Raw genomic sequence first — 55,064 nt, 5'->3', positions numbered from 1 at the left:
CTTGGACTCTCTCCCCATATTTTGTCAAAGAAAATCCAGGTATTTGTGGATGCTGAATGACATACTGGTGTCAGTTTTAAAACTGTTTAGAGCTAAAGGAAAATACCGTTCCAATTTAAATCATTCTTTGTTTTGGGATTTAAACCAACTACAATACTTTCCTGTTAAAAGAAGGTCAGAATGAAAATGAAACAGTTCAGAATTAGCTCATTAAAATGTTTACATTAAAATATACCAGCATTAACAGATGATTGATCTATCTTGGAGGTTTTTTTGCTTATCAAAAGTGTTAAGTTTTCAACTCTTCACCCTGCTGCAGGGTGGGGAATTTTGCTGGAAATGTCAACAGATTGGGGTTTTTTGTGTTTGTGCAGAGGCAAAATAATTTCCTGTTCAACTCATTTTAGAAATAAGAAATTAAAGGAAATGCTGTAGGTCACATTAGAAATCTGTGAAAGGTTCTGGCTTCCAGCTTCTGCTTTACATGTTGAACATGAAATCAGCAAATCGCTAATACCAGTATAGGGTCTTTATATATAAAAGAGGAACAACAAGAACATTGTTTTTTCAAAATGCAGCATGAACAATCACTTTGTCTGAACACTTAGAAACGTACTATCTACTTCAGTTTAGAATTTAGAGCTATTTGTTAATATCTTCTAGCAGTGTTCTGTGCTAAATGTCTTTTGGGAGATGAAGGCGATAGCGCATACCCACACAGGGCAGTCCTTAGGTGTGCTATTTACTATTGCCCATAATTACCTCCTATTTCATGTGTCACATATTTAGTGTATGATAGTAAGTGTGCTAGATAGATGTGCTAATTAACATGACCTACAGTCTCTCTACTTGAGAAGCAAATACTGGTGAATTATCACTTATTTGGCACTTACGTCCTCCACTGCAGTAAAACGTGAGCGGTTCCTCTGAGAGGAGAACAAAGTGATCTCCAAGGGAGCATTTGCTGCAAAAGGATTTTGGCCTAGCAACTAATCAACATGAGTTTAGAAAACCAAGTTCTGGTTCAGGTTGTCTTTCTGCAGCTCATACGCTCTGGGTGAGAAATGGCACTAAGGCTGCTGCAAGAGAAAACATCAAGTGCTGTTCAGTACTTGGGTGCTGTTGGGATGATGGGTCTTGTAAACACCTTGCCCTACAGACAGATTAAGTGCCTAGGCTTAAGCAGCAGCTTCTGGGTTTGATATTCAGGGGTCTTCTTTTAACAGCATAAATGGAAATGTGAGGACAAGTGATAGAGTGCTTCAAAGGGAAGACCACAACTGGTCAGTTATGGGTGAGATCCAGGCGTGTTCCTTTTGGCCCTGCTTGGCTGACAGAGCTCTCTTACCTACCCTGTGTCTTGCTATCCAGACATCTTTTTTTTTTTCCCCCATCCCACGAGGAGTGCTGGCACCTTCTTCACCCACAGCAGGAAGTTGCAACAACTCTCAAAAGTAAACAATACTTCAGCCTTGTCTTTGAGAGATATTTTCATACAAGCAACTTTAACCTCTAGGTTTGTGGATATTCCTTCACCTTGAGTCATTCGGTGAAATCTTGGTAGATTTGGGCTAAAAGTCACGCTGCTATCTGGAAATGCAACTTCCTGCTTTGTTGGCTCAAAGTGCCACCCAGTCTCCCCTCTGTGTAATTTCCCCTTTTGCTTCATCATGCATCATGCTTAATTTTTTTGTGGTTCAATATGTCTTAGAATAGCTGTAGTAAGGAAGAAATGTTTCTTTCAATGAACAGAACAATGTACTTCTTGTAATGTGTTTTTTTAAAAATAAACTTGTACACAACTTCTGTGATTTGGCCCTAAATCAATAACAAAACATTGAATTTAACTTATTCCATGATATTATCAGCTAAATTTGTTCCAGTAGAGGAAGAGTGAAACAAAAGGTCATTGCAAAGGAGGGATTCTGCAATAGGATGGTGTGGTCAGTTCAGACTGACTGTTCTTTATATATTAGCTTCCTCTTCTGACACACATGATAAATACAGAATGTTCAGTGTTTATAGATATTTAAATGTGATACAAAGCTCCATGTAATCTTTGTTAACTGCATCCAAATTCAGATAACTGAATCCCACTTCTATGAATCTCTTCATCTCTATTCTTTCTCATGTTAGGCAGGAGATCAAAATAAGTAACTTTAATGGTCTCTTCTGCTATCAAATCTATGGACTTACTCCCTTTCAAAGTGTAGCTCTCTTGGTAACATCCTGAACTTAAAAGCAAGTACTCAAGCTCAAATCCTCCCAAGATTTTAAGATTCTTGAACTGAGTTGAATGGAAGCTGTTGCTAAAGGATTTGAGCCTTAGATTCTCAGTGTCAAGAGCAGTATAAATATTTATAATTAGATTTGGAGTGTTCTCCAGGACCTATTCATATCTATGCACAGCAGCATAGACTGTATTTGAGTCTGTTGTGGAAAGACAAAGAGATGAGAGTTGTGAGCAAAACAATAGCAGTGAAAGCTGCCAATACCGAGGATTTATGGAATCCTTCAATGACAGTGGCAATTAATAAAGCTCATGCAGACAACTTTCATTTCAGTGGAGTATATGAATGTGATTATTCCTGTTTTTCCAGGAAAGCAGCCATTGTCATTTCCTTCAAACCAGCAGACTGATGGGTCAGTGTAGGAGAATGGGGGCAGCTGATAAAATTGTCATCGCCACCATCTGACCAGCATTGTTGAGTCCATTCTGGAATTCCCAGCTGCAATTCTGGAATTGCAGGAAAAAGAATTTTTTAGGGGGGAGAGAAAAAAATGCCCAAGGGGAGAAGAATCTTTTTTTTTTTTTTTCCCAGATGTACTGCAGCTTTGTGGGAGATGGTTCACAAAGATCTTCTGGACACAGAAGTCTGCATTGTCCCTCCCTTCCTTGTGCTTCCCAGGGGTGGGACAGTAAAACTTGAGGATGCTGTGAGATGGGGCAGATGCAAGGTCACACCTTGCTTTCACAGAAGATTACAGCCCCATAGGGAGGCTTTCTGTGTAGCTAAACTCAAGGTCATACATTGCCCTATATAGCTTTCAGCAGAACTGTTCCACCCTCGTCACAGCTCTTGGCAGTTCTGCTTAGGTGATGTTGCTGGTATAATACTTAGGAATACTATAAAGTTTGGCTCCTGAAAAGAAATAATATCTGAAACAGAATCTGAATTGTATGAGCAGCTCCTAAAAATGGAGCTTACTTAATTGCTACGATTAAGAATATAAAGCTTTTTGAGATGGGCCTAACCTACCCTGTAGTCAAATTGCTATGCCACTGGAGATAGAATCCTTTCCTTTCTACACCTGTAAATTTGTAATGTATTAAAATGAAGAGACTATTACTGTTTAAAATTTAATTTAAAAAAAAAAAAAAACTCCTTTGAGAAACCTATTAAATGGGATCTTTGGTTTTTCCAGTAAGCTAACAGTCCATTTGTCTCCTGCTATGACTCTGATGGGCCAGTCGCACAGTATTTGGCTGAGCTGGAGGAGAGCACAGTGGCAAGGAGCCAGAGATCTTCCCAGGAATGTGTTCAGGCTTTTGTACAACCAACAGCCTTGATTCTGTGCTGGGCCTGTGCGAGCTGGCACCTTGTCCTTGTGCTAATCTCCTGGCAGCCTGAGAGGTGAAGTCAATGTAATAGATCATTTACAGTAACGTCACGTGCCCGTGTCATAAAGCTTTGAACTAGAACAGAATAAGAAATGGAGGGAGAGAAGAAAAACTATTTCATGGGCGTTGTTTCAAATGTCAAAGTAATTTAGTTTCAGAAGTAATAATTTATTTTCTCTTTCTGAAACTTCCTGAGAATACATTTGACACTTATGCAATTAAAAAAGAAAAAAAAAAAGAAATTCTCATTTCTTCCTTTGCTATCTCTCCTTTTCCTTTCAGTTGAGAGACTCTTGTATTCTAGAACCTCCCTCACCTCATTCACATGCAGTTTTTTTCCTTTCGTTTCCATTTGTTATTATATGCATTTGGAAACAAGGAAAAATAAACAGGAAAAAAATCTCCATGGTTCTGGGTATCATCTTTTCATTACAGTAAGAAGTGAGAGCAGGCAAAGTGGAACACAAAGCAGTAAAAACCATTATGCTTTTATGTTTTGTCTCCTTTGAAAAAGCAAGGTGTATCTTCTGGGGAAAGCAGTTTACTGCTGGAGGATCTATCAGATGGAGAATTGTGGCCAATGCTGATCTTCATATGCAGCAATGCTGTTCTGTCTGCTTGGGAGGCATAGGAGCAGGCATCCCCCACCAAAGCTACCTGTAGGCTTGCTTTCCAAATTCTTTTTCTCTCTGAAACTACTGCAGTGGTTTAGGGCCAGACTTTTGGCTCTTTTTCTGAATAAGTGTCTGAGAAAAAATAGGTCTGCAGACTGGGAGATGAGGGTGGTTTGTGCAAATTAACTCTGAGAGTATAGCTAGAGTGTAGCGCTCGTCTCTGTTAGGTGAGCTTAGGTCAGTTCTGGGAGTGATAAACCAGTCTTAATCTTGGCATTCAAGCTCATTAGCACCCAGAGCCTGTCCTTGCCCTCTAGCCTGCTGCTTCATTTGCCTTGCTGCTCCCCTAATGAGTGTTCCTGCAGCTGAAGAGTGTGACCCACCGTGGGTGCTTGAGATGGAGCATCACTTTTGGATCCTGCCCCAGCAAACTCCCACGCTGCTGTCCCATTAAAGACAGCCTTCACCACACGAAAATCTCATTACTGCTCAGGCAATTTGTCGGTTCCAGCTCCCGCTGGGCAGGCCAAGTGTCAGAGCAGCACTGATGAGAATTTTTTTGTGACAATCCCTTTTCTTAGTATTGTAGAGCAGCCCAGCTGGATGGGCCAGCTTAAAATGGAGGAGACAGGCTTGGAGGGAGAGAAAATAAAGCAGGGACTGTCTCATTTGCAGCTGTTTCAGCTTTTCCTACCTCTTCTTAATTGAAGTACATTCATTATGATCATTGAATTAACCCAATTCCTTTCAGTTGAAAGGAGATGAGGTGGCTCAAATTGAGGATATTCCCCCACACCCATCATCATCTTGGGCTGGAACAGGGCAGCCTACTCCTTTATTTGTTCTTGCACAAGGCCTTAGGAAAGGCCTTTGATGATGCAATTAGCAAAATGTTTCCTCTGCAGCAATATATAGCTTTGATCAGTTTAAAAGCAGTCGGGGAGTTTCTTCTGAAGGAATAATCCTGCTTCATTTTCCTTTCATGAACATTCGTACCTGTATGGTTGCACTGTTCCTTCCCCTTTTCAAGTCAATAAATAACCCTCTGTCCCAGCAAGAAGACTGACTGCTACTAAAACAGTTAACGTAGATGCATTTTACTTTTACTCTAGGTGTATGTTGTCTTAGACTGTGGTCAACTTTCACTTTATTATCTCTCTTAAGCTACAGATGCTTTTCTGAAAACCCAGTTTTCCAGGCTCACATGGCTGTGGCAGAATACAAACTTTTTTTTCATCCCGTCTCATTTTTGTTCCAGACAGGAGAGAAGCTCTGAACTTCTAATCTTAAAACTCAAAAACTAAAAGGAGAAGAAAGAGAAACTTACTGTTTTGTGCAACTCCTGTTGCGAAGCCCATACCTTGATTTTTGAATGTCAAGTCCACAATTCTCAAGTGCATTGCATGGTTGATACTATTTGTACCATGAAACTTCAACTTGAGCAAAAACCTGTGACTAGTTACTCCACAACCATAAACAAGCTCATATGGGCTATGAACTTGTGTCAGGTCTATTTGATCCATTATAATAAGTCACAAAACTTCCTTTTCCTGCTGGAAGAGAAAGTTCAGTGTCCTGCAAAGTGTCCTTCACTAATGCAGATAACTTTTGTAGTGTGCTTTGTAAACAGAAAAATACTGTTTCTGGTTACTAGCTGTGTGGTTCATGCAGTGCTATAAATGCTGATGTCTTCTCAACCCCACGTTTTGTCCAAGCAGTATTGTTGTGCTGTTGCAGTGGAGAATGTCATTTGTCTCTTGCCATTAAAGGGAAGGAGGGAAGGTTGTTCATATAATCATGTAAAGCAATTGGGCTGTGGGTTAGCAAAGCATCTTACTCCTTCTGTGCATGAGGGTGAAATTGTTCCTTGACTGATCTTGCTCCGAAAAGGCCGTTTGAAACTGGCAGCCTTCTGGGGGCCTGGAGCAGAATGTGGGTTTGTATTTGTGCTCTACAATGCATGTTAGAGTTTGCCCCAAAGAGTTTACCAACACAGACCAAGCAGAGGAGATGGACAACATCTAGAAGTGGGAGGTAAGACATGGAGAGACTGAGATGAAGCCAGTGATCTAGCTAAGATTGAGCTCTGATAGTTTTTGGTGGTGTGGCTCAGAGCCATCCTTGTTGGGAGAAGGCAGTGTGGTAGAACTAAGAGAAAAACTTTTTTTTTTTTTCTTCTTTTTTGGTTAGGCTGTGCAAGTGAAACTCACTGGCAGGGTATTTACCAGATCTACAGGCAAAAGAAGGGCAGGAAGATTCTCTGCATTTAAGTTTTCACTATTAATTTCTTCTGCAAGAGATACCATTTCTATGTTTATTTACTGCAGGGAAGTGTTGTTACTTTCAGTTATTCACTTCACTATCTTTTACTCTTCACGTGTACCTTCCCAGTCAGCTTTCCAATTTGATTTTTAATCTTAAATAACTCTCCAACTAGTGATAAGTGACATAGAATCAATGATACAGGGTCTATTAACCTTGGTTAGAGTGTGAATGACGTCAGCGCGGTGGCCTTCACCTTCCCAGCAGATAAAGAATGAATTTGTGTTTCCTGTGCTTTTCCCAGTTTCTTTTTACACTATAGAAATGTAGAGAGAAACATATTAATTTATCTATTCAATGGAGATAACTGCTGGAGACTGCAAAAGATACTGCTAGTCTTCCCTAGGGTCTGGAAGCTTTTCGTTGCTGGTTCTCTGAGGAGCATTACTACACATCAGCTGCACATGGATAAAGCCAGTGGCACTTTAAGGCATTTTTATTTCAAGTTTCTGTAGTGAAGTAGGAGGTGGTTTAGACTTAAATGCAAGACCAGAACACCAGCTGGTCTTTCTCAGCAAGCTCTATTGCCATCATCCTTGGCGTTTGGGAAAGGGGTGGACGGGAATTTCCATGGTCCTGTTTTTCAGCCTGGCTTTAGGCTTTCTGTTTGTTCTCCCTTATTTTTGGAAGCTGTAAGGGGTGATGTGTGAGAAACCCCAGATACGCTCTGTTGAACTTTTGTTTCTTTTAAAGGCATTATCAGTTTTTAAAGGCTGGCCTTTTCAGCAGCAGGGTTCTTTTCCAGAGGGGAAGTTTAATAGAAAGTACTAAGTATTAGAGGAGATTTAAGATGCTGAGACCTTCCCCTGTTGAATACCTTCCTTTAAATGAAGCTCATGTATTTGAAACTGCTCATCTCAATGTAAGTCCTGCTGCACAGAGCCCTTAATACAAGGCTCGTGCTTCTCCAAAGGCTGCGACTGGAGTGATGGGTATAACTGAAAGCTGCTGCAGGGGACAATGTCAATGATATTCTTAAGTGATCAGCAGATAGCCACACTAATTTGTAGTTTTTAGACTCCAGGGGACCCCTTGTCTGCTGTGAAGCCTTAAGAAGCATCTCTAATCTGTTTTCCCATGGATGCTGGCATTGCATTTAAGTATTATTCCAGGAGTTTGGTACAGGGGGTTGGTATTTCTGCAGTGCTGTATCTCACTCACAGAGCCTCCAACCTGGCCCATGATACTGCATCCAAGGAAAGGCTGCTGCTTACAGACAGTTGCCACAGGGCTGTTGGCAGTTTGGAGGAGCCACGGAGCATAGTGGGAGACTAGTATAGGTCACAGGTTACTGCCCCTAAGACTCACTTTTGGGGAAGCAAGCTGGCAGCAGTGTTAGCTGTGATGGACACGTTGGCTCTCACAGTTTCCCTGGGATGAGTTTCTTAGAGAAAGTGGCTTTTCCCAACATGTGCTGCAGAGTATTTTCCCTTGTGAGCAGCCTGTGAATGGGTCACCGCAGCTTTAGGTCACTGAGCTGCCTGAAGAGTGGTTTTGGTGGGCTTCCATTGAAGGGGACCTTGAGACAGAGCTGTGCTGCATGGAGGAAGATGAGCAGCCCTCAGGACAGCACAGAGACATGAGCCGAGGACAGCAAGTGCTATCTGCTAGCTTATTGGCCCTCTTTCAGTAGCCCAGGGTTGGTATTTTCACCCTCAGAATGGGACACAAGAAGCATTTAAACCTGCTCTGCTTACCAGGTTGGAGTTGAGAACATGGAAGGGCAAAGCCAGATTAAAGCAGGAGCCTTAAAGATAGGAGTCAAAGGTCTGGTGTGTCCCTCCAGCCGTTGCTTCTTCTGTTTGTTCTTGAGGGTGGGGTTCTATAGCCCTACTGCTGAACTGAAGGCTGTTTAGCAGTATTTAACAGTGTTGAGATGTTCACAATGGATTGTATTGAGACTTTGTGTCATATTCTGACTCAAAATGAGTGGTTTAGGATTGGAGTGGATGTTGGGATATATGCTGTCAGCGTGGTGATTTGTAAAGCCATAAAGTGGAACTGCCAGCTCCATGGAAACAGATCTAGCTTGGTAAGAAATGCAACTTGCAGATCCCATATTTAAAAGTAATAATAATAATAATTGATAGCAGAGTCCTGGCTACATGGCATAGCAGCATTAGTCTGCTCTGATCCAGTCTTAGGGAGAGCAAGTAGCTGGCATGGAATTACTCTACTGAAGTGTTTTCAGTACTGTGGAACCCCTCTCGTTGTATTCCAGGGTGGAAAGGATCTGCTCTCAGAAAGCACCAATTTGTGGAAAGAGCAACTTTTAACAGAAACAGGTCTGTTCCAGACAAGCTTCTTTATCTGGTCCAGGATGGAATTTGACCTGTGAAAGCATTCCCAAGATAGCCAGTAGTTAGGTCTGTCAACTTGGCCATAGATTTCTCCTTCAACCCACATCCCTGTGCCATGGAAGTAGTAGGCTCTTGTTGGTCATTGGGAGGTTAGTGCCTCTTGTGCTTTCACATAATTTTGGAAAGGTTCCACTTTTATTCTCAGGGATATTTCAATTGAATTGCAAAATTTTACATGTTTTTGTAGGGCAGAATTTTTGTTTTCTGGCCAGCTGTATTTATGTGTTCAGAAATGCAAGTCCTTTGCCTTGTTTAAATAAGAGTTAATGAAAACTTTAAATGGCTTGGCAGCCATGCAGTCTGTGTTTTGGATACAATAGTCAGCTTGTTTTCAGTCCAAAGTTAATGGACATCTGGGGCAGTTTCTAGGTGGCTGTCAGACAGAAAGCCATTTCTGGACATTTTGGTCTTGGAAAGGTTTAAATTACGAGTGCTGCTTTCCCCCCTTCCTTAAAAACTTTCCCCTTACAGAGAATCTTTGTTGTATTCTGTGCTCAGCTATTGCTATTCTTCTGCAGCTTTCCCTTTTCCAGCAAGCAAAAGGAGCACAATTGCAAACATGCTCAAGACATTGCTAAACCACATGTAATTTAAAGAGGAAATTAGTATTTTGTTTAATAAATGATAACGGATAAGCTCCTGCTTTGGAACTATTCAGCTCCAAACTTCTAGAGGGCATCTCCTGCCCCAGGCAGGGTAGTAGTTAGGAGAGCTTATCATGTTAGAGATGCTGAGATGTTTTGATGATGAGCCAAAAATGGGTGCTTTTTAAACATTATCTTCCTTTCTGATGCCAGAGACCTGCACGCTGGTCTGGAGGAGAACACAGAAACAGGTTGAATGTGAGGTTGCGGTTTGGTTTTGATCTTGTATCTGAATTGCAATGCAAGTGCCTCTGTGGTGTTGGTTTGTGGCTGAAGTTTTCCACAGGCCTGGACAAACCTGTCTGGGTAATGGGAATGTTTTTTATTCCCATGGCCCATGCTGGGTGCTTGTGTGCCTCCGGAAGAGCTGCTCCTCACTGGAGAGGAGCTAAATGTGGCTTTAAAGGATGCAGTTCAGATGTGCAGCTAATGGATTCGTAACCCCCTTCACCTCTGGGAGGGGTTTCCTTTGTGCCAAAGCTGAAGTACTGGGTGACAGACTTGTCACAGACAGGTCAAACCATCCTGCAGCCTGCCAAGGCTTTCTGGTTTCATTACACTCTAGGAGCTCTTTTGGATGTACATGGACTGATGCAGGGATGCCTGTCCCTCCTGAGAGATCACCACTGAGATCAGACGATCATCAGGGGTCTGTGGCTCTTCAGTTCTGCTAAAATCAACCACTGCTTTCAGCCTTCAGTCTCTTTTGTGTTGGTAAACAAAGGCAGCGCTAAGAGTTTTGAAGAATTGCCAGTCAGGCTAGTTAGTCATTCATTTATAGGTGGGGAGAAGTGGCTCAGCTTAACTGAAACATTCTTCTACTGAGAGCTCATACCCAAAAATAATGAGGTACAAACAAATGATTCTAGTGCAACGAAGAGACATATTTGAACCGTGGGTATCTTTTATCATCTGCTTGTTAGTGATAGTGCAGCAGAGTAGTTTCACATTTCCTGCAAGTATTTATCTACCACATTTAAGATGACACATCAGGTGGCGAAATGCAAGTTGTGAATTTCCAGTAGGTTTGATTAAAACCAAGTTCCCCTTAATGGTACTGAAATTTCTATTTTAGTTTGAAGTTGTGTAATTCTGTGTTTGCATGTGGTGCCTCCAAATCCTTAGGTACAAGCTGCGTATGTGAATTGTGGCAGCCGAGGTCACAGATGGGAAGCAGTGCTTGCAGTGTTCATGAGAAAACCCATTTTCTTACACGTCTGTAGAGTACATTCCTTTTACCTTTGTTTAGAATAGGAAAGTAAATCTAGTTGGAGGCATATGAGTGAGAAGGACAGAATTTTAGTCATAAATAAAGGGGCTTTTGCTGGGTCAGCATATGGTTGATCTAAATATGATAATTTTCTCCAGTGCTAGACATTCTTGCTGGATGATTTCTCAAGTCAAGGACTTTGAGTCTCAAGAGCTTTGATTAGCTGTTGCACTCTGGGCTGGGAATGCCTGAGAAGTGCCATGGTATCAACACCTCTAACTGGGCCTTAGCAAAGACAGAAACACAAGGGTTTTGTCTGCTACAAGAGGTATGTCCAACTCTGAGATACAGGAGTGTAGAAGACTGTCTTTCTAGGGTTTACCTAATATTTAAAACTGTATTTATTCCTTTTACTATAGCAGATTAACCACAAGTAGTTGGGAAAGATATTTTTGGAAAGCTTTTGCGATGGCCGTTTGCTAGCTCCAGCAGAATTTGGATACAGCTTCTTCAAGCAGATATTCCAACTGGCAGCACTTCTGCCTCTCTATTAATACATCTCATCTCTTTTCCAGGATTCAAATCTTTCGATACACACTGATAATCCAGACCTGACACCGTGTTTCCAGAATACCATCCTAGCATGGATCCCCAGCATTTATCTGTGGAGTGCATTACCCTTTTATCTTCTCTACCTAAAGCACAACAAAAGAGGGTACATTGTGCTTTCTGTGCTGAGCAGGTTCAAGACGGTAAGATCTCTTTGCAGTGCTCCATGAATAATGTGCAGTTTTGAGTTTGTTAGCATCAGCTGAGTATCCAAGTGAGTGGTGCAGTGAGGTTTAAACAAATTTCCCTCTCATGATGCGGGAACTTGCTTATAGGGACCAAGTGTATGTATGGATTTCTGAGGAAGGATACCAGCTTATCTGTCAGGAAATCCATCCTGTGAGTTCACCTTTCTGGGTAGATAGAGGAGTTGACTGCTTTGCAGAAGAGTTCACCCCTTTTGTTGAGCCAAAACTATGCTGCTTCACCCTTACTTAAGCTTTAAACCACTGAAAGTTGCCGAAGACCTTAAGGTAGGTCTCATGAGAATTTAAGCTCATTGCCAAAGTCAGCAAAAGAAGTCATTCTACCCACCCAATAGCTATGTGATTTCATCACCATCTTGTGCATAAGAGATGGCTGGTGTCAACAGCACCTCTGGTTTATAAATGGCTAGCTCTAAGGAAAGCAAGCAAGTCACGTTCCATGGACCATGAAGAGAACCGAGAACTTGAGTTATCCCTGGATAAAAATTCCAGGCTTCTGCTTTAGGGCATGTCTGCCTTTAATCTGGATGCTGCCTGTGTTTCCAATCAAAACTGAATAGCATGGGGAAAATACCAGATAAATACATAAATCTTTCTACTGGTTGTGTTTGTAAATCACTCGAAAGCAGTTGAGGGGAGATTCGAAGCTGTGAATCCTGATGGGTTTTCTAGCCCCCTGACTGCCCCTGGAGAGGAGTTTACCAAATGCTGTTTGTTTGACTCCTTGCAGTTGTTTGGTGTCCTGCTGTGGTGTGTGAGCTGGGCAGATCTCTTCTATTCTTTCCACGAGCTCCTGCAGAACAGAACACCTCCACCAGTCTATTTTGTAACTCCGCTGATCGTCGGCATCACTGTGGTTTGTAGCTTTTCTATCTCTTGTCAGCAATAAGAATAACTCAGTTGGAGGAGGAAAAGGCTTCCTTTGCATTCATTGCCTTATCCTGTACTCTTTTAACTGAGTTATTGGTACTTGTATTACTAAAGCAGATTTTGCTTAGTGCAAAGACCACAGTTACAGATCTCTATCTCATGTAGTTTTGCTATGTAAATTAAATTCTTTATAATGGAGAGATTGTTCTGCCTCCCACCTTGTTCTCATCTATTTCTCCAGGCTTGTGATCCAGGTGTGGAGAGAATTTGGATATGACTTTGCCTAAACAGAGAAATACACTAAAGCATGGCTTGTTTATTGTTCAGTATTGTATTGGACTTTGTAAAACTGTGTCTCTTATCTGGTGGCTGTTCCTCTGTTAAACAGAAACCAAATTTGCTTTGCCTTGGATGACTAACAGCCTTTGTGGCTCTTGTATGAAAAATGAAGCAGTAAAATTTCCCCATTAAGTTTTAATTCTCTTGGTTACATTATTTTTTTAAATCTTGTTTTCTGGACAAGTCATGATGGTCCATCTGGACTGGAGTAATGACAGCTCTTACATTTGTTTAAAATGTTTGTGGCTAATATTTGATTGTGCCTAGCCCTAGGTACAAAGTCTGGGTTAAAAAATGAATTTTGGAGATAAGGCTATGAAAACAGTAAACCCAAATTATTTCATAAAGTTATTCGCTGCTTTCCTTAGGTAGAAGTTTTTCCCGTTGTCTTCTGTGAAGTTATGATGGGACCTTATTTCAAAGAGGTGCTGGTGTCAGTGCTGACTGTCACAGCTGCCAGCTGAGAGTGTGAATCACGGGAGCAGTGGGATGGGATTGTGTTCACGTGTTCCTGTATTTACTTTTACAGCTGTTAGCTACATTGCTTATTCAGTATGAAAGGCTGAGGGGAGTTCAGTCCTCTGGAGTGCTCATTGTCTTCTGGTTTTTGTCTGTGCTCTGTGCCGTGGCACCTTTCCGCTCTAAGATCATGACTACAACAGCACAGGTAACATGCCATCCGTGTCAGCACCTGGAGAACAGGAGATGCAGCATTAACAGCTCTGTGAAGGGAGTGAATCACTGAGTCTAGAGTCAGACCTGAACCCAGCTTTTGCCAGAGAGGAAGAGAAGTTTGGTTCCCTTGTCGTGACTCAGACTCGTATAACTTGAAGGGAACTGGGATTTCTCATGCAATGTCAAAAAGCAGATTTTGCTTAGCCCAGGGCTATACTGGAAACCTGATAGACATGTGAGGGCTGTACCAAACACTGTGTGTGTGCATGTATATATATATATACACATATATATATTAGAACAGACTCTTTTTTTTCCCCTTTTCCTCCCCTTTCCTCTTATGCAGCCCCCTTCCTCTGCCATAGTAGGGATGAGTAGTAACTGAAGATGTCACATTTTAATATGCAATGTTCCTTTTTTCGCTTAGGCAGTTTGGCCAAATTATACAGCTCCATAGGCTTCCTTTTGTCAGTGCCTGATGTGCTGAGGACAGCATTTTGACTCCAACTGTGGCTGCAAATAGAGAACAGAAAGTTGGAGAGAGAGGAGAGAAACCTGGGCTGTTATGATTCCTGTCTGAAAACATAGCAGGTTCTCCCACAGCAAGAAAGTTGTTATGTTTTTCACAGAAACAAATTCACTAAGTAGGGCAAAGCAGATTGCTTCAGTGATTAGATCATCAAAGGCTGGGAGTGAAAAGGAGTGTTTGAAAAACATTGAAGTAATTGCTTCTCCTCATTGAAATCAGTGTTGATTCTGTTTGGTGATTTCTTTTTTTATTACATTTTTGTAACTATTAGCAGTATTATCCTTGTAGCTAGGATTTTGCTTTACCAAGCTGTTGTAAATATTCCAGCGGAGATTGAATTAAACCTTAAATGACTGTCTATGCAGAACTGCTTCAGAAAACAGCTGCAATTCTGGTGAGATTCTTTCAAACACCACTCAAAGTCAATTAAAAAACTGTAGTAGTGGTGAATAAGTACAAATATTAGACTATTCTTTTTTGAGTCATTAATCAACTTAAAATTATGGGTGCAGAGCCTTCAAACAGGTATAGGGAACTTTTATACTGTCCTTGCAACTGCCAAGGACCAAGTATTCTTTCTCTTAAGTTAAAAATGTAAACATTTTAAGTGAGCAATAAAGGCATTCATGACTGCATTAGAGTATGAAAGAATTGTATAAGGGACATACCCTCACAGCAAGGAGTTTTAAGTCAACTGCAGGTTCATATGAGTAGGAAAGGAAATATCTCTAGAGCAGATGGAACTGTTATTATGCAATACAGTGGGTTTTTTCAGCTTCTTCTGACAGTATTTAATGCTGACTGCTTGTCAGTGACAAGACACTAAAGTAAATGGATGTCCTCTGATCTGGGTTGACAGTTTCTGTGCTTGAGACATGATCTTGCAAGAACCCCCGGAGGTAATTTAAAAGGATGTCATGTAGCCTTGATTCCAGAGGGTGTCTGTGTGCAGTGAAGATGTATAAGCACTTTGAACTTGACATAATTTAATGAAAAGCTTGGAGATGAGTGTGTTCTTAGGCACTTTACAGAGTACGTGCATACTTTTGTAAGATAATTCCTGCTAGCAACTGCTTTGCAGTATTTGACTGTAGAGGGAGGAAGAAAGGAATTGTCAAAAAAAAAAAAAAAAAAAAAAGAACCCTGTGAAAAAGTCAGCAAGTGTGTGTGTGTGTGTGTGTGTGTGTGTGTATTGGGGGGCTGGGAAGTACAATAAAAACAATCATTTACTGTGTTTCTTTTTCCCTGTAGGGCCATGTAAATGAAGGGTTCAGGTTTACCACATTTTACATCTACTTTGCCTTGATAATCATCGAGTTGATCCTTTCATGTTTTAAAGAAAAGCCTCCATTTTTTTCCCCTGTTAATACAGATCCTGTAAGTGGTTTTCCTTAGCTTTATTTGCATTTTACAGACCATATAATGTTTTGAGAGTTACACTGAGAATACTTGTCATTGAAAACAGCTTTGAGTTTGCAGTAGTTAGTAACCTCCTTATGAAACACTGGGTATGGAGAATAATATTGGGGTTTGAAGCTTTTTTCCATTATATGTGCCATCAGAAATGACTGGAAGCTATGTAGTGAAAGCACTGTCCGACATGGAGCCTCACAGCAATTTTAATTACATTTGTAAGCATGGAAGTGTAATGATTATTTCAAGAGTGGTTTTTGTGGAGATGGTCGTCCACTTGCTTAACAACCTAGTTTATAAGGATTGTCTTAATAAATGAGTTTTATATGTGTAGATATGGAAAAATGTTAATAACAGAAGATATTAGTGGTGTCACAGGTTAAATTTCTTCTCCAATTCATAAAATGGTCTCTATAATTGGATTTTATATTTGAATCAAGACGAGAGACGTTAATTCCTTGAAATGAACATTTCAGAAAGTATAGAATGATATTTCACTTTGTGTGAGATTTAAAGACAGTAAGTGAACCAATTTTTAAAGATAAGATGAATGACATGGAAAATGAAAGAAATCCATTTTATGCCTTGTTAGCACATAGGTACATATAGGTAATATACCGTATGATATACCCAAACTGAACAAAGTAGACTGTCTTCTTACTGAAGTAGTGGTAAATGCCTTGTTTTATTTATCTTGGTGGTTTTTTTCCCCCATAACTTTACTGTAGAATCCATGTCCAGAGTTAACTTCAGGCTTCCTGTCGAGATTGACATTTTGGTGGTTTACAAGGTGAGTTTCTCTTTTCAAACTGTTGGACAGCTGACAACCCCAAACTCCACTTGTCATATGTGTTGTACTGAGTGAGCAATAGTGAGATTTTTCCTCCGTAAGTAGTTGACGTTGGATGCTCTTTAATCCCCAATGGTGTCAGCACTTCTGGCATTTGCTTGTGAAGAAGCAGCTTTCAGAGTGCTCATGCTGCCCAAACTTCTTCTCTGAAGAGTAGTGGCAATAATTGTGGCACAACTGATAGGGTGTACAGCCTGGTTCTGCTCCCCACGTGCTGCAGTACAACCTAAACCAAGATGTAAATCTGTGTTCCACAGAATTAACTGTGGCAACCTTTCACCCACCTGAGGATGGATTTTGTTTCTGTTTGAGGTTCATGGGTGAATGCTTGTTTATAATGACATTTTCCATGCAAAAGGGAAAGTAAACTGGGTTATATGTACAAATGATTACCACCAACTGATACTCTTGTCAAAAGGCATGTGTATTAAATATGCAAATTTGAGATGGATTTACTGGAAATCCATGATAAAGAAGCAGAAGAGACGCCAAAGGTCATGACAAGACCCATTTTTTTCCATAGTGATTGAGGATGTTGAGATCTTCATTCTTCCATCCATGTAACTTCATTGTCCTGGCAACAGCCCTGTAAAGTTGTTGTTAGTGAGAGAGTGAGATCTCTCTAAGCTTCTAGGATTTTGAATGTTCTGTTTCCTCATAGAAATTCTTAGCAACTAGATGTTTGTATCCCTTGACCAAATTCCTTTTACAGTTGAGGAACTGTAGTTTTTAGAGAAATCTGATTTTTCCTTTAACTTATGTGAGCTTCACTTTTGCATTTTGTTCACCTCTGACAGTTAGTCCAGACAGACTTAGTTATTTTTACTTCTAAAGCTTCACTACTATCATTTAACACCACACTTTCATTCAAATGCTTCTGGTAGTTGGTTTTTATTGTCTTTTTTTCTGAATTTATGTTTTCAATAGAATGCATGTAATCAAAACTATGTAATGTCTTTTCCTTAACTGCAAACATCACTATAAGGAACAAAGGGAGATGGAGGTATAATTATCACCCCTTCTGTGGACATGTATCTTCCTGCTTTTGTTAGCTCAATAGCCCCAGGGTTAGTAGCAATACTTCAAGAGCTATTAGCCAAACTGAACTGGACTGTTTTTCTCCACATGTGCAGCATGGCAATTCTTGGGTACAAAAGACCCCTCGAAGATAAAGATTTGTGGTCACTGAATGAAGATGATACTTCCAAAATTATTGTGCAACAACTATGTAAAGAGTGGGACAGAGAAAAAGCCGAGTGCAAACAGTAAGTATACAAACAAGTCTGCAAATGGAGATTGATCTCTATTGTTTCAGCATTAATAAGCTGCTCATCCTTGACAATAAGCCAGGTGAAAATGGCACCTACTTCTTCAATCTTCTTATCCATATTCTAATATTCTAATTCATATTAACAGTCGAATGTGCTTATTTCAGTATGTCTAGGCAGAGGCAAGCAGAAGCCCTCTGGGGCTTGTGTACCACCAACACATTTTTTAACTAGGTGCTTAAAGCTACATGGGTAGGTAGGACCATTTACCATGTGGAGAAGGGCTGAAGATGCATAAGCAGAAGGGATTGAGTTGGTTGGATTGCAGAAAATGAACAGTTTTAATCTCTGAGCTGGTAGATGGCAAACCCCGTAAGTGCTTCCCTCCTAGGGATGTTAGAGCACAACTTGTAGACTCCATAGCCCAAAAGGAATTCCTTATGATTCCCATCATGAGTTTTTTGGCCTGACACTATTTTTAGCCAAAAGGCTCTTAGCAGTGAGCAATTCTTCACTTCCTAGCAGTAAAGATAGGAAAGTCAAAACATGTAAAAGGCAGGAGGGGAAGGGATATCCCACTCTATGAGCTGAGGCCTTACTCCTGTTGTCCAGAAAGGTAGCAGCAAAATTCTCAGTCTCTGATGGAAATGGGATGAGGGTGAGAACTTGCATATAGTTCCATCCATGCTGGAAAGGATATCCTTTTTTATTGCCTGTTCTGTCCTAATCTAATCTTAAGAAATTATCTATTGTGCAAATGCATTTCCTTCTCCCGCTGTTTAGTGTCCAAATTATTTCTAAACTAACAGATGTGATAATAGTGTGTTTCAAATGAGAAGTTTCAATAAGGAGGAGGCCTGCGTCTCCATTTCCTTTCATTGTGGAGATTTCTTCTCCATGTTGAGGCTTTCCTCTGTTCTTTTCTATGCACATCCTTGCCAAATTGGAAAGACCCTCTTATGTGATAATATTAGCAGAGAGTTGTAAGGTTCTTGGCAAGGCTAAATACAATGTGGAGAGTTCCACTTCACAGATAAAATTTGAAAGATTTCCAGCACTAACACCAGCAGCTTGTCCACTAGTGCTCTGTCTGTGTGTGTGTAGTGGTCTTACTTTTTTTGTTTGGTTGGTTTTGTTTTTTTGATGCTTTTCTTAACGTCTCTCTTTTTATGGTGTGGAATAGTGTGCGTTGTCTGGGATCTGGTCTTTTGCTTCACAAGCATAAATCTTACTCCCTCAGGCTTTTATATAGTAAAGAGCACAGCCATTGTGCAGAAGTACCTAGGGTCCAGGAAAACTTTTGCTAGGAAACCAGAAACCATGGCTGGAGTTTTGTCGTGGGATTCATTGCATTTTGGAAATCATTCATACAAACTGGGGCCAGATGGCAGTGAATTTAACTATAAATCCTGGCTTGTATTTAGCTCAGGTAAAATTTTGTGGCATTTATATTAATGATTCTGAGGTGGGGAAAAGAGCAAAAACAAAGCAAATCATTGTACTCCAGATTGCTCGGTTTCACATAACTCTAAAAGCTTCATGGCTCTGCTTATTTTTCAATTATAAGTAGGTATTCTCAATTACTTCATGTCAAATAACATTACTGATAGTTCCTTGGGAGCCACTGTAATTTTTTTTTTTTTTTTAAACTCTTCTCATTAAGCCTGATCTGAGCAAGCTTTTATGACATTAAAAATGCTGTTGTCAAGTTGTACATGTGTTGAAAGTGTAATGGAAAATACTTGCAGTGTGCATAATAGTAATTTATTTTTAAAAATTTAATCAGTGGCATCTCTGGCATAGCTGAAACTTTAAATTTAGTTTATGGTAGTGACTATTACATTTCTGTTGTTCTGAAGCCTACAAAACCTTCTTTGCATTTTGCTTCACAGCTTTCTTGTGAATTATTGTCAGATAATTGCTAATAATTAATTTGCTGCTAATGAGTTACAGGAGAGATCAGTATGGATTTAAGGTGTTGTTGTAGGTAATAAAGCATACAGAGTATTTTTCCTCTGCTTTTGCTCTCTTTGCACGTTTGGTGAAGTCTCACTTTGCTGATAAGTGCAGTTGCTTCTGAGAAAGTTAGAGCTGTGCTGGATGGAGAAGAGAGAACTGGAATCCACTTTGCCCCAGTTTTAGTTGGCTTCTGGATTTAGAGACTGTGCTTATAAAGACAAATTGAAGATGCAGAGCCTTGTCATCACCATTGAGGAAGCTGTGTGTTTCCCCATGAGATAATCAGCATCTGTTATCTGCCCTGCTATAAATAATGGAAACCAGGCACATGCTTTTTTCTTTGATGATAAACTGGGTGTGATCAGTCCCACACACTGCTGAAAACCTGACCTCACCTAACTGCCTGTAGTAAACACTAGAAGTGCACTTTCTCCCTTTGGGATTTTTTTTTTTTGCTGCAAGAGAACTGTTGCATTGCTGTTAGCTCACTGTAATAAACATTTTTAAAAGCACAAACCCAGGGGCAAGTAGTCTTGTTTCTCCAAATCCTTCAATGAGTTTAACAGCCTGGCTGCCAGAATAGTAAGACTTTGCTCATAAACTCTCCAGGTTTGATCTGGAAGGACAAAGACAAGGCTGTTTGTTCTTGTCTGGGGACAAAAATATCGTCTGGCTTAGATTCTCCCCTTGCCCTCAAACTTTATTGCAAAGAAATTGGGATTTGCACATGTCTTTGTCTGAAAGGATGTGAACAAGTTTCTACATGTGGAATGTTAGCCACAGTGATCATTCTGAATGCTTACAGGCTGCTGGAATTATTTGACTCTGCAGCCAGCCAGCTCCAAAAAATCTGCGCACTTTTTATGAAGAATCATAAATCCAACCTCACTTGGTAGTACTTATGGAGAATCATAAATCCAGCCTCACTTGGTAGTACTTACAGGTTATTTTTCACGTGCCTTCTTCTAAGTCTTCGTTGTTCCTAAGGTCTCTTTTCCATCTGTCCCTTTTTATAAGGCTTTATGTGCCCCAGGCTCTAATTTCCTTCTCCCTCCTCTACCTGGACTTAACCTTCCTGGCTGACATGCAGGAAATTGTTCTCTAGATCCCATAGCCCCCAAGAGACAACAGCAATTTGGTATTTGGTGGTAGAAAAGCTACCAAGCTGCTCTTTAAGAGTAATGCGTGAAGCAAGTAATTTCCCAGAGCACCCGATCTCTATTGATGGGCAACAGAAGTCAGGCACCTAAACCCCAGAGATGCTTCTAGAAAACCCACCTAGAGCTCTGGAGAGAAGCACAGACATGTTAAGTCCATTCTTCATCTGTCGGTCTCAGAGTGCTGCAGAAGAAGTCACTTCCTTTGGCTTATTTTGCAGATGGAGAAAGGCAGGCACAAAGTAAGAAAGGGATACAGCCAAACAGGCTTTAAATGCTTAAATTTTCATATGAGTAAAATGTAGGCACCTAAACTCAAAGTTTTTGTCCTGGAAGAACAGCTCCTGAGATTCAAGAGATGGCTCAGCTTTGGAGGTGCTGTGGTTTGTGCTCTTTGGAGCCTCCAGGAATGCAGAACTCTGTATTTTGAGAGGGCTGTGCCTGCTTCCTCTCTTAGGCTGGTGTGTGATTCAATACCTGTCTCCCCGGAGGGATTCGGACTGCTCTGAAAGCAGCTGTGTGATCAGATAAGGCAAAAGGTTTAGTACAGCTACTAATTGAATAACCAATAGTCTCAGAAGGACTAGGTGAGGGTGCCTTTTGTGGTATGTAAATAACAACTGAGAGAGGATTCCTTTACAAGAAATCGGAGGTTCAAGGTCAACTCTGTCCTCTGCCAGGGGAATTCAAGCCTTCAACTCCTACTCCTCTAGGCCATGTTCTCATCCCACGGTGATTGATTTTCTGGCCTACAGAGTACCTCATAAGTACTGCAGAGAAAGAAAAGAAAAGAAGACTCACTACACAAGAATGGCCTATCCCTGAGCGTATCTAGGTCTTGTTGAAAGTCTTGCTGCTGATCAGTAGGAGAGCAAAGAAAGGAGCAGGCTTTTAGAAGTTAGTGCAGTGCTGTACACATCGAGCAATGACATTCTCATTGTCAGTTCTCTTTAATTGCTTGTGTCATTCCCCTAGGAAAGAAGATGTGACGTATATGAAGAAATCTTTCAATGTGCTGAACCATGTTGGTGACAGTCCAGCAGAAGCAGAAGTTCTGATCAGAGACAAAAAGCACAGCAGAAAGCCTTCCTTTCTCAAAGCTTTGTTGAGAACCTTTGGGCCATACTTCTTAATCGGTTCCTTCTTCAAGCTGATACAAGACCTACTTTCTTTCGTCAACCCTCAGTTGTTAAGGTTGGTTCACTGTGTGAGTAGTTTCTGTGTGCAGTCCCCGTGGAGGCTTGGCTTTGGCACAGCATATGTATTTTTGAACTGCATAGCTGGTTTCCCTCACAGTGCTGCACGTGTACACTCCCTCACCTTCCCACTGAAACGCCACAAGACAGTTCTTTATTGTGGGCTAAGCTGTAAATTGGGCAAGCTTCACCGAAATGCAGGATTTGTAAATCACCCATCACCCACAGACAGTTTTGTATTACAAATTACCTGTTTCCCCATGCAGCAGTCCAAAGCAATTTCTCCCAGTTTCTAGAGGATTATTTTTGAAATCAAAGTGAAGCACGGCTTGCTGGATCCAGTAGTCTGTGGCTGCAGCTGTAGCATGACTTGAAATACAAATGAAGCCTGATGCTCAAGTATGTGATGCTTTGGCCATGCTGCTGTCACCTGGGAAAGATTTTGGACCATTTGGAAATGAGAATGTGAGAGGCACAGTTGCAGTAAAAGAAAGAATATTATGGTTCTATTAAAAAAAAAAAAAAAAGTGGGAAATTGGCAAAAGTGCTGTCCTCAAACTCTCCTTGCATGAGGAACACCTGTACCTCCCATCTCCAGGGGGACCAGTTACTCAGCCTGATCCATAAAGGAATCTGCATGATCTCTACGTTGTTTTTCTGTTAGTATTATTCTTAAAGTGAGAATTTTACCAGATAATCAATAACTAAAAAGAAAGTAACAGCATTTCTATCAACCAATTACCTTTTGTTTCCAAATCAATGGAAAAGCACATAATCCTGTTAATGTATGAGAGAGGAATGGAGTTTGGATGGAGGCCACAGGTAGATGTGGGGAAGGGGAGAGCAGAGGGCTCTGCTCCTTTGTGAGTGTCTTTGAAAAGAGAGCCAGTGTGGAGCTGTGTTCTGAGATCATGTTGTTCTGGGGGTGGTTTGTGACAAACCCAGAAATTTGCTAAAAAGAGGGTCCAACCCAGTATGGTGACATTTAATAGTTTACAGTCTGTCTTCTTCCAGAGCCCCTAGTGAAGAGGAGGCAGCTGGCTTCCTTCTGCAAACACATTAGCTGTAATCTATTCTGAGGATTTCTCAAATTTGCATGAATTCCTGGATATGTTGTCAGTGATATCTCAAGGCATATGATGGGGAATTTCTCCTCAAGTCAAAATTCCTGCAGTCTTCAAAAATCCACTGCTAGTGGTTAGAGAACATGGAGACTTTGTGGCTGTCTGGTTGTACGTAAGACACTTTTATTGTTCTAAAAAGACTGCAGAATCCCATGCTGGGACTATGAGGCAGAGGTTTCCCTGAAGCTTTCCACTTAGAGCTTGAACAACTGATGCAGTACAGAAAGATCTCTCTGGAGTGGAAGAAGAAAGATGTAGCAACCTGATGCATCTAAGAGGAGGCTTTGGGGCCTGATTTGTAGTTTCCAGCTGTAATTTCCCCCTGCTGTTTATCTGAACCATGGAGTCAAATCTCTGCTTCTCCCATATTTTGACAGCTCCACAGTCTGATCAGCAGCCTGAGATCACAGATGTGGTTTTTGAGAACATGACGTTGCCCTGTGCTGTTCTGCTTGTTTGCTGTACGACAGTGTGCAGGTCTCACAGGCAGAGAGCTGTGCCTGCTAAGAAATGGCTTATTAATAAAAGATGATGTAGCCAGTTTAATGGTACTACCATTTTACCAAAAAAAGTACGAGTGAAGAACGCTTTATGCATCCATCTGGGAGGATCTATTTTAATCTGGCTTTTTTGTGGGAAACCATCCCAGGCAGAAGCACTTGGGCTGCTTGAAAAGGATTTGGGGAAGGAGCTGGTTTCGCCTGCTTTACTACACTGTCCTGCTGTGTCCTATCATTCACCTTGTGCCCTGGGGAGCTGCCTGTGTCTAAACGTTGGATCTCCGTGGAAAAGAAACCTAGAGTTCCTTGGCATGTTTCATTTTCGACAGGCTCGTTTGCAGATGGACTTTCTCACTGGCAAAGCCTAAGGTTTTGCTGTTGGGTCTTTGCAATGTTTTCTGACTGAAATCGTAGCTCAGCTTGCATCCTGGAGAGCTGTTTACTTTTTGTGGTTAGAGAGAGGATGTGGCAGGGTGCCATAGTTGAGAGAAGCTGTGTTATGTCCCATTAAAATTGCTGCATGTTTTTTATTTTTGTTTCTTTTTCCTTTTCCTTCCCTAATCTTCTGAAAACCAGTGTATTAATCGCCTTCATTAAGAACAAAGATGCCCCAGCCTGGTGGGGATTTTTGATTGCAGCTTTGATGTTTATCTGTGCTGTGCTGCAGACACTCATACTTCACCAACATTTTCAGTACTGCTTTGTTACTGGGATGAGACTGAGAACTGGGATCACTGGAGTGATATACCGAAAGGTAAGACTGGAAGCATTTCATGGACTGGAACACCAGTGTATAGCCAAGCAAGTGGCCTCAGTTCTCAGATACTCAGGGAAGAGCAAGCATATTGGAGAAGAGTAGCCTTCTGGAATAGAAAAGGTTGGGGTTTTGGTGACTTTTTAGGAGTACCTCTGTCGTACTTTACAGAATTTTCTCTCTCAGCAGCTTAAGGTGAGTGTACTAGTAGGTCACCAGACATATCACAGGCAAGTACCAGTTCACTTTAAACATTTGGAAGAGGGATCCAGCAGAGTAGTGAGTGTGTACCATGAGCTGGTTAGATGCAGCTAGGTTTTCTTCAGGATGCTACATACTGCTTGAGACAGAGATGCTCACAAGCAAACCTTTTTGTGAAGGTTCTTTGGAGATTAGGCATTGAAGTAGGTGTAAATTATGTTATTCTTCTTGAAGTACATCTTTGGGGAGTGTCTTGTTTTGCTAATAATTGAGGATTTCTTCTCTCTATTTTCCCATTTGTATCAAGACTGTAAACCCACTGAATCTCTCTTATTTCTCAGTCCTTAGTCATCACAAACTCAGCGAAACGCTCATCTACTGTTGGAGAAATTGTCAACCTGATGTCAGTGGATGCCCAGCGTTTCATGGACCTGATGACTTTCCTGAACATGTTGTGGTCTGCACCACTGCAGATATTTCTAGCTTTGTATTTCCTTTGGGAGGTACAGACATTACAACTTTTTTTTTCAGAATTTGTCTAATTTACACAAGTTTTTGTTGTTGTTGTTAATTTGACCCACCACTGCTTTTTTGGAAACTTACTGTTCTGTCTTGTGGTAAAACAGCTTGTACTGGTGTACACAGTCATTAGCCTCTTAATTATTTTATTCAGCTGGTAGGCAAGACAAGGCATTTGAAGCAAAGTATAGCCTCTATATCTGCTCTGTCCCTACCATGCTTTGAGAGGATCAGTCTTGGACTCATCACAGTGTCACAATAGTTGACACAAATGAGAGCTTGAGGGAAATGGTTTAAAAACAAAACAAAAAAAAAAAGCAGCCTTGGATATAAGAAATATAAGCCATGTAAAGATCATATTCTGTCATATGAAGAAGTTCTGTGCAAGTCAGCATGAAACAAATCTCACCTGGAGTAACCATAATTTTTCCTTTGCTACAGTGAATTTTTTCCTGGTTTATTCCAGGCTCAGTTTGAGCACTGGCTGTCGTCTTTAAAATGTTTCTCTGCAATTAATCTGTTTTACTGCATAAAGCAGTAGCACCAACTTATCCATATCGATCTAGACTTGAAAGCCATTAAGTTGCAGCAGCTTTATGAGTTACTGCTGTGCTGGTAAGCTGAAATCTGGTAGCTGACTGATGGCATGTGTTTACTCACATTGAGGGTACTGGGTTAATTCAGTAATTACAGTTCCCTAGGTCAGAGAGAAGTCAATGGAAAAATTTCTTCTGTGTAGCTTATTTGTTCCTTTTCTACATTTGCTGAGTAGCTCTGTATCTGCATTAGTGCAAACTTGCTTTCCCACTGGGGACCACTTTACAGGTGAATCACAAAGCACTCTGCTGTCACCAGTACTAACACAATAATAATTAAAGATGGTTGCTGTCATGTTTTTCTGTCTCCTCCTCGCAGTTGTTCTGTGGAATCAGAACACTGCACTGGGGAGAGTCCAATTTGTCTACGTTAAACATGACTTTCTTTTTCTATAATCTGCTCTTGTTTTAATCCTCACCATAGGGAATTTGGGTACAACAACTTAACTTTTTTCTTTCAATCCAGACTTTAGGGCCTTCTGTGCTGGCAGGAGTTGCTGTGATGGTTTTACTTATCCCATTTAACTCTGCAATAGCAATGAAAACCAGAGCATTCCAGGTAAGGTACCAGCAGAGAGGGTGACATTATATAATTGGCAGCTCTGCTATGAGAAATGAAGGCATCAGTGGTTGTCTTGATTATTAATGAGCTGCCATTTGCACCGATTCACTTACAAGGAAGATTGTACTGATACACTTATTAACTGTATCCTCTCAGATAGTTTTTCCATAGTGAATTGAATGCCCTTTAAGGGGAAGGTGTGGCATTGAGTCAGTGGCTCTTCGTACTGTTGGAGCAGGTTCTGGGATTAGCAAGGAGTTTCTTTGTCTCTATATCCCTCACATTATAGCTTCTTCTAGGGGTGTCTAGAGAAAGGATAGATAGATGCTGGGTTTTGAGCAGTGAATGACCGTTTTCAGAAATGGGAACTGAAACCTGGCAGCCTATTTTTTATGCTAATAGCCAGTGCTGACTTTCACAGCTACTGAGCTGGGCTAAATTTGAATTATTATCTTAAGGTAAAAGGATCCTTTATTCCTTTCATTTTAGTCTTAGTCATCTCTAGTCAAAGAAGGCTGAAAAAAACAATATAATAGTGCCCTCTGGCTTTGTGCTAGGAAAATCTAATAAGTGGCTTGTGCTGTGCAACCTATCAGTAACTGGAAGATTTTAAAAAAACCAAGTTGCTGATGTAAAAAAGTAAGAGCTAAAAAATGAATATAAATTACAACATTTAAACACAGACTTATGGTGTTATTACGTGCCTTAAAGAGACATCCAGAGTTCCCATCAGATCTCTTTGGCTGCTGACATGTTATTATTAACATTCCTTTTCTCCCTTGACCATTATAAGAAGCTCAGAGCTGCATAACGTGGTGTTCCTGTGTGTGTGAACACAGGTTTTCGCTTTGTCTATGCACCTGAGCGGGGATTATTATTTTTTTTTTAAGTCACTGAATGAAGCACTGTATTCTACTGTATAAGTTAAAAAACAAACTAGGAGTAACCACAGCTTTCAAGGGGTGCCCTAAGAAATACAACTATGCACATTTGGGAAAAAATCTGAAGAAATCAAAGGAAGAAGTTGGGTAGTGTTCTCATGAAGTGCCTGAATCTTTCTTTAAGATGGTTTTGAAAATGTGACCCCTAACAGTGAAGAAGAGTGGAAAGTTTTACACTCTGTTTTATACTCTGCTTTTCAGCCATTTTCCTTCATTTCTGGTTTCTTTGGAGTTGTAGACTTGCACAGTAAGATTACTGATTGTAGTCTGGCTTGCTTTAATTACCTTTTGCATCCTCTTTAGAAGTAGCCTAAGGACCATGCCAGCTGTGAGACAAGATGTTGAGAGCTCCCTGCTAGTCATTGCTGTGACACTGTCTCCTGTGCTTGCCTAGGTGGAGCAGATGCGATACAAAGACGCCCGCATTAAATTAATGAACGAGATTCTGGGTGGCATAAAGGTGCTGAAGCTGTATGCTTGGGAGCCATCCTTCTCAGAAAAAGTGCTGGAGATACGAAAGAACGAGCTGCGAGTTCTGAAAAAATCTGCCTACCTCAATTCTTTGTCCACCTTTGCATGGATCAGTGCACCCTTCCTGGTAACTTGAGCTTGCATGAATTCCTGAGCTGTACAAGTACATCCTTGAAGGAAAGTGTGAGGCTTTCTGCTTGCTAAATGTACATAGGAATAGAATGTAAATACTTGAAAAAAAGACGACTTACATGCTTTGAAGCAACATTCCCTGTTCTCTCTTGCCTTTTTGTTCATCGGTATTAAAGTATTCCAGATAAGGCCTGCCAGTGGGAGCTGGGAATAGTTGTCTCGGGAGGATTTCCAACCACTTCAAAGTACTTCCTGTAACAAATTGAAAGTAGAATTTGAAACCTCAGAGATATTTGTGAATACCAAAAATAGCAAAATTAATTGAGTCAGTCCAGACAATGTCTGTCTTAAGCTCTCAGTTCTGCCTTTCATGTTACAGTGTTCTGCTTGTTTTAGTGGGACAGGGAGTTGTTAAATTATTCTACAACCTAAAAAAGATTGGGGTAATGTAAAAAAAATAAAGCCTAAATGATATGTTGCCAATTCTGAAATGCTTTTTCCTCAATTTCTATTTCTATTTTCCACTTCATTACACTGAGATTCCTTTTGCAGAAAGGGTTTCTCAGAATAAAAACATCCAGACAAGTGTTGTTATCAAAAATACTCCTAGCCAACTGTTCTTGAGATCAAAGGCCCAACCCTGCAGTAATATTCTTAATGGCCTCAAGAGCCTGCTTATTTTGTGTTTCCTTAAAGTTAATGCACTTCCTCAAATGCACATTCTCATCCTGTTTAGTGTTAGTTTACTGCATAGGGTGGTTCCTCCACAGTGGATAGTCCCTGTCATACCGTGAACCAGCAAATAACTTAGATTTTACTCCCTTTCTTAGTGTTCAGTAAGTCTTGTTTGTTTAGCTTGCAGTTTACAGTGGGAAAATCTGGCTGGGAGGAGTTGGAAATGCAGCAAACCACAGCCAGATTACTGCTTCTCCTTTTTATTTACCCAGGTCCTGTGGTTCAGCTCTTGAATCTCCTAGTTCATCTAAACGTAACCATTAGTAATCTGAAAGTTATTTACTTCTGCATGCCCTTTTTTGTATTAACTTGTTCATATGACTTGTCATTCCTGTAGCATGTTGAAAAGGTCAGAAACAGAGAACTTGCCCAATTTTGTTGTTAATACTTCCATTTCAAAGGTGCCTATAAGGCTTGACTGTTTTTTAAAATGTCAAAATATTACCTATGTCTCGTAGTAAACTCACTTTCTGGCTTTCAGGTAGCTTTGACCACATTTTCTGTATATGTCTCGGTGAATGAGAAGAATATCCTGGATGCAGAAAAGGCTTTTGTCTCCCTCTCCTTGTTTAATATCTTAAAGTTTCCCCTCAATATGCTTCCACAAGTCATTAGCAACATTGCGCAGGTAAGAAGAACGTGGTGCGTAAGTTTTCAACAACTTGAACAAAAAGAACCACAGACGTCCCTGGTTTGGGGAACACAGAGATCCCCTGCATCTCCTGCTAGCTGATTTTCTTTCTAACATCTTTTCTCTACTGCTGCCTGTACTGGAAAGCCTGGCATCTCTGAGTAAGATTGCCTGGGTGAATTCTGCTTCACTCGGATGAGCTCAGCTTGATCTGAGAAATTTCAGTGTAAAGCTTGAATTTCAGCATAAGACTGATTGCAGGGAAGGAATGAGTCACTGTTCAGGCAGCCCATGGGGTGAAAGCTTAAGCCATTCTGCATACTTTCTTTTTCAGTAGTAAGAGCATTAAGTCCTCATTAAAAGAATGATAAAATAACTCCACGCTCTTTTCTTAGACAAGTGTTTCCCTAAAGAGAATTCAGCAGTTCCTGAATCACGACGAACTTGATCCAAATTGTGTGGAAACAAAAGTGATTGCACCAGGTAAAGACATCAGTGTTTTACTAAACTATGCTAATACAACAGACATCTTGTAGTTGTTTTGGACTGGTTGTGTTAGGAAAACAAACAAACAAAAACCCAACAGAAAGAAACTAATATTGTTTTTTTTTTACAAAATAAACTGCTGCTTAAAAAGTATGTGTTTGTGGAAATTACAAGAGTTTCTGGCTACATTTTTGAGCTTTGAGTAGAGTTATTTGGCCTGAGTTTGCATCTGCAGTGTAGGGGATGCTGACAGCACTGGGTAATGAAGAGCATCCACTGACTAAGGGCAGCAAGACCTGCTCAAGCCTTGCTCACTGAACAAATGCTCAGGACCATTGTAAACAGTTTTGATTTCTGCTGTTGGAAACAGTATCCCAAAACAACCAAGCAAACCAGGTGGTCTCAAAAAAAAAGTGTTTTCACGTGTCATGCACTTTGATGATACTGTGGTTTGAAACTTCTGTGTGTGATGCCATATCCAGAGGAGGAGAAGGGATGGCTGTGTGGCTGTCATGTGATTACTGCTACCCATGACCCCAGCAGGAGGTAGAGCAAGCCTGTAGATCTGTAACTGGTTAGTGTGGCAAGCAAAAACTGCACAGAGGCAAGTCTTAATCTGATACGTCAAAGTGAACAGCATGCAGCAGTCTCCTGCTGACTTGAAAGTGGCTTTTTAAGTAAAATTGTGCTAACAGTTGCATGAGGATCCTGAGCAGCAAAGGCTGGGACTAGCCTCACTGGGGCAGGGTGAAGCAGGACAGCTTCTCAGCTCACAGTCTATAACTTAAGCTAAGACCAGTTATTTTCACTCTGAACAAGCCTGTCGTGACCTGCAGTCCTGAGGCTGTTCTTCCTGAGGCAGCACAAAAAGGAACTCCAGGGTAGATAAAACATGCCTAAGTAAAGATTCCTCTGTCTGCCAGTGTCTCAGACCTGCTACCCTGTGTAATACATTTCCTGCCTTCTCTTGTGTTTTTGTCATACAGGCAATGCCATCAGTGTCACAAATGCAACGTTCAGCTGGGGAAAGGAGCTTAAGCCATCTTTGAAAGAGTAAGATTTCTTTATGCAATTGCAGTACAACATCTACCTGCTTCCTGGCTCCTGGGAGGTCTGTTTGAAAGGTCTCTAGTAATATCTGCAGGCTCGCTTCTGGAAGAGGTTGTTTCCACACATCCTGTATGTGCATCCCTTGTGCCTTTAAATTTGAGCTAATCCTCATGCCTCGTGGTATTTAGGCTTTACAGAACAGTGCTGTGGTGCTGTTAACTCCACAGCAACTGGCATGAAATAGTTACCTGTTAAAGGACAGAAAGGTATATAAATTTCTTAAATAGACTTTTGTTTTTAACTGAAACATTGATCTGATGGGTTGTGAGGACGGTCGAGATGTCCGAGTTTGCATCTGGGTGTACAAAGAGTGGTCTGTGTTTCAGAGTCCTGTGGCAGACTCATCCCTGTGGCTGTAGATGGGCCATTTCCAGGCTCTGGGGCTGCATGTTTTGCTCATTTGCTTATTTGAATTAAGAAAAACAAAATTTGCCTGAAAGCATTTACTTCCTTATGTTATGCTTTGTTATCAGATCAAAATCACAGAAACCTGATCAGTATACTTAGAATTCTCAGACTAAGGAGCTGGTGCTGCGGTGCTGACTGTATTGTGTTAACAGGTTATACATAGATGACATGCAAACAAGAGGCTTAGAGTTCAGATGAACCAGTTTGGTTCAGGCAACCAAATCTGAAGCCAGGTTGACTTCAATGTTCTGAGATATATTTCAGCAAGAACCATGCATCTCCAGCTCAAATTGCTAGCTGCTTGGGCCTAAAAATTGCCTGGTAGCTTCCTGAAGTTGCAGTAAGGCAAAACTCAGCTATAGGGAATGAATAATGGGGGGAAAAAAAAAAAAAAAAATATATATATAGTGCTTTTGAATTTTCTTGCTTTTGAGATTTTTGAAATTTCCTGCTTTCCATTTCAGTTCACCTTCAAAACCAGGATGTAAAGCAGTACCTTTAAGAACATAGTTAAGGAAACAGTAAAGGATTTTAACTGGAAGAGTTTTGTTGTGTCATTGTGAACCTTATTTACTACCACTAGAAATATGGTACTGAAGTGGTTTGAACAATTTTAGATGGGATGTATTCACTCACTGCTTCCATATGATTTGCACTTATTTTTAAAATTAAAACCTAAGACTTCTGGGAGATTGTCTGCTTTCAAAACACTTATTAACCCTGCTGGCCTTGCTGATAGACTGATAGGACACAGCAAAGGGTCTTAGTCCTAGTGATTTAACGAGCAACAAGACAGATTAATGCTGGGTTTCCATTTACTCCTCAGTTCTGGTTACAACTGATTATAGACCAGAAAGGGAAGAGAAGACCAGTGATCAAGCTATGCTTACTGCATCCAGTCAGGCTGATTCATGACTATGTATTTCAGCCCTGGTTTAAAGACCCATAATGTCTTTAGTAAACTAATGTTTAATTAATTTCCAGCCTGTTTCCTCCACAGTATAAATCTGTTGGTCCCCAGTGGTGCTTTGGTTGCCATTGTTGGCCATGTTGGCTGTGGAAAGTCTTCTCTGGTGTCTGCTCTCCTGGGTGAAATGGAAAAGCTGGAAGGAGAAGTGGCTGTGAAGGTTGGTGTTGTTTATGGTGCCTTTTACTGCTGGGATGGAACCGTGCTGCTTCTGCCTGCCATTGCTTATAGTCTCCACCAGGCTAAAGAGGGAATTCTGCTAGCTCCTATGCCAGCTTGTCTGCATGTTTGTTTGGGGATTGCCCATACCTGTTCAGTTCTGGTTTATGTAAAATGACTTTCCTGATTCTATCAACTATGCACATCAAACATATTAGCAAACATATGCATATAATGTGAATGTGTATCAAACAGGAGCTCTGTCTATGTGCTGCAGATTTTAACCAGTCCTAAGCATGAATTGCAGCTTGTTACAGGTCAGAGGTTTCCTTTCTCTCTCCTTGTTCAAGGGTTCTGTTGCTTATGTGCCTCAACAAGCCTGGATCCAGAATGCCACGCTGAAAGATAACATTTTGTTTGGCCAAGCTCCTAATGAGCAAAAATACCAAAATGCCTTGGAGGCTTGTGCTTTAAAAACTGACCTGGAAGTGCTGCCAGGAGGAGATCAGACTGAGATCGAAGAGAAGGTAATTTCTTATTTTTTTTTTCAAGTCATACCTGCTTGGTGATTCCTGTTCTGTCTAGCTAAAGAGAGATTGCTGTAAAGGCAGCATTGGATTTGGTTTGATCTTTACAGTGGCATCCCTGCTGCAATCGATGCTGAAACTTTCAGGGCAGTTTGGTGGAAGGCAGTTGGACTTAAACTTGTTCCTAACTTGTAAGCCTGTGTTTGTACTGTGGTGCATAATTGCACACCTAGCCCTGGAAGATCAGAACAACCTCCCTTTGTTGTCCAGCTGTACAGGTGCATCTGCCCAGAATACTTTTTCATGTAGGGATAAAAAGGGAGGGAACATATGGTGTGTGTCAAGTGAAAGAGTGATACGATCATCCCTTAACACCTCATTTTAATGAGAAAATTTTACATCTGTGATTACCAACAAAGATTTTTTTTTCATAGACCACTAAATTTGAGGTGGATACGTGGATTTCTATGTAAGGTGAGAGATGTGGAAGATGTTCCAGGTGCTGCAGCCTTTCTTTAACGTTTGCATTTTAAGTCCTGGTTGATGGTCTTCCTTTTTACAGTTTTGTGTTTTAACAGCTCCCTTTAGGAGCTTAATAAGCAAGAGGCTTATTCCATCTCCAGATTGCTGGGTGAGTGGAAGTTTGGCAGGGAACAAACAGATTTAGAGGCGTTCTGTTCCTGTCTCTGACTCGGAGTGAGTTATTCTCTTCAGCGTCTCATGTTTCAATTTAGCATCCATGTGTTTGACTGGGTGAGAGTCATAAAAAGTCATAGCTGTTGTTGGAACAGAGTTGTGTGATATGTTTTGTTCTCTCTTCTCTCCCTTCAGGGCATCAACCTCTCAGGTGGCCAGAGGCAGCGAGTGAGCCTCGCTCGTGCCGTGTACAGCAGCTCTGACATTTACCTGTTAGATGATCCTCTTTCTGCTGTGGACTCGCATGTTGCCAAGCACATCTTTGACAAAGTTATTGGTCCAGATGGAGTACTTAAAGGAAAAGTAAGCTGGCATTTAGATCCTCTTAAAAAATCCACACAAACTTAGAAATACTGATGGGTAAGAGGAAAGCTACTGCACCACCGAGGCCCGAGTGCTGAATCACTCCTGAGTGCCTGTGTTTAATTGGCACTGTGGACACCTTTTCCCCACAGCAGAGACTCTGCAGTGAGCTGCTATTTAGGCATGCTCAGAAGCGATGAGATCTAGTCAGAACGTGTAGAGGCAGAAACCTGCTCTGTGTTTTAAAATCCCTACTATGAGATCTCCAAAAACAAGATGTTTGCAGAAACTTGTAAAGGTTGTCAGCTGAATATTGCTTGTTGTTGGCTCGGAGGCAGTGCAGTGAGGAAGTTGTAACAGCCTATTGATTTTACAGAGGTCTTTGGCAGTATGCAACCAAATTGCAATCTCTCTGCTTCCCCTTCTGCTGCTCTTATGATCTTCTCAGACTATGTCAGAGCTCAAAAAGGAAGAGCTGCAAAGGAAATGGGCACAAATGAAAGGGGGAATGATAATTCAGTTAGTTTACTTCCCTCTGTTGTTGTATCAGCGTACAGCAGGAAGCACAGTGAGTTCATGTACATATTTCCAAGCTAATCTGGCTAACAAGGACAGTGTATTTCCCCTGGCATTTCACCCTGATATCATCACTCACTCCCTGTCCCAAAAATGTAGTAGTGGTGTTTGGCTTGCTGAACAGTGTTATTCCCAACACTCAGTGAAAACTGAGAGATGTGGACTTTTTCTCTTTCTCCCCATCCAGACCCGAATTCTGGTGACCCACGGGATCAGCTTCCTGCCTCAGGTTGACCATATTGTTGTCCTGGTAGATGGCAAAATCTCTGAAATGGGATCTTATCAAGAGCTTCTGAAACAAAACAAGGCCTTTGCAGAATTCCTGCGAAATTATGCCCTTGATGAAAACATTGAAGAGGATGAAGCAACAAGTACAGTATTCCTCCTTCTTAAAGCATGTCTTTTTCTGCCAACCAGCTTACAGATATTTTCTCTGTATAAATTGTCCCTTGATTATTTGTGACAGCCTGGCATTTGGCATTCTGCACTACCATCAAACTTGCTGTTTATGGCTAGGTCTGTATTATTGATAAATACATTCACAAATTTCCTTCAAAATTTCATGTGGTTTGCCCTAGAAAAAATAAATTCTTGTGTTAGAAACTATTTTAAAGTTGGGGATCTATTTTACAAATAGCAAGGTCAAACTCAGTAGGAAAATGGAGTAGTCAAGAACAAACTTGGTCTCAGAGGGGATGCCCAGAGTCTAGAAATTTTTCTCTGTTTATGTGTTGTTGAGTTTTTTGATATAGAGAAATTCAAATGACATTTTAATCTTGGGTTACTTTTCAGCTTGGTTTGATTCTGATAAAATGATACAAGATGAAAGCATTTTGGTAAAAGTTTGCTCTGTGTGACAGTGTTCCCACACTCTTTGTTTGCAGCAGTGCTGCTCTCCAGGCAGGCAGAGGAACACCCTTGATGTCTTCCAGCAGCAACAGAGGCTTGCAGTAGTTCCTCACGTGACTCCCCCATCCCAAGATCACGCCTAGAGCATCCCCTATAAGTGAATTTAGCTGGAACCAGCTATAACACTCTTGTTTAACATTTTGGATGCGCTAAAGGGGTGTGACATGAAGGCATCTGGCAGCCAACCTGCCTCACAAGACCTTTGCAATTTAGTTAGGAGAAGTGATACACAGAGGAAAGGCAAGCAAAGCTATAGGGGAGTTTATGCACCATCATTTTCCTGCTGTTGTACTGTTTTTCATGACTCCTGATTTGTACGGCCAACTTTTTCTGTGCTTTCTGCTTTATTCAGCAGAAAATCTGAAGTGTGATCTTATCTTGCAGTGCTGGAGGATGAAGAAGTCCTGCTAGCTGAAGACACCCTCAGCATCCACACGGACCTGGCAGATAACGAGCCAGTGACGAACGAGGTCCGCAAACATTTTCTTAGGTAAACATGGGGGCATGTGTTTATGGTCTGTGTCAGAACACATCTGGAAGATGTTAGTCACATACTGCTTCTCTCTTGGCTTTCATTTCCTTGGTTTCCTCTTATAAATAAATTGGTTTAGTGTCCTTTTGAAAATAAACGTGAAAAAACATGCAAAGTAGATCAAACATTTACTCCTAAAATCCTCTTTTTAATCTGAACGGAACCAATTTCTTAAAGCAGCCCTCTGGTTCACAGGTAACACCATGGTATGTATAGACCCAGACAACACTAAACTGCTGCCAGTCATGTGATAAATAAACCCATTGCATTGTGCCTTTCCATTGGGAATCCTGGAAATCTTCAACAGTTTTCATAACCATACCCGTAGATGCTGTCCAGCTACTCTTGATGTGAAAACAGAGAAGCTCAGGGATTAGCTTTGAAACATCTGTTTTACAATGAAGCCTCTAAAGGCCTTTACCACAGAGCCCAGGCCCTGCCACAGCCTTTGTTAGGTACTGTATTTCTGGCATCACTGAGCATTGAGAGGGGTGGTACAATCACCCATAGCTGTGAGTGAGGCTGGCGTGGGAGCGCAGCAGAAGAGCTGGGAATAAATCCAATCTGCTGCATCCCAGTCTTGCCTTAGCACTGCCACAATATGCCCTTTCAATCCTAATGATTCCCTTGTTTTGACTAGGCAACTGAGTGTCATCTCTTCTGAGGGAGGAGAATGTCCCAACAAAATGTCAACGAAACGAAGAGTCTGTGAAAAGAAGCCAGCAGAGCCTCCTCTGCCAAGAAAAAACCTTAACGACAAACTTATTCAGGCTGAAACCACTGAAACAGGAACGGTATGGTTTGATTTTCCCCCTCCCTTTTTCTACGTTTTCTGTTTGAAAAAATGATTTTTATTTTTACATTTGATCCAGTTCTGTTGAATGTGTTGTATAAATCACAACTGCAGGCTTTAGGCATTAATCTGATGGCCACAGTCATTCGCATTTGGGATTTTGGCAGAGGTCGCTGCACCTGGTGAGGGCTGTGTACTAGGGGGAAAAATGGTAAAAAGAAAAAAACCCTCCCAGCTCGTGCCAGAGGCACCTGGTAGTGGTAGCACTGTGCTCCATCAGCCCTGTCTTCACATTCCAGAGCTTTCAGCAGCATTGGATTTTAAACTGTTTGGCTGCTCTGGAGTCCAGCTGCAGCAGTGGGTAGCTGGTGACCCGCAGCAGTGGGTTACACGAGCCAGCTGCCTGCTCTGTGCCAGCAGATCTGTTCTGCCTGAAGGATACCTGCTGCCCCATCCTCCAGAGTGTTTTATGCTTATGGGTACAACAGGGGCTGCACTCTTCCTGAGCAGGGCCAGGGAGTGGAATGGGAGCAGAGAAGATGAGAAGAGAAGGAAAGAAAGAGAAGATGGGAAGATGAAAGTAAAAGAAAGAGGCAGAAAGGAGCAGCGGGTGGAATAGGAGCGGGGAGGTTTGGTTAAAGAAAGCCCCTTCCTTCCACTTCAGAAAGCTCAGTGTGTCCTGTCTGATGTACATGGTCCATAGCACAGACATGTAATTAACTGTTTCTGTGGATTATTTTAGCTTTCAGAGTCCCTAATCAACAACACTTGTTCTTTTAATTATTCCTCCTTATGCTTTTTTAGAGACCGAGTTTTGTCCTGAATCTCTCTCTCTTTTTGCTTCTCTGCTTTTTGCACTACTTTGGAGTCATCTTTACTTTTTGCCACAAGCATTATCTGTTTATGTTCCTGTTGGGGTGCACTAGCATTTGGTACCTCGTTGAAGCTGCTGTAAAGACACCTGAATGGAGGCATATTCAGCACTTTTCCTTAAATAGGCCATTTAAAGTAGTCCATAGGCCTGCCAAATTGCTTCTTTTGCCTCAGAAACTTGGCTCCTGTTCTTGTTACCCAGCCTTTGCAGCCTGTTTTTTTTTCTTTTTTTTTTTTTTCTTTTCCCTCTGGCATAGTCTTAACTAAAACCCCACAAAGCTAATAAAATACAGCTCCTCAAAATAGAGGAAAAGAGTATTTCAGAGGAGTTTCTGACTTGTTCTGAAGGTCATCTCTGGCAGATGAACTGTTCTCTGTTGTACCTTAAGAGTTTGGGCAGTTTGGAATTTAGCAGTTCCTGTGCTGAAGAATTTTTTTTCTCTTCTTCTGTCTAAAAGTCCCAATTGTGTAAGTTGTACAAAGCAGCTTTGGTGTGTGATTTTTGCAGGTGAAGCTGTCGGTGTTCTGGCAATATATGAAAGCTGTCAGCCCTGTCATTTCTTTAGTGATATGTTTCCTATACTGCTGTCAAAATGCTGCTGCCATTGGGGCCAATGTGTGGCTCAGTGACTGGACCAACGAGCCAGTGATAAATGGGACTCAGCAAAACACAGCCATGCGGATTGGAGTCTATGCTGCCTTGGGCTTCTTGCAAGGTGAGACCAGATAAAATCATCATGCCTGGATGTTTAGTTTAGAGGAATTAGGTGGGAAAGCCATGGCACCAGTTACTGGTGATTCAGAATCGCCCCCTTCTTGTATTTATTGTGAAGTAGTTGGAGGGGGTTGAACTGGTGACATGGAAGCTTGAGAGGAAACGTGAAAACTTCCAGGTTTTCAGAAAGGGTGCAGAAGAAAGTGAAGGGTTGGGGTGAAGTTATAGCATTAGGACTTTATGGAGGCTTGTGGAAAGCAGAGGGAGGATGGTTGTGCTCGTGTCTTGTGTAGACAGCATGGTGAAATCCTACAGGACATGTTCCTGTGCCCTAGGCAGTGGTGAGCACAATGCCATAGTGCTGATGTGCATGGTAAGAGAAAGGTGGACAGTAAAGGAGAAGAAAGTCAAGGAGACTGGTTAACACATCTCCCCTTCACCTGTTAGGCCTTATAGTTCTCATCTGCTCCTTCACCCTGGCCATGGGAGGCATTAATGCAGCCCGGACACTCCACGCTGCTCTGCTGGAGAACAAATTCCACACCCCACAGTCCTTCTACGACACCACCCCGACCGGCCGGATCATCAACCGCTTCTCCAAGGACATCTACGTGATCGACGAAGTGATCCCCCCAACCATCCTGATGTTCCTGGGAACATTCTTCACCTCTCTGTCAACCATGATTGTAATTATAGCGAGCACTCCTCTCTTCGCTGTGGTTATAGTTCCACTTGCAATTCTCTACTTCTTTGTTCAGGTAACTGGAAGAACATCTGACTGTTGTTGCAATGACTCTTGTTCCATTGTTTAGTTTTCTGTCTAGGAAAAACAACATGAATCTGGTGGAAAATTGAAATATCCGTAGTAACTACATGTTTATGTAAACAAAATGTTACGTCTCTCAGAAAAAGAAACATTCTGTGAGATGTGGTCATGAAATAAATAGGCATAAACTTCTTTTGCTTTCAAGCAATAACAAATAAGCCTACTGCTGGAGATAGTTGCAGTACACTTTAATAGATTGAAGTGTATATATATTTGACATACTGATAAGTTTTTAAGGCAGAGAGGTGTTAAAATGTTGAACATAGAAAGCATCAATTGTATTAACTTAAGAGGAAAAATGATGCTTGTGTTATAGACCATAAATAGAGACCTGATAGTGGAGGTGCAAATATGTTTCATTTTCTTGGAATGTGAGGCTCCTATAAATGGATTAATTTTATCAGACTATATGAACTAAATTTAAAGGGACATAGATAAATTCAACGCAGAGTCTGTAGAAGTTGCAGTTACCTGCTGCTCTGTTGGGAATGAGGCAAAGATAACTGTCTTGGAATTCTTCTTAATTACAGAGACTATTTTGGAGGGTTGAAGTGCATCAGTAGCAATATTCTTTAAATCCTTACCCTACAAATTTCTTCACTGTTACTTAAAAGAGAAAGTATTTCATGTAACCTTCAGTTTTCTCCCTCAAATGGCAGCGATTCTACGTGGCAACGTCTCGCCAGCTGAAGCGCCTGGAGTCTGTGAGCAGATCTCCCATCTACTCACACTTCTCAGAAACAGTATCAGGGGCCAGCGTCATCAGAGCCTACAGAAGAGTGAAGTCCTTCATAGACATCAGTGATCTGAAGATGGATGAAAATCACAAGAGTTACTATCCTGGCATAGTGTCCAACAGGTGAAAAAGCAGCATACAACTTCTCTACCCACATAGATAATCCTGTGTTTGCCTAACTGCTCCAAGCAACCATTTACCACTCTGCTTACATCTGCTTCTCTCTCACCAGGTGGCTGGGCATTCGAGTTGAATTTGTGGGGAACTGTATTGTCCTTTTTGCTGCCCTTTTTGCTGTGATTAGTAAAAACAACCTGAATGCTGGCTTGGTAGGACTTTCGGTATCGTATGCCTTACAGGTATGTGTTATAGTTCTCTGTTCATTGGTGGGTTTGCATTTTTGTAGATGGTATGGATATATTGGCAGTAGTTTAAGTACTCGTTAAAGCTGAAGCTAATAAGGAAATAATAAAAATTACTTTGGACATCTGAAAACAGTAGAGATTTACACTGAATACTGGCAGACAATCAGCAAGCTCATGTGCAGTAGGACTTCAGGGCACTTTGAGTTGTGGTGCACCCAGTAAGAACAGCTCACTTGAGCAGCATGGGCTTAACGTGTCCTGCATTACGTCTGCTACATAGCATATCAGTGTGTCTGGGTAATCACAGGCAGATCAGTGAGGTTCATAAGTAGGCAAGATAAACTGTACTCACCCAAGCTGTGGACAGTGTAGCAGATTTCATGGCCTCACTCTTACCAGAAGCTTTTTAGACACCATGAGCATGCAGGATTGGTGTTAGCAATTTTCCAGTGAGACCCATGACTAGGGGAATGGCTTCCAATCAACTTTTTGGGAGGGTCATTTCTTAAATCACGGTCAGAAGCATCTGCTTCTTTATGTTAGCACCTTATTATCTGTAGAATTCTTGCCCCAGTAGCTGTATTAATGTTGATGAGAAGGTAATTATTCCATTTGTAATATTAATGTGGACCCATGTCTTAATAGCAGTGTCTGGTTTTGTTGTTGTTATGATTAAATCTGTCATTCTTCTGTGGGTAATATTTTGTTCCTTGTCTTCTCCAAGGTGACCATGTCTCTGAATTGGATGGTCCGAATGACTTCTGAACTCGAAACTAATATTGTGGCTGTTGAAAGAATAAAAGAGTATTCAGAAAGTGAAACAGAGGTCAGCTACCAACTGTCAGGCATGCTCACCAACAAGCATAGTGAAATTTTAATGCACACATTTACACGTTCTTTCTTTAGACTCTTGAGAGACAGTTTCTGTTCTGAGAGTGTTATCATTTAACCTGAACAAATGTCACGCTTTGAACTGTAATTTATGCTATCACAGCTCCAAATTATTACTGCTGTCATGCAGCCTGTGCTTAGCATCTCATTTTCTGCTGCTGTGAGTGTCTCTAGCACAACAGAGATGAGTTTCACCGTCAGGATATCGGTCCCATTGGGTTTGAAGTGTTTGATACATAGTCCTGCCCGCATGGATGGTGCTGTGATCCTGGTAGTGAGCACAGCTGCAGGACAATTATCAGGCTATGCACATGTTTGCAATAGTATTTCTATTTAATCAGCTTAATCAGTCCTCGTCTCCCCTGAGAGGAGAACATCTCCAGGAGCACTGTACTGCCTAATCCAGGAAAATCACCTAATCATCTACCTTTGTTACCAAAGACTTTTAAAAGTGGCAGATGGAGCTGTGCTGGGAAATCTGCTGCTCTGTGGGCACGCTGGGTTTTGTTAGCCCTGTGTACATGGTGGGAGACTAAAAACTAGGGAATGGGAGATCTGAGGAGAGCTGCTGTGTATGGTTCTGGAGATCAAGTATTTAATCTGGAAGCTAAAAGGAAGCTAGACAAGATGTATGATATGTGTTACCAGCCATGGCTTGAGCTGGCAGGAAACAGACAGTGTCCTATTAAAGTTAATGGAAAAAATATAAATATATATCCATTGAGGATTTGGCCCTATATGCCCAGAATCTTTTTTTGTTGGAAACTTCACAACAAAGACCAAAATGGTTGGTTACTTAGGAACCCATGGTTTTCCCCCACTATTATAAATGTATTTTATAATGGAGATGTGGTTTGTCAGATATATTTCCACAAACCCACCAATGTTAACGTTTATATCTGAATTAGAATTATTTGGTTTTAAACCTGTATGAGATGTTTCTGGCTTCTGTTTTCTTTAGGCTCCCTGGATCATTGAGGGCAAGAGTCCCCCAGAAGACTGGCCATCCAAGGGAGAGCTGGAGTTTGTGAATTATTCAGTGAGGTACAGGAAGGGCCTGGATCTAGTGCTGAAGGGTCTAAACCTCCAAGTGCACGGTGGAGAAAAGGCAAGTTACCAGCTGTATGTCTTTGCTAGAACTTTGCTCTGGGCCTCCAGTGGCAGCCATGGAGTAGAGGACAGGGTCTATAAGCACACTTGCCCCAGTGGTGGAGATCTACTTGAGCTGGCACTGCAGGAGCTAGCAGTGACAACCATGTTGTCAGTGTGCCAGCATCCTCCTGGCTGGAAGGAGTAGAACCCCTTGCATGGGGCTTTCTCAACTTTCCAAGTTAGGTTGGCAACAGGCAACCTCACATCATGTAGGAGGCACCAGCACAAGTGACAAAAATTCAGTGACAAGAATGCTTTTCTGAAGCAGTGCAGATGGAAGAAGGAATTCCAGCTTTTTCTGCTCTCTGGCTTTCCCTGTGAAATTTTTGGCATGGAAGGAAATTGCATTCTTGCTTCCTTAATCAGGAAATTGTCTTTGTTCTGAGACTTCTTCATGCTTCAGTTGAAAGTTCTGGGGTTTACATGCTGGTGACAGAACAATTAGCATGGAAAGTCCTCCACTTAACAGGATGTTATTAGAAGAGAAGAGAATTATCTTTCTATTAAACAGACAGGATGACAACTGCCTTCTGGAATGGAGCTACACATGCTTCCCATAAAGTCTGACTTGCCCTCTGAAAAAGCCTTTACTTCTTGTCCTCAATTGGACTCCTAATGTGGGTACTTCAGCTCATCACCCAAAATTGTCTAGGAAGTTCAAGGCTTTTGTACATGTTTATATGAAATATAATTCAAATTACAGAGTGGCAATGTACACATTCCAACATGTGACACAGCTTTCTAGGGAAGGATGCTTACATCCTTAGACTCAGATCTTGTGGTAAACCTCTTAGAGCAATTTTGGGGATTTGTTGAGGGTGTTTTTGTTGGGTTTTGTTTTGGTTTAAACTATATGCTTTGTTGTTTAACCTGCAATTTGTTGCAGATTGGAATTGTTGGCAGAACAGGAGCAGGGAAGTCCTCCATGACTCTCTGTCTCTTTAGAATTCTGGAAGCTGTAAAAGGAGAAATTAAAATTGATGGTGTGAAAATTTCGGAGATTGGTCTCCATGACCTTCGATCGAGGCTAACAATTATTCCTCAGGTACTGTTTCTGTGTAACACACTAAAGGAAGGATCTCTAACAGCTTAGCAAACTATAAGTAATGCTTTATCCACAGAGGAAAATGGCTTGTTAGACTCAGAAAACTGTTCCAGAAAACCAAACTATTTATACTTCAAGTGGCCCTATCCTGACATCTTGTAAGCTGATGCTGGGTGATAAAACAGGATTTGGGATAAACCTTCATTACCATTGGAACTTAAATGTTAAGCATGTATGATGTACTTTCAGAGTGGATGGGACTGGGAGGTGCAATGCAATGAGGACTTCAAAGCAATGTAACATCTTTTCTTAGAATAGCTGAAACACTTGTCTAATGTGAGTTGATTTTATATCCAGGATCCTGTTCTCTTTTCTGGAACACTGAGGATGAACCTGGATCCATTTAATAAGTATTCAGATGAAGAAATATGGAAAGCCCTTGAACTGTCTCATCTGAAGAGGTTTGTTAGCAGTCAGCCATCCATGTTGGACTATGAGTGCTCAGAAGGTGGAGAAAATCTCAGGTAAGGAATGCTTGGACTGGAAACATACACGGAGCCTTTGTTCAGCTGTAGCAGTGAATAACACTTGAGAACAGGTTTACACTGTAGTCAGTTATGTCTGAAATGATTTAGCCACTTATTCCTGTTTCAGGAAACCCACAAAGGCTCAAAAGTTTGACTGCTGTTCTGCTTCTGCCATGAGTGATCCAATCCTCCTTTGCTGCTGGGAAAGATTTCTCCCAAAACAAAATCCTGTCTTAAAGCTAAGGAAGAAGTCTCAGGATGACAGAGTATTAGGACTAGGCAGTCCCTTAAGCATGGTTTGGTAGGAAGGGAAGTGCTGTGATAGCATATGTAACTGCTGTGCTGGGTAAGAGTCCTCTGCCTAAACTGACACTCCAGCACTGTTTATTTTCCGTTACTATTTGGAAGACCCATCAGGACATGAATGGGGTTGATAAAATGCCATGCTTTGATATGCTGCCTTGGCTTCTGAGGCTGTGGCGTAACCGGGTTACGTGTGGGATGGATGTTCAGCTCCTTCGTCCCGCAGATACTCCAGCAGAGGCTGTCCTCAGTGTGCTTTGAGGCAGGGGAAGAAGTGTGGGCTGCCCAGATATTACTGGGTTTTAACAGTAGAAAGGACTCGCAGCCTCAGAATGCTTTTTTCCCCTTTTTAAATTGTTTTTTTTTAATGGTTTGTTTGATTGGGAGGTTGGTTGGTTGGTTTTTACGTTTTCATACGCTCGGCACTGTAACAACTGTGCGTGTTTCTGGACACTCAGGCAGAACCATGGTAATCATTAGTCCCCCTGGCTTTTGTCCCAGTGATGGGAAAGGAGCATGTGGTGGCTCTGTCGGTGAGTGGACACAGGCTAGAAGGAGCTGAGCGACACTGTGTTGGCTCTGGGGCTGGCAGGCCGGGCTGCTTGCTCCATACCGGGCTGTTTGTTGGGTGCTTTTATCTGATGACTAATCTGCTGTGGCACGAGGGACGCCGAGCAGCAGTGGGGCCTGTCTGTGAAAGCCCTGTCTCTGTTGGCAGCGTGGGGCAGAGACAGCTCGTGTGCCTGGCGAGGGCTCTGCTCCGCAAGACGAGGATCCTGATCCTCGACGAGGCGACGGCGGCGATCGATCTGGAGACCGACGACCTCATCCAGATGACCATTAGGACCCAGTTTGAAGGCTGCACCGTGCTGACAATAGCACACAGGCTGAACACAATCATGGATTACACAAGGTAAAAATCTCCTCGTGGTGCAGGAGGGGGACGCTCACCAGTTTACTGGGTGTGTGGAGCAGCACTTAACAGGGGATGGTTTGTCTCTAGGTAGTCACACTGATACTCTTCTCAGGTAGTACATCAGCAGTGATGTTTGAGCCATATAGTCCTAGTATATCCAGACCTCACTTAGCTTCTTTTGGCATAAGAAACAGGTTCTGTAGTCACTAACCAGAGCGGCACAAGAGATTCTACCCCATTGCATTAAAGTCACTGTCAGCAGGCTTATGGATCCTTTTTAACCAGCAACTGCTGTAACTTTTTCACTAACATCATGCCATATTAATTACTCTAACATATATTACTATACTTCCTGAGCTTTTGTCTCATTGGCTTTCTGCTACTGTATTTTCAATTCCAGAGCTACCAGTATGACACTGTCATGGTTTGGGGTTTTTTTTCCCTTAATACCCCTGGGACTTCATTACTGCCCTGTACCTTCTTAAATCAAACAGCAGCTCAGGGAGAGTGTTTATCTCTTGTGTGACAAGGTGTGAAAAGAATGGAGCAAAACAAAGGCAAGGCAAAGCTTAGAGCAGTTTGCTTTGGGGTAGAAGGGATATCACATTTCTGTGAGGAATTCTCTGACCTATCCCCTCCACCACCACCTTTTGTTTTGCACAGGGTTCTTGTTCTAGACAATGGAACCATAGCTGAGTTTGATACGCCTGCCAGCCTCATAGCATCCAAGGGTATCTTCTACAATATGGCCAAAGATGCTGGACTAGCATGAAAAGAAGACCCCTTAGGGTTTTGCATTGGGTTTTTTGGTGTTTGTTTTAATTTGTTTTTTTTATATATATTACTGACTGCCACAAGTGACTTGTGAATGTACTGTAATTTACAAACCAGTTTTTGTAGTAGACTAAACTTGTGATATGTGAACAAAGTATTTTACAATTATAAGGACCAGAAAGTGAATTTTATATTTTTTAATATTTTCTATACACATAAAATATTTTATTATATGCTCTTTTTCCCCAAAGAATGCCAAACATTCTGCCAAGAGAATGTATGTATCGCAGGGCAATATGTACTGTATCCAGGTTTATAAATAGTAAATTATATTAATGGTACAAAATACACCTGTTCTGTGTGATTTCTGTGTAAGAATTCGTTTGGTTTGAAGTGGAAAGACAGGCTCCGTTAAGCAGTGACTCAGCTGAAAAATAGTGAAATAATGTGTGATCTCTGAGTGGTTCCAACCTGTTCCTTTCAGTATTTCCCTCAGGGCAAGGGAATTAGGTGGATGCTGCAGCTTCAGGGCTGTGAGCTATCGTGGACCTTTGGCATCCCTGCCCAGGGCAACCTGGGCATGACAAAATTCCTCTTCAAGCGTAGGAATTGCGAGTAATATGTATTCAAGAAACCTACAGATGGCTTGATATAAATCATTAGCTACACAATTTCTATCAATTTAGTCAATTCCACATAAGCCTGCAGGGATATGATTGGCACAGGAGTATAATAATTTTGCTTTATCTCTCTCTCTTATGTCTGAGTGACTCCAGGTAAGTCTCCACTGAAGCTGGACATGCATGCTGAGCAGATGCCTATATAATTCATCTCATTCAACAATTAATCACCTGAAATAATCTGTGATTTGTTTTGCAGAAATAAATATCCACTTTATTACTGATAACCAAATCTCCTCCAATAAAGGGAGTACTGTGTGTAAACAAGATTTGCTGCTAGAATCTGATAGAACACAGTTTGCTTTAGCTGTTCACTTCCTCCACCAAGCGCTCTGGAGACCTACCCAGCAAGATGAAGTTCCTATGGCTTTTTATAAGTAAAGTTCAGAAAAACTTTGAGAAGACAAAAATAATGATTTATTAATTCTTACAAATGATACTTTTAAAATAGGAACAAGAATCTGCAGCCAAGCGTTGGACATTAACATTTTGTATAGCAGGGCACACAGTAATGAATTATTTATCACACAGATTAATGTAATGATTATACAGGGATCAGATTGTTACAGAGTTAATAGTATCTTCTGTGTATAAACTGCATCAGGTATAAAAATACTCCTCGGGATGCATAGATAGTGATCAGCATCTGTGCAAGGTGATCAGTGTAAGGACAAAGCCATCCAGCCCAGCTTTCCTCTAGTAGGTGGGACTGGTTAAGCCCAGGACCTGCATGGCTTTGGCTGGTGTGGAGGCAGCCGACGCCAGACCCGAGCTGGTCTGTGGGCCAGCTGCGAGATGGGCAGGGACACGTGTGTTATTAATCCTTTAGGCAGAGGTGAACACACCACCAGCAGTGCAGCATAAAACCAGGTATTGCCAATGACTTGGACCATGTTGGACCTCCAGTGCTTTTCAGAAGAGGCTATTCTGTTGTGACAAAAGGTTCTGCAGTAGCCTTGGGAGAGCACGCTTCGGCCTCGTTAATTGGCACAAAGGATATTCAGGGTTTGGAAGGAGCTGGGCTTCCAAGTGGACACTGGGCAGCCGGCTACAAGGCAGGCTTGGGAGAGGGCTCCCCCTTGTGTGCTCAGGCACTGCTGCTGAAGCTGCCTCCCTTCGCACAAAGCACTAGTACTGGATGAGAGAGAGCACGGGTAAATCGGGGTACCAGTGCCTGTTGTGTCAGCTGTGACACAGGCCACTGCTCTGACTGCAGGGGAAGAACAAACGTCTTCACCTGCCCCAGCCTCCGAGAAAGGACCGAGGCTGTGGAGGCTCCTCACTCCAGTCAGAGGAAGTCTCTGGGAGTAGTAGAAGTTTCAGATGCAGCTCTTGCCTTAGCATTTCCTCCAGCTAGTCTGGGGGGGTCCCTCTCTGCTTACTGCTTCTGCAAATCCACGTACATTGTGCAGCTCACTTGGGCTGTACCTTCTTAGACAACAAGATGATAAAATCCCTTGGTTGCTGCAGTTTCCAAAGAAACTGGGTGGAAGGGGGGAAGACAAAGAAACATGGAAACTGAGTCCAGTCCATATTCTGTTTGCCTGTTAACATCTCCTACTTCAGTTCATCTAATTCACAGTACATACTTCTACAGTTAGGCTACCAGAACAGAACTCTTCCTTAAATGCAAATGACTAAATACTAAAAATCCTAAAAAATCAGATAAAATCCATCTCTGAAATACCTTTCAATTTATTTATTCCAGCATTTCATAGCGAAGTAGGCTAATTTTGAATTTTAAGTAATGGGAACAGGCAAAGTGAATTCTTTTTTATTTCTTTCAGTAAACAACACAGGTAAACAGAAGTCATTGGGATAAAAAGAAAATACATTGCATAGGAACATGAAGATGTATTATCAGCCCAGACTCTGAGCATTTCACTAGTTTCTTTTCACATAGGCAGCTTTAAAGGGTCAAGACACAATCTTTCTCAGGAATGTAGAGGTAAAAGGAAGATAAAATTACAACTTTTGTGCTTTTGAAAGGGGAAATTAAAGCAGCATTGAGGAAATGTTTTGTCACTACAGTAACAAAAATAGTATTTTAAATTGCACATGTCAATACTAAGTATTGACAGACAACAATAAAAGGGATTTTGGTTCAGAGCATATTTATGATTTGGATAATTACTATCACTTCATATTTTCAACCTGAGAAATACAGAAAAGTGTAAACAGGGATTAAGAAATCACAGGTAATAAGTCACTTGATACTGTTTAAACTAGACATAGTTTTGTGCTTCTTCCACAGATTCAAACCCTTCTGTTTTTTTTTTTTTCTTCCAAATAAGATATGACTTAAAATACACAATCTAAAAAGTGAAGGTTAATGGACTCGGTACAAATACTAAATGGGTTTCATGGCAGGTTCTTTAGCTTGAGTACCTCTGCTGTTTTATAGCAAACAAATGATTAGAACAGTTTAAGGTAAGCCTTTCCCTGAGAGCTGCGAACTCTGCAGTATTTCAAGATTATCTTTTGTAATGAAAAGTGTTAACAGATAGTTCTACCAATGCTTCTTTTGCATTAAGCTACTTTCATGTCAGACTCATTACTCTTAGATTAACCACAGGCTGTAACTGCATGACGACTTTAGTGTATTTCAAGGTTAACAAAATAGATTATTTTTCCACATCATTAGCCCTTATAGATACTGTATTTTAAAGGTAATGTCAAAATGAGAGAGACAAATCTTTTGTTTTAGTCTTTAAACAATTAATACGTAAGTTCTGATGCCTTCTTGTTATAACCACTCCGTTCAGACAGCGTTGGGACTCTGAAAAGTAAGTTTTTGTCGCTTACTGTTAGAACAAGCTCCAGTTCTTGGAAATCCTGCAGCCTTGCAACATCTTTGTCCTTTAAATAAATACAATAAGTTGTTAGGTAATGAACCAGCTGTTCAATTTTGCAGAGGTAAGTTAAAATTATAGGGTTATACTACCACAAGGTATGTATTTATCCATAAATATGATTATTCTTTACAGTAAACTGGAAAGCAGACGACCTGTTGCATCTTCTATTTATTCAGGGATCCTGTTCAGCTACTCACTTAAGTCTGTTTTCAGAAGGAATGCAACACTGGTGGTGAGGGCAAGTCATTAGTGGAATTACTTGTGAAGATCTACTGCATGCAACCCCCAACTCCTCCTCTTCTCCCCCTGGTAATTCTTGGAAGCTCATGAATTGATTCTTGCATCTACCCAGAAAGGTCCTTCATGCAGCTTCCGCTTGAGCAGCCCCTGACACCATCATAGAGCTTCTTCTAGAGTAGCCCACCACCACAACTGTGTAGAGCTGGCTTTGGTGAGGCCTTCAGAGAGCAATGGAAGACACCCACCCACAGCACAGGCTCCACTCTGATCCCCTTGCAGCAGCACTCTGCTGCTAAACAGCTTTAAATAGGATTTGTTTTGTATCACCTCAAGGAACAATAAAAAAGTTTTCTGCAGTCCTGCCCAGAGAGCCTGAAGTCATTAGAGCTGGAAATAAAAACAGGCCTTTCCACAACAACCTGAGCTGGCAAGTAACAGAATTGCTTATGTCTTTTCTTTTTTTCCCTTCACTTCTTGACTAACAGAGGATCAGTCATCCTATAGTCAGTGAAGATGCAGCAGAGTGAAGGCTATTAGGCTAGCACTGATCAGATTAGCTCCATGACTGACACCAACAGTGCTCTGGAGCAATCTGAGAGTGAAAGAAAGGTCAGCGACAAATCAGTGCAACATATCAGCAGCTCTGGTTTCTGTTTGCTCCACGGGTGAACGTTGCTGAAGTGAAAAGACAGCTACACTCCCAGACCTGCACTCAGTAATTCTGAAACACTCTGCTGTGTTTTGAAAGCACTTACACGGGTTTTACTGAAGTTGAGTACTGCAGGTCTTCTAAATGCTGCTGACAGGTCACAGTGGTGTGGGATTGCACTGAATCGAAGAATGTAGATATTAATTGTGCCAACAACAAATGTTTATGAAAGGAAATGATGAAGAAACTTGAGAACCTTTTCACTAAAACAACCAAAGCAAGTGCTGGATGGTGAAAGTTGTAGGGAGGTTTTTTTGTTTGTTTTTTTTTTTTTTTTTTCAGGTGACCAACACATTATTCCTTTTAATGGCAACCTAAAAATCTTTTTTATAAATTACTGCACTTCACAATTTAGAGTTCTTACCTTCCTTAACATTGTATTGGGTAATTTTCTGATCTTCTGTACGTGCTCGGGGTTAACACCCAGCTCACAGCAACTCACTCGGAGCAGTTCCTTGTAGGTCAGTTCTTGTCTGTCCAGTTCAATTTCAATGAAGTCATTTTCTTTCAGATTAGGGTTTTGTATTCTAACTTTAAGCACCAGTTCTGTTAGAAATAAAAAGGTACATTAATAGGCAGATGTATAAAGGAATTGGAAAAGGTATCTCTGTACTGACTTCCAAACATCTCTGAGTTCTATTAACCTTGTTTGTGTCACTTGTAACAATACAGCAATCCTCAGAAAGCAAACAATGGGACTTACCTGGCCACAATTTTCATTAGATTGACTTTCACCAGCCTACATAAAAAAATCATTACAAATGCAATACAGCATGTGAGTGTGCACATATGAACCTTTGTGTCAGTACTCAACTTACTGGATTTGAGCTAACTTAAAAGCAGATTGTGCTGGTTATCAATTTTGTGAGCAATCCAAGACTGCTTTTATTGGATTTTGATTCTTTTGGTCATCCGTGAACCTATCATTGCTAAGTCATGGCATCAGAACACCTTTGATTTCAAGAATAAAATTCTGAACTGAAACTGAAATTCCAGATTTCCCTCTTTGGGCAGGTGAAATGTAGATCATAGAATGGTTCACCTCAAGACTGAGGTCTGCAGATGGATCCACGTCAAGTTCTCTCCTGAGCTCACTGCCTGTGGACTCAAGTTCTTCCTTTGAAGCTTGGAATGTGCTATTTAGAGGATTGGATTACTCTCGTGTTGGTGTGCTTTTGTAGCATTTGAGACAAACAGCAAATGTTTTTAGCAATATTTTAATAACAGTTGCAGCAGAAACAGGATATTGGCCTCTTTAATTCCTTTCAAATGTTTCCAGAATGCCTAAGCATGGGAACCTGAAACTCTCTAGAAGTGCTGTGAATACACATAACCTTGAGTAGTCTGCTTGCACCCTCCAAGATGACAGAACTTCTAAGACAAAGTGAGAAGAGACATCTACTATTACCTTGCATATTGAGGGGAAAAGCTCCTGTGAAGAAAACGGGCTGAAATGCTGGCACAGGCCCCATGCAGGAGCTGTTCTCCTGCTGAGGTATGGGCTGATTCGATCCAGCTGGCAAAGGGTGACTTCTGCTCCAGGACACTGCTCCCTGGTAATGAGGAGCTCTCTGAAGGGCAGGTTTTGGGTGTGGTGGTGCAGTGCAGCCTCTGGGCAGGGCCCCCTCATCAGCCACCTCTGGAGCAGCGCTCCCCCCCCGTACGGGCGCCCGCGTGCAAGTCTCCACATCAGGGAAGGACACAGAGTCCGTATCTTGTGGCTCCAAGTGTGAGACACTCCCGTTGACAGAGGGATCTGGAATACTGTTACTAATGCTGTTGTAAACGTAAGGGAAGGGTGGGTTAGCCAGGTAGTTAGGGATGATTGGCAGTTCTGAATCTTTCTTTAAGTCTGGGAGTTCGTCATCTTCCGCTGTAAAACAAACAAAACAATATTCTCTGAGACTGATTCAAGGGGGGGGGGAAAGTAGTATTGCTATTGTACTGTGGAGTTTCTTTTTTTTTTCTTTTTTAGAGAGAGGGAGTAGAGGGCTAAAACCATCACAGGATAAAGATGAATCAAGAAGCACAACACCTCTTTTTTCTATGGTAAACATGGCCATGCTCAGGTGTTACAATACAGCAAACACAAAAGAAGAGCCCAATTTTAGTAATTCTGAGGCTCTTGTTTCCTTCTAAATGCTGCAACACTATTGGTTTGGTGTGGTTTAATCCATAGCCAGCTCGTTGTAACATGGTCTCTGGGGGTATAATGCTGCCGTCTTCATAATGTATAAGGAAATGAAAACAAAGGGTAATATTAAAGCAGGGGATAAAGGGAAAGGAACATGCAGTACTGGGAGAGCTGAAACATTACCAATTCAACAGCTGGGAGACAGTAATGAAAACAAAACCAGACAAGGGAATACAAAGGGGAGGAAAGAGGTTGTTGATCGACCGTATTTCACATTACTTATCACCTCTAGCAGCAAAGCTTACTCTGCTCCAGCAGTTACACAACACAATAAAATGTCCTTTAATGAGCTGTTTCTCTGGGATGCTAATTTTCCATTTATCCAACACAGTGTCTAAGTTCCATAGAACACCAGAAAGATTTAAGTGTTGCTCCTATAAGGCCTTCACCCAAATCTGAGACATTGTCTCCCATTGACCTTTTGAAAATAGGAAGCTGCATCTATCTGTCACTGGTTTCATTGTAGCTTTTTTCAAAATACATTTTTTTCTCATTTTTCAGTGTTTAGAAAAAAAGTCTGTCTAGGTGGACATGGGATTTATTTGTAATCCCCTTTCCTTACCAAGTTAACACTCTAGAAATCAAGGCACAGCTATTACTAAAACTCAAGCAGGGTATCTTCACATGCAAAAGGAAGGTTGGAACTTATGGGCTTTAAATAGCCTTGTACTCCAGCCTGTGACAACCACATCACACCGCAGAGCCAGCAGGTCTGGTTTACCTCCCAACATCTTCCTTATCTCTGGCTTTGACGTTAGCTGGGCTGGGCTCTCCCCTTTCTTGGTGAGGATCTCCTTGTCCGCCCCGGCGTGCAGCAGGTAGGCCACCACTGGAGCGTGGTTCCGTTTACAAGCCCAGTGCAAACAGGTCCTGCATGTGGAAAATGTTAACACTGTTTGAAATCCTCAATTATGGAAGAATGACTTCCACTCCCTCTCGCTGCCTCTGAGAAGGACAAGGCCTAATGCTTGTCTGACATAAAAAAAGGGTTTAATTGCAATCTTCCGTGGAAATCTATGCTGGTTTTGGAGCCTGCAGTGACACCTGCTGATGCAGTTTTCCTTTGCTCTAATGATCTGGATATTGAGTTACCACAGTAGTATTTTTAAAGTTCAAGATCTTTCAATTTGTCATTTCTTAGGCTACTAACTTTTCTGGTAAAATAAATACAAAATGAAGGCTTGTGTATGCTACTTTAATCTTTGAAAGAGTAAGTTGTACTTAAAATTACTTAAAATACTTGTCTGTGTATATATGAGCTAATAGGGCTACTTCCCTAGGCTGCTATTTTTATTTTTTATTTACTGCTGTCAGCACAACAATTTGCATTTTATTGAAAATAAATGATGTTTAAAATATCATAAGCATAGTTTGTAAGCACGGTTCTTTGCCCAGTTGCCATGTGTAGCACCAGCAATTCCCAAGCTTCAATCTGCAGACAAGCCGTATTCTGCACAATAACCAATGCACAGAACTATCACTTTTCTGTTTTGTTTTGTTTTGTTTTTTTCTGTGCAGTGTTTTCTGGACTTTTCACAAAAATCTCTTTGTGAAATACTGTGAATAGCCTGCAGGAATTCGGAAGTTGCACGTTGCCAAGTCATACACTAGACCACTGGACCAAAATGCTGGGAAAAAGTGGAGACAGCAGGGCTGTGTTTGCTTTGAGAGCAAAATCTGCAGGTTTAGGTATGTAAGGTATGAGAGCATTTGTCTCACTCTGGGATCCATCCTGAACCATTCCATGTGGTCTCATGCAGAAGTACCAGCCACCCATGGACCCAACACACATCAGAATGTAAGTACTCAGCACCTCTTAGCATCAGAGATACTGGGATGGTCATTGGAGAAATTTAAATTCTACAAGCAAACTTAAGCAGCAGTGAAGTTCTATTTACTGCCACAGTTAAATATGACCAGGACATTATTCTAAAAAATAATTACATGACAGATTTCTTTCATCAGTTCCAGGTTTAGATACAAACTCATTTTGATGAGTTTGAACTTGATGTCTTATGAATCAGTTCTCTTAAATTTTTACGAGTTCCAATTTTAATCACCACACTTTGAACCTCAAGTTGCAAGTTTCCCACGCTTCTCAAAATCGCTGATCAAGCTTTCATCTTCAGCTCCTTTCCTCATTTTAGTCTTCCTATTTTTAATTACAACTTCAAGCACGACACAGCACAGTAAACTCATGCTGAATTGAACTTAGGGAAAACAGTCTCCAGAAACGCCTGAGCATTCCCTGTAAATCCTGCTTTGAATAACATTGTGTGCGTGATGTTAGAGTTCCACTCGTGTAAGTGTCTACTACAGAAGGGTCTCGGGTTTGGTGTTGTTGGGTGGTGTGTGAATGAGGTGTGGAAAGCAAACTGTTTCTATGTATCACTGAAACAGCCTGCGCCTCCCTGCTCGAAAGTCATTTTCAAACCTGATTTAGGAGTTAACATAAAAGATTTCTGTTTAGACATGAACACATGCTGGCGAGGCAAGGTTTGCATTCCGAGAGACAGGGCTGTGCCCTTAAAAAAAAAAATAAAAAAAAAAAGCCAATATATAAAGTAACAATATAGTGACCTGGAGAAGCATCAAAGAGCACAAGATCCAAGGAGGAGGTGGGAAGGGGTGTCTGCCACAGCAGTTAGCAGCTGCAGCACCACTTTTCGCTCTTTGATACCCGCAGAGAGCAGTGTTTGCCAGCGCACCGACCTTTTAATACCATTCTCAACCCCGAGCGATCGGTGCTCCAGGCGGAGGAGCGAGCCTTCGGCAGCGCTGGCTCTGG

At 41.4% G+C, this 55,064-nt stretch overlaps 2 protein-coding genes across 2 annotated transcripts; one reads left to right on the top strand and one right to left on the bottom strand.

The window, feature by feature from the left end:
• Nucleotides 1-11,353: 11,353 nt before the first annotated feature.
• Nucleotides 11,354-45,596, top strand: ABCC3 (ATP-binding cassette, sub-family C (CFTR/MRP), member 3). Its single transcript, XM_008947441.1, has 30 exons — nucleotides 11,354-11,524; nucleotides 12,318-12,443; nucleotides 13,326-13,463; nucleotides 15,252-15,377; nucleotides 16,142-16,203; nucleotides 17,397-17,528; nucleotides 21,623-21,841; nucleotides 24,044-24,221; nucleotides 24,764-24,925; nucleotides 26,004-26,096; nucleotides 27,435-27,638; nucleotides 28,860-29,006; nucleotides 29,405-29,492; nucleotides 30,482-30,548; nucleotides 32,014-32,140; nucleotides 32,490-32,666; nucleotides 33,498-33,665; nucleotides 34,429-34,612; nucleotides 35,535-35,640; nucleotides 36,323-36,476; nucleotides 37,857-38,064; nucleotides 38,511-38,821; nucleotides 39,549-39,748; nucleotides 39,858-39,984; nucleotides 40,715-40,816; nucleotides 41,843-41,989; nucleotides 42,920-43,078; nucleotides 43,436-43,602; nucleotides 44,627-44,821; nucleotides 45,488-45,596. Exons 3-30 carry the CDS (start codon nucleotides 13,446-13,448, stop codon nucleotides 45,594-45,596), a joined length of 4,137 nt encoding a protein of 1,378 aa, XP_008945689.1. The 5' UTR covers nucleotides 11,354-11,524; nucleotides 12,318-12,443; nucleotides 13,326-13,445.
• A 3,265-nt stretch (nucleotides 45,597-48,861) lies between these two features.
• Nucleotides 48,862-53,146, bottom strand: ANKRD40 (ankyrin repeat domain 40; the record flags this gene model as incomplete). The annotated part of the gene is made up of 4 exons (XM_008947442.1): nucleotides 48,862-49,137; nucleotides 50,447-50,628; nucleotides 51,491-51,955; nucleotides 52,998-53,146. Coding segments are annotated over 4 exons (937 nt in total), but the record flags the coding sequence as incomplete, so codon positions are not given.
• Between the last annotated feature and the right edge of the window lie 1,918 nt (nucleotides 53,147-55,064).

Source organism: Merops nubicus, unplaced genomic scaffold, assembly GCF_000691845.1.
Source record: "Merops nubicus isolate BGI_N331 unplaced genomic scaffold, ASM69184v1 scaffold37799, whole genome shotgun sequence".
NCBI classification, from domain to species: Eukaryota; Metazoa; Chordata; class Aves; order Coraciiformes; family Meropidae; genus Merops; species Merops nubicus.
The sequence above is the reverse complement of the archived record's forward strand: the minus strand, read 5'-3'. Positions and strand labels throughout refer to the sequence as shown.

Coding starts and splice junctions, on each gene's coding strand:
- ABCC3 (XM_008947441.1), top strand. Junction 30,549..32,013: donor CTTAAGCCATCTTTGAAAGA/GTAAGATTTCTT, acceptor TTTCCTCCACAG/TATAAATCTGTTGGTCCCCA. Junction 43,603..44,626: donor GAAGGTGGAGAAAATCTCAG/GTAAGGAATGCT, acceptor CTCTGTTGGCAG/CGTGGGGCAGAGACAGCTCG.